This window comes from Phalacrocorax carbo, chromosome 3 (genome assembly GCF_963921805.1).
Source record: "Phalacrocorax carbo chromosome 3, bPhaCar2.1, whole genome shotgun sequence".
NCBI lineage: Eukaryota > Metazoa > Chordata > Aves > Suliformes > Phalacrocoracidae > Phalacrocorax > Phalacrocorax carbo.
The window spans coordinates 15,208,720-15,278,832 of NC_087515.1; the positions used below are offsets into that span (position 1 = coordinate 15,208,720).

The 70,113-nt window shown below is 49.0% G+C and overlaps 1 protein-coding gene and 1 long non-coding RNA gene across 12 annotated transcripts; both read left to right on the forward strand.

Moving 5' to 3' along the window:
- Positions 1-28,468: 28,468 nt before the first annotated feature.
- Positions 28,469-35,857, forward strand: LOC135312450 (uncharacterized). 3 transcript variants are annotated; one of them, XR_010371980.1, is made up of 4 exons: positions 28,619-28,731; positions 30,956-31,138; positions 32,182-32,978; positions 34,627-35,857. It is a non-coding gene; the product is annotated as an uncharacterized LOC135312450 (long non-coding RNA). The 3 variants fall into 3 exon arrangements; XR_010371981.1 differs by lacking the exon at positions 28,619-28,731 and adding an exon at positions 28,469-28,564 and having other exon boundaries at positions 32,182-35,857; XR_010371979.1 differs by having other exon boundaries at positions 32,182-35,857.
- A 55-nt stretch (positions 35,858-35,912) lies between these two features.
- On the forward strand, positions 35,913-59,571 carry VEGFA (vascular endothelial growth factor A). 9 transcript variants are annotated; one of them, XM_064445955.1, is made up of 9 exons: positions 35,919-37,025; positions 43,116-43,167; positions 48,281-48,477; positions 50,253-50,329; positions 50,744-50,776; positions 50,940-51,086; positions 53,533-53,604; positions 54,718-54,849; positions 56,957-59,571. In XM_064445955.1, the coding sequence occupies exons 1-9, from the start codon at positions 36,960-36,962 to the stop codon at positions 56,976-56,978; spliced, it is 798 nt and encodes a 265-aa protein (XP_064302025.1). In that variant the 5' UTR covers positions 35,919-36,959; the 3' UTR covers positions 56,979-59,571. The 9 variants fall into 9 exon arrangements, with proteins under 9 accessions (XP_064302026.1, XP_064302027.1, XP_064302030.1 ...); XM_064445957.1 differs by lacking the exon at positions 54,718-54,849 and having other exon boundaries at positions 35,914-37,025; XM_064445958.1 differs by lacking the exon at positions 50,940-51,086 and having other exon boundaries at positions 35,925-37,025.
- The last annotated feature ends 10,542 nt before the right edge of the window (positions 59,572-70,113 follow it).

The following is a 70,113-nucleotide window of genomic DNA, read 5'->3' on the forward strand; positions in this document are numbered from 1 at the left end:
GTAGTTAGGCTGGGACAGCACACACTGTCCCTCCCACTGCCCTACGTGCTAATCTGCATTGATCAGCTCCATGATTTCATGTTAGGAGGCAGCTGGGCACCTCGGGAAGAACCTGGTCTTCCTCATCCAGCCTGGCTTGCAGCATGGAAAAGTCTCCAGCAACTGTTCCACTCCTGGCAAGGGGGCGGTGGTGCAGGAATGTGTACTTTGGAGAGGGAGAAGCATGGTGCCTCAGGGGCTGAGGAACGTGCCCAGGGCACAGACACCCTCCTCCTCCATGAGCAGCACCAGTAGTGGGCACGTTGTGCACGCAACTGCCGAGGCTGCTGCTGGGTGCAGGGCGGGATCACACCCAAACCTCTTTGTTTTTGCAATACAAAGGTGGAGACAGAGCGTCAGGGAAGGGGAAGTCCTACTCTTTTTTCCCTTCTGGTGAGGCGTCCTGCAGCCATATCGCTGCATGGCTGGGGCTCCCGGCAGCGGCAGCACCGCCGGCCGGCTTTTCAGCACCACTTCTGCTGCCCCTCGGGGGTGGGACTTGCATTGTCCTCAGTGGGAGTTGAGTACCATTAAAAATCCAGCTATTTCAGGCTAAGCTGGTCTTTATTATTGTCAGTCTTACAGTGGAACTGAGACATGTAGGAGTATGGGTTTTTTTAAAAGCAACATTTCTGTACTAGGAAGCATGGCCACCTTACACTAGCATTGAAGCACTATTGCTAACTCATCCCATCTGCCAAAATAGCACAGGCAGCATTGGCCACAACTCTCATCTGCAAAGCCTGATGAGTGAGTTTTGTAAGGCTGGCTGCCCTGGGCCTGATTCTGCCTCGATGTCAGTGCAGTCATGTAGGGTTGGGGATGTGTGCTCAGCCCTGGGGGACCAGGCTCCTCTGACCTCTTATCAGGCCCCAGCAGCCAGCGACCAGAGCACAAAATGGTCAGGAGCACTGCAATGCAAGAGGGAGGCTTTTTCTAAGTGTACCAAACATGCTTGAATTTCCCACCCAGCCGAAGTGAGCAGTAAGGGCAAATCGGGGAATGGAGCAGGCAGGCAGTGGGAGCAGCTGGCGGGCTGTGAGGGGAAGGCAACAGAGCCTGGATGTCTGGGAGGATTCAGGGAGAGGGCACCTGGAGCAGGGCTTTGCTCTTGATGCTGGAGTGCCGGCAACGGTTCTGGTCCCAGCCTGTGGAAACGGGCAAAATCCTCCTGGCAAGTGAACTCCATGCCAAACAGAGACACAAATAAGCACTTGCAATCGGTTGAGTGGTGTGTGTGAAAACTGCCAGGCAAATGCTAACTTGCCCTCCTCTGCCAGGCAGTTACAGTGTACATCATCATGATCCTGTGCAAACAGGGGTGCAGCAGGACTGTGGGGAAAGTGCTCAGATCTAAGGGTTGATGCCAAACTTGGCAGATAAGCATCTGAATGAGGAATCATCCAGATGAGGAACTGTGCAATAGGAGAACAGAAGAGGAGGAAGGAGACAACATACTCTGTGGATGCCCTTCCAAGAGAGCCTGCTTCACTGTTGAGTGTGGGAGCAAAAACTTGGTGTATTTGACACATGAACTACCTGGATATGAAGAAAAAATTTTTCTGCTCTCTCTGAAAAGGTAGTGGAGTGATGCCTCCAGCTGTCAACCCTGTGCTGACTCCAGCTGGGATGGGACAGGGAAGTGTAAGTGGCTGAGAGCAGCTCGGCTGGAGGAACAGAGGAGCCAAGGTTTGCTCCTGGCTGTCGGTACAGTGCAGAAGACAACCCTTCTCCCCTTCCTACCCGCACACTCGCCTCCTTTCTCCGATGAGCAGAGCAGTGGGAATGGGCTTAAAGCCTGTGTGAGCCCTGCCTTGATCTCCATGTGTACTCCACATCTCCTGTGACTTTGTCAACAGAGCAGGCCAGACACTGTCTCTGGCGACAGGACTGCCTCCTGGGCAGCTAGGCAGAACAGAGTGGAGGTGAGAAATTCCCTCTAGGAGAGATAAGCATAACTCTCCCTGGTATCCCTTCCCCTGCTCCTCCCCTCCTGCAGGCGCTAATGCAAGGCAGGGAAGAGCTCTGGACACAAAGTGAGGGGGGTGCGGGTGAAGGAAGGAAGGAAGGAAGCAAGGAAGCAGCAAGCAAGCCAGAGAGGGGCAGAAGCTGCATCTCTCAGTGTGCTGGAGGTTGTATTTGACTTGAGGTCATAGCTTGGCACTGGTGAGGAAATTTAGCTCTTCAGCTAGTCAGAGAGCTCTGACCCTATGCACCCAGGCATGACAGGATTTCAGCACCTCGCTTTAGGCATTCACTATGTGAATTCCCTTTGTCTTGGCCCCACAATGCCTCGTCACACTTCTTTCTACTGCAAAGGTTCCTGTATGGTCAAATGAGGACAGGGAATGAGATGGGGTCTTTGGAAACACTTTTTCACAGTATGTATACACTGGTGTGATGGTGAGGTTGCCTTTGAGGCCATTGCTTGAGAGCCTTGCTCCTTGACTGGAGCAACTACTGCATGCAGTCCGTCGCTCCTGTATGTGATCCAAGTCATCCTCGTAACAACATGGTGGAGGTGCCAGTCAGGAAGTGTGGGCTTGAGCTCTAGTGCTTTCAACACTTGCAGTCCTGGTTTCAGTGCTTGGAAACACTGGTCAAGAGGGCATGCAAGGGCTTTCATCAGTAAGGCCTTTTAACAGCCTGAAGGAAGGAAGGAAGGAAGGAAAATGATGGCTATTGTGAGTATTTCAAAGAATTTCAAAGGGCAGCTCTCTGGGTGGGTCTAAATCAGCGCTGCTCCACCATGTCACCAGGCCCGACCTTCAGCAAACCAACATGGCTCAGCAGTGTCCCGCGAGTGCCAGCAATGGGGTGAGTGTGAGGTCTCCCCAGCCGGGGCGGGCAGGGTCTGGGAGCCTGGCAGGGGGGAGATCATTCCTTGTTGCCCCTGCAGGATGTTACCCACGTCACAAAGGACGTCAGCTTCAAAATGCTGATAGGAGCAGGGATATTTTTGTGTGGAGGAGTGCGCAGGGGGGAGATCTGGAAGAATATACAGACTCAGCACCTCTCCTCCCCCCAGCCCTCCATCTGGGACCCTATGCTGGGCCTGCCTGCAGGGATCTGGCTTTACAGCACTCATTAAATGGAGGTGATAGAAGCACAGTGGAAGAGGAGAGGAGGGGACAGTGTGGGGCTGTGGCCTTCCGGAGTGGTGGGAGAGTGGTTGGAGACAAGTCCACCTGAACGCAAAGTCCTCCTGTGTAGCTGGGAGTGCTGGTTTCACCCTTGAGGACCTCACCTAGCTCTATAGCTTATTTGGCACTTCTGAAATGGTTGCATCTTTCCTATAGGAGTGCAGGAATGGGACAGTATTTGTTGCACTCAGTGTGAATGTTGCCAGTGACAATAATAAAACCATACTTAAGCACGGACTCAATCCCATTTTAAGTGCCCCCAAGGTCCTGGCTTATGTGGACTAGCCATGCGGTTAAAGACTTCTCTCGTACCAGCTAATTGATCTTTACTGGACCCTTGGGCAATCTCTCATAGGTGTTATTTTAAATATGCAAACCCAAATGATCCCTATTTCATGCCACCTGAGGTCACTGAAATTGCAGCAGGGATGTCTTTGTGCGCTGTGTCCCCTCAGGGAAAACAGCCGGCTTGAGATTGCCCACCCTGAAAAGTGCCATCTTTCTAACTCCATCAAAGGAGAGTGAGCCTGATGTTCAAGACTTGCCTTTAGTCTCAGCATAGCTGCCTCTATTTTGCAGGCAAATATAGCCACACAGGCCTCTGAATGCTTTCTAATGAGGCCAATTCCTTCAGGGGTGAAAGAAGACTGGGTGCCTTCCAAGCTGAGATGCTAATGGGAGTAAGCATATGGTGTATGCGTGTAAATTATAACCCAGCTACGTGCTAACATGCCAGCACCTTCCTGGCCCTGTTTTCTGGAGCCTCCCTGCTGCCCCAGGGGTGAAGAGCTCCATTCATCCTGTTGGCCACCCAGCTCTCCAACAGAGAAACACTGAATTTTTAAGTGATGGATTTAAAGCTATCGGAGGGAAACGGGATTAGCAGGGTGAGAGACCTTTCAACCACTTATCTGTGCCTGGCTGCGATGCTGTGAATCACTGGCACTTCCCAGGCACTTCCCTCCATGCCCTGTCCAGAGAGCCCTGTCCTGCCCTGCAGGGACCTCTCTGCTGCTCTTCCTGCACCGTCCCTGACCTCTGCTTGCAAGCCAACAACCATGACTGGCCAGGAGCGAGCTGCAGCACACGTGGTTTTGCCTCTCCAACCCACACCAGTGCTCAAGGACACCCTTCCCTCAGACTAGATCCCCCTCCCCTGCCTGCAAGCCTTACAGCTGGAGACCGTCATTTCTGCCCTGGCGGTCATTGCGCCTGGGGAGCGAGGGGGCGCAGGAGCCCGGCACACAAAGGACACATTTCCCTCCCAAAGCCTCCTCTTTGTCCCTTGGTCCCGGCCCTGAGGGCTCCAGACCCCGGCTGGTTGCAGGCAGCCCTGCCAAGAACGTCTGCCTTCCGCCTGGACTCTGCCCCCCACCTCTCTGCCCTGTCCCAATTCCTTGCCCTCTCGCAGAGCCCAGTGAGGTGGCAGCTCTGCTGGGTGGTGCCATGTTTTTTGGAGCCTGAGCTGAGAGTCAGGCCTCCAGCGGGAGACAGACTCTGCTACGCCTCCTTTCTCATCACAGCACTGCTGGAGGGAGCAGAAGCTCATTTAGAAAGTGATGGCATTGCTTGGGTGCTGAGGAAAAGGGTTGTGCAGCTGGGATGGCCCCCAGCAAGACATTCCCTGTGGGAATTGGTGTGGCTCCCACGGGCTGAGGCCAGGGAAGGGGTGCCTTGCCAGAGGTGTACACCATCGGCCCATTTGTCAGTGCTGCCATTTCGCTCCCTGACTGTAGATCTCCTGACTTGTTTATTTTTCATTAAGCCCCGAGGCTGTTTCTCGTGTGACAAAGGGGAGAGGGGATGGGGCACTGAGCCTGCAAGCAGCAGGCTGTGACGGCAGAGAAGAGCTGGACAGTTAGGCTGCAGCCCCTGGTGCTGTCAGGAGCCAGGGCCTGGAGTGGGGATGAGGCGGGGACCTCCATGCCAGGCCCACTGCCCCAGAGGTGCGGGGTGGGTGGTTGCCTTCTGGGTCTGTGTGCCTGCAGGGTCTGGAGGCTCCCAGGGGAGATGGGCCTGCCCCAGTGGGGCCCTTATCTCCACCAGAGGCAGTGCCTGCCCATCTCACATCCCTCCTGTAACGCCCACCATGCTGAGTGGCACTGATAAGGGTCTGGGGGGGAGCAGGGGCCGGGAGAGCCCTGATTTACAGCTCCCCCGGCACCTCCTGCTGCCATGGCTCCTGCCGGCCCCGCCAGCCCCATGCCTGCAGGGACGGGGCTTTCCTGGGAGAGGGTGTTTGCATTGCGAGGGGTGCCCATGCCCTTGACAAGGGTCACATTGCTTTTTAATTTCTTGCTGGAAGCGCATCTGGAAAGTTTAGTCAATTACTGGCTGGAAGACTCCCTCACAAGGCCGTGGTATTTATGAGTTCCCCCAGCCCGGGGGGTGCCGACCGCAATTAGAGGAGACGAGGGAGTGAAAGTTGCCTGCGGTGAACTCTGGGGACAGAGGAGCTGGGGAACAACCCGCCAGCCGCTGGTGGAGGGGCAGCAGCTCTGGGGGTGAGCCATGAAAGGGCAGTGGACCTGAGAGCTGGCGGGGAAAAGGTGGTAGTGGAGAGTTTGCCATGGGGAAGAGGTGAGGAGGATGGAGCAGGATGGTAGAAGCATGTGGGACAGTTGGGACCTGAGTGGGACGGACATGGACAGGAGACAGTGTGGAGAAAGGTGCTGGCCAGACCATGATGAAGGCTTGGGTTGCATGAAGAGGATGGTGCACACGTTTCTTGACCTCATTTGTTGTGCCCAAGACCCCACTGTGTAATCTGATATAACAGACGTTGGGCCTGAAGATTTCTGCCTATGTGTAGCCCTCTTGGGCCCCACAGAGGGGCTTCAAAGCATGCTTCTATGTCATATACATCCTTTAAATGCTGCATGCTGATGAGGCAGCATTAAGGGGTCATCAGCCTGGTCCATTCCCAACAATTTTTTGCCTGCATAACCCCATTAATTAAGGAAAGGAAAAATCATCCTGTCCCTCCCATTTATACAGTTTTGCTGGCAAGAGTCTTAAGACAACGTGCTGCTCTGCTGGCAGTAAATTCTTTTTGGGTAAGCCACCCTGGCATGTGCAGACTTTCTGCCAGTGGAAGCCGAGTCTCCATTGGGAGGGTTTGCTACAGCACCTGACCTGTTTTCTGTGTGAAGAAGGCCTTGCTGGCAATGAGAATGAGCTGCCCAGTATGGTGGCAGGTGGAGAAGTTTGTGGTGGGCAGCTGAGTCAAGTGGTAGAAGAGGACCAACTGGTGGCCCACTTCATTTGTCCCCCTGTCTCCACAGGTCCTTTCTCCTCTGTGATCATTTTGGTGAAGTGGCTGCTGCCAAGCTGAGGCCGATGTTGCTTGCTAGCCTTGGCCCATGTCTCATTTACTACATTAGCTACCAGGGCAGTTGCGCTGCTTGAAGACATGCACCCATCCATGGAGCCAGCAGGCTTGTCCTCACCGGTGTGTCAGTGTGAGAGTAGGTACATGCATACAGTAATTGAAGAGATCAAGGCTGAGCGCTTCCAACAGACCGACAAAGCCAATTACCCCTCAGGAATTTCTGCTCCTCAGGCTCGGATGGTGATTACAAAACCTATGCCATTAAAAATTAGCCAAGGGAGAAACTTGTTGCCAGAGTCCAGCAGGAATTTCCCATGCCCATCTGATACACAGAGCGACCACAAATCATGTAGCTGCCAAACCATGGACATCACCTTTTCACAGGCCTGATGTTCCCCTGTGCTTTAGGAGGTGGGTAGCACGACACATAAATGCATGTATATCTACAGGAACAGAACATGTGTCCATATATGTTGGCACACAGAGAAAATAAATTATAAAGCTGCAGTAATAGGAGATTGTGAAACCCACAGTGATTGCGCTGGCAGCTCCTATTTCTGGCTGCGTGCTCTGGGCCCAGCTGCAGGGTCTCGGGGTGGAGGTGGAGGAGGGATGAGTGGTTGCAATATGAACAGGGGGAAGGGGTCCTCCTGCTGAGATTCTGTGTCCTGGAGACTGAAAGGAAAGCCACATCCTGCCCCTACATTGTGCAGGTGGCACTGGGACTGCTGGGTGTGTGGGGTGAAGGGAACAAGAGTCGAAAGGTTACAACTGGACCAGAGCTACAAGCCTGGCTGTCCTGTTTCTGCTTTGGAGTCACCCTGCCTCCCTGGCCTCCCTGTTTAGGGTGGGTGTTCACTGCAGAGTTAATACGGTTATAACTCCAGTGTTGCTGGTAACTTGTGTCTTATCCACACCCACATCCCTATAAATCAGAGATGCTTTTTGACTTGAGCTGGCTGGCCAGCCAAGGAGATGGGCTAGACTACAACCCCAAGGCTGCTGACATAACTGCTCTGCAATGTGGGTGCAGGCTAGCCCCTCTCCCATGCTGCTAAGTCCTCCAGGGGCTTCCTATAATCCTCCTCTTGCCCTAGGTCAGACAGACGTCTCTCCTCCCAGCTCTCTGGAAGAGCGTTTGTAGACCCATGCCATTTTCTGCACAGCACCTGGGGCTGTGGGATAAGCCCCCAAAAGCACAGAGAGGAGTCAATGAGGCACAGCTGCTTTTCTGCAAAGTCAGCTAATTGGGGAAGGGGACTGGACTGTAAACTGCATGAGTTAACTCCACTGTGTGGATGAACACTTGCTGGCATAAACACTGCTTATCCTAAAGGCTGGCTGTTGCAGTAGAAGAACTGGAGAAAGTCTTGCAATATGCTGCCAGTCCTGCTATTTTTCATTTCTCCTCCCCTGTAGGGTTTGGTAGTGGAGCTAGGAAACTTTTTTTATAACAGTCTATGTTTTGGGAGTTGGTGGGAATTCACTCCTATGCAGAGAAAATAACACCAGGCTGGAGTCCACTGGAATCTCAGTTATGCCCAAACCATTGCCCTTGTATTTAAAAGGATCTGAAATGTTGGATTAGGCTAGTGTTAGCCCTTTGCACTGCATGACTGTCACTCTAGTATATTCCTCCTCCCCCTTTTATTCTCTTTATACTGCCTGATTTCAGTTTTGGTAGGATATTGCCACTAGAAACTCCTTAGCAATGGCTTTGTGAAAGCTTCCTGGGTATTCACTACTCCCTGTAACCTTGCAGCCACAGGTCACTCTCACCACTGTGGCATGCTGCTGTTGCTGTTTCCTGATCTGGGAATAAGGAAGGAGGAGGGATGTGATCAAGTCGCTTGGCCTTTGATTCTTCTATCTGGGGGTATTAGTGAGAACGATGAAGATTTTAGGAAGTTTCACACCTTTTCCACACCTTTTAAGCCTCACTAAAAGTCACTCCCCAAAACTGGATTTACTTGTACAAGTCTGGCCCTGGTCGGTGCAAGGAGCAATTTGTGAGAGGACATCTGGGTTAGCCATGTCTAGAGGTGGAGAAGGGGAAGGCACCTGTGAGAAACACAGCAGAATCAGGGCTTGTGTTTGTAACCCTGCAGCACCTTGACAGCAATATCTGCAACTTGAAATCCCTTCTTATAGTTGTGTTATTTCCTCTTACAGCCCACTGAAGAGGCCCCAAGTTGCTCTCCTGCTGCATGGGTTGTATGAAGGATACAGCACCTTTATAAGACAGGAACTTGTGCTCCAACTCAGGAAGAAATAATCCAGCTACTTGGTCTCCTAGGCTCTGCTTCTTGTTTTTCATGTGCTCCATGTATATGCCTTGCAGCCCTACTGTCCTCTGATTGCCATTAGGAGTTTGCAGTGATTTGTTATGCTTTTTGTTTCTGTGTGCCAGTGAAGAGCCCCCACACACCACTTCCTTTGTGCTCCAGTCAGTCCTCAGTAAATTCACTGCCTAAACCAACTAAAGTTCTCCGGCACCACATAGGGCAACTCTTAACGCCTGTGTTTGCAGTCTCCCCGGCATGCTGCTGTTACAAATATGCCACAGAGCAGCCTGGAAGCAGGAGGTGCTGGTTGGATTTAACAGAACAATTCTTTCATCCTGCTTCTGTTAAGCCATCTTTTGTCTGTGGTGCCTGGGCACTTGGAGAAGCCTTGTCCTGGGACTGCCTTTTTAAATGAAGTTGCGGCTTGATTCTGGCTTGGCTTAGGAAAGACTGTGCAGCTGTAGCACCGAGAAGCGGAGTCAGACCTTGGTCTATTCCTGTCCCTCTTCCCACCCCAGTTCCAGCCTGGGCTTTGGAGGCTGCAGTCCCATGTGCTACTGCTCCGGAAATGGTCCATCCTCTGAACACCACCTCATGAAGCCACCTGCTGCTGACCATTACTCCCGTTTCGTGATGCAGAGAAAGGATGCAGGGTTGAAGTCACCCTTACTCAGCCTCATGAGCTCAGTTCAGTGCGTGCTATATGAGACTATTTGCTTGAATCCTTGCTGGTGCTGCACAGGATTGCACAATTCAGGCTTCAGGAGCTGCCATGTGGGTGTGCATGCACTCTCTGCACTGGAAGAAGCACAGACAGTTCCTTGTAATAGCCTTTGTTTCAAGGCTCTGGGGAACATCTTAAAAGTGTGTCCCTTTCTTATGTCAGCTGTAACTTCCTTTACATGTCACTGGAACACACACAGTGTGTGGGAGAGGTAATGACAGTGGAAGGAGAAAGTACTCACAATGTAAACATACTTTCACCTTGCAGAGATATCAAAAGAGACCCCAACAAACGTCCTTGCAAGGAAGGGAATCTCCTTCCAACCTGGTGCGTCTGCTAGGGGAAGGTCATAGTCGTTGCATGCACAGACACTGCATTTTCTGCAGGGCACTCTGATGCTGCTAAGTGCACTGCCTCTGATGCTACATTTCTTTACTGCAGCGTGGTGTGGCTTTTGGAATTGCAGCACAGAAATGTCCAAAAGATTTTATACTTGGCACACATCTGACAGAGCTGTGGCTTGTAAAACTCAGACAGGCCTATCTTTTCTTCCAAATATTCAAGAAAAATACTTGGAAAAGTCATTCTGCAGAAAGTTTTGATTTCTGACTTTTCTGATTAGTTTAGGGAGAAAACAGAGGTCCTGGAATTTCCCACAAAACACAATTTCTGTTTTTCCACCGGCTTGACTCAGCAAGAATTTTTCCCACAGGAATTTGGCCATGAGCATTCATACTAGCTAGACAGTTTGTATGAATCTCTGAAGATGGTGAAAGCAAAAGAGAAGTATGATAAATCCTCATGTAGTTTCTGTGTCATGCCTGTGAGGAGAGAAGATCATCTCACCATTCTGTCCTCCCATGTAGGTTTCCTGGGAACAGCCTGTGTAAATGGGTACCAAAGCAAAGGTCCATGGAGGGTGTGAAGGGCCAGAGCTGATGGAGACGGGCTCTGTGAATTGTTCCTTGCATACATCTTTCCTCTTTGTTTCTCTTTTTGAATGAGCTCAGTTTTTACAACACAGCTTCTTAGTTGCAATTACACAGAGATCTCCGCCTTTTTTATTAGGGGTGGATAACTGGCCTTCAGAAATAATGTTTTTTCAGGTGTCATTTTTGCTCATGGGTTCACCAGTGGGGAAGGATGGGGTGGAAAGAGTGGGGGCGAGAGGCAGGGAAGTGCTCCAATGACTATGCACCAGAAATGGCAGAATTGCTGGCTTGAGAGGCCTCATCCTGAGCCCTCTAATGAGACCCAGGAGAACAACTGGAAATGGTCTGGTCTGTCCTCATCCAGATGGGGTGTAAGGACTAGAGTGATGGAGATTTTACCATACTTCCGTCTTTGTGTGGCTCCTTCTGTCAAAGATGCATTAGAAAAAACATCTAATAAATATCTTGCCTTGTCTTCACCGAAAAACCAAAATCTTAAGTATCTTCCTGGTACTGCTAGCACAGATCTGCTGAAAACAAGTATAGCTCTTGAATTGCTGAAGTCTGTGGCCTGGGGGCAGCAGGAGGTCAGATGAGATGTTCTAGCAGGCTTTCTATGGCCTTAAGAGTCTGTGAACCTCAGCTAAAACAATGTTACCCTAAGTCAAGTTCAAAGTCTATGAATTGAGAATTCAAGCCTGAGCCTAGCTCAGTGGAAAAGAACAAATTCATGGTATTTGATGACAGTGCAAGATGTTACTAGAAAGTTTCCCTGCATATGCATAGCAAAAGCCAAACAACTGACTCTGTTCATGGCCAAAACACTTATTTTCTTTATGGAGTGAAAACAGAACCTGAAGTGCAATAAATAGCTTCTGAATGTGCATTCGTCTCTGGGCTAGTGCGGGAGGTCTGACAATTTTAAAAGCCTGCTGGAAACTTGTGCTTTGATTGCTGCTGCCACCTCTTCCATAATTTCAGAAGGGATGTGTCCTTTGAATTTGGATCTGGGCCTGAGCCTGCACTTACGACCAAACTTGTCTGGTGTCCACCTGGTTTTCCTCAAGCCCATGCTGTGGTTTCAGTGACTGTTGGGTGTTCTGTGTGTGGCAATGTGTGTGCTGACCTGCAAGTGCTCTGCACCTATGGGTGGGGATGGCTGCATGGAGCAGGGCTCAGGCAGCTTGCTGGGGTTTAGACCACTTCCTGGCCTCAGCCTCCCACTCCCTGAGTTGTGTGGATACAAACAAAATTCATCCAGATGACCACAAACAGGTTCCTTAGGTGAATGTATGTGAGAAACAATAAATCCTCAATGGTTGCTCATACAACAAGGTCTGTCAGATAGCAGAGAGCTGGTCATGGCAGTCTTATTCTTTTTGTAGGTAAATAGTAAGGTCGATGATTGTCTGGAGCTTCTCAGATTTTTGGTAGAATTTGTTGTGCTTCTGAAACTCAAAAAGACATTTATAGTGATGAAAGAATGAAGTACCTGAAGATGGTAAGGCATGTTGTGATCTGTCTTTTTACAGGCCCTTAAATTGTCCTTTATATTAAATTTTCAAATTCTAAGGCCAAAGAATGAGTTCTTTCATTTTCTGCTTGCAATATGACAAGAGAACCATTGTGGCTTTTTCAAAAATGACTTCTGCAAAACAATGTCTCTCCTTTTGCTTTCAAACTGTCAGGCAATAGCAAGGTGACAGCAATAGTAATGCTAAAAGGCACAGGGAACATCAAGACTGCTTTGCTGAACTGTTTAGAGCTGTTCAGGGACACAAAAAGTTCACCTTGTCTGCAGATCCATTTCCACCTTGAAGCTGAATTCTTTGTTAGTTTTCTAAGATGGGAATGAGGTTTTGCAAATGACCCCACTGTGCATCATTGTCAATGCCTGTTGACTGATAGATATGCAGGACCATAGGAGGGCTTGGGTTTGTCTGGCATTCTTTAAAATAGTTTGTGAACATATCTGAGGACATCCTATTTCTCTAATTCATCTGAATAGCAAAACCTGTAACAAGTTAGACCACTTAGAACTTCTGAATCATTAGTTTAGGTAACTAAAGAAGATACGTCTTGGCTTCAGTCAGGGGACCTGTCCTTCCTTCTCAGTGAAAATTTTGTTCCAAGCTCTTTCTAAAAGCTTTTTAATCAGCTACCACTCCAGAAACAACTAATCATTCCACCCCAACCTGTGCTTGCTTTCATTGCTTTCTTTTAAACAGGCTGTTGGTGTAAGTGATGTCAGGATCAAATTTGCTGTTAACATGAAATATGGAAGAGCCCATAGCTGTGCAGGGAGAACATCCAGGAGAGGCTTGAGCAGTGAAGGCTATGGACAAGAAGAGATTAAGACCAGCAGCTGGTGGAAAGGAGAGCATGTTGGGCACATTTTTTCACTCTTTGGTTCTTTAGGATGTTTTTTAGGTTCTTTCTCTTGCTGCTCTGATATAATATTTTTGTTTTAACCCATGTTTTGTAAATTCTGCATGCTTTTGCTGCCCAAATAGAAAGTTATAACTGTGAGCAGTTAGATCTGATTCAAATCTTCTATACATTCAGGTGTAACTAACACGCCAACCTCAAGAAGATGGCAAATGGACAGCATGCTCCACAGCACTGCCGAAATCTGTCACCCTGGCTTGTCAAGAATCAGAGATGTTTCATTCTCTGGAACCAGAATGACTTTATTGACATCAGCACTCTGTGTGGTCCAGGAGGGAGAAAGAAGTCACCAAGACTGGTCATTATTTTCAAGGACATTATTTGGTGGGGTTCTCTTGACTTACTTCCCACCCAGTCTCTGCTGCTCTTCTGCTCTCATCACAGGGCAAAGCAGAAAGGGTAGGAATGTTTCTCTTGCATCTGAACTCACAGAACATTTAAAATTTGGATGGGTGCCTAGAACCCATCCGGGTTCAGGATGATCCTATTCTGCTTTTTGATTCCAGGCAGGGCAGGGTATGCACTCACACTGTGTGCTGTCCTCTGTGCGGGAATACGTGGAGTCACTACTTGGAGGGCTGGAATAATGCAGTACAGGTTGCCCAGTCTACTTAAGTCTTGCTCTTGTATGGTCCCCATCATCACAATATCTGAGCAGTATGTCTTGTAAAGCAAAGAAGGTGATAATGAAGGGATCCCCGGTTATTAAAGTCAGGGAAGTGCTGACAGGTGCGTGTGTTGCTCTTTTTTCATCACCTAGGGCCCAGAGGCTAAAACTCCAGAGGCAATTACGTCCCTTGCTAGGCTTTGCATTTTCCCTACACTGAATGGTGCCTGCTTGGGTTCTTTCAGAGAGTGATGGTGAATGAGAGAGATGCTTAGGCCCTGGGGCCTCCAAGGCTCCTCCAAGGTACACAGGCTGCTTCCTAGTTTCACAAAAGACACCTCTGGGACCACAGACAAGTAGCCTGCTTCTCAGGAGGCTGAATATTGCTCTCTAGTACCCTCTAGGGTTCAGAAGACACAGGACCTGGGAACTCATGGATGTGGGATGGAGTCCACGGGAGCAGAGCCATGGGTTGGGCAGGAAGGCAAAGGATACACACTGGTCACCTCTCAACTGCTCTCCTCCCAAAGGGCTCTGAAGCACCCTCTTCCACAGGGGTGTAACTTGCCCTTGTCCTACAGGCCAGCCCAAGGCCCTCACATCACCTCCATCCCACCTACAGGGCTAAGCCATGCAGCAGATGGGAGGGAGCGTCTCTCTAGCCCACAGCCAAGTTACTGAATCACAGCATTTAAAGGCAGAGGCGTGGTAGAGATACTTGGGCTAAATCCCGACCCTGAAACAATGAGCTCGAGGGGTCTTTATTGTCCATCACAGTGCAGACAATAATATTTTTGTTACCAGAGCAATTGCCAGTGGTATGTGGGGACAGCAGCCCTCTATGTACCACAAGGCACAAGAAAATATTGCTCAAAAGTTGTGTCATGTTTTGGATTGCTACTCTGATTTAGTGCTTCTCCCTGCCTCTGGGGATGCAGTGCTGAGGCAATCCAGGAGTAAGGATGCTGCATTTTTGGAGCACAGTCAGGGCTGGACCGTCAGCATTATTTGTAAACATGGCTTAGTTCTCCTCATCAGGAATAAAAGCCACTTATCCTGCAAACAAAGCTTGTTCAACTGTAGGCCCCTTACACTGCCACTCCCCACTTCTCCTCTGTTTCCTAAGAAGAAGATAAGCTTAATCCTTTTCATATTTTAATGACAGGGTAGCTAACTTTTCAGTCCTTGTGTCCCTTTTCTTGTGTTTGGACTTGTAGTCATAAGTCCAACTCTAAGCTTCTCTGCATTCATTCCTTCCTAGAAAAAGCAGGCAGGAGGTGTTCCCAGGGAAATTCAGCCTGCGCTCAGGGTGATACAAAAGACCTCTCTGAGCTGGCTCTTTTCCTTTACAGAGTTTCCAGAGGGGGAAGCCTGCCTCTGCTCTATGGGGAGGATCTGCAGGGAAATGGGGTTTGGGGGAAGAGTGAGGGAGCGCCTGGGAGGAAAGTGCCAAGAGGTTTTGCCAAGGCTGGCAGGATGGAGGGCACTGCAGTGGGGTGAGCTCAGTCCCTGCCAGGAGGACACCCCACACGCCACCAGCTGGACCTATTTGGATGCAGCCCTTTAAGGAAGTCTGATGGGCTGCTGTCCTTAAAAAGATGGGGTTGCTGGGGCATCTCTTCAGTGGAACTAAGAGAGGGAAATAGCAGGGCTGTAAAGAGCCTTCTGCCCTGGAAATAGGGAGGAGAGATGAGGGCTGTGGCTTATCCCGGATGTATTACATGCCCCATGGTTCAGGGCAGCCAAGGCAGACATATACATGGGTCTCATTTGTGTGAGGGGCAGCTTGAAGAGAAGGAGGAAGCAGCAGTGAGGCACAGCAACCTGAAAACTCAGGAAAAGATGGGGTGCAACACATGGCAGAGCCTGCCCTGGCACAAGCAGGAGCAGACTACTCACTTCCCTGATGTGTCCCTCAGTGAAGGACTTGCCAAGGTGTGAAAGTCCCTGCTGTGCTGCAGGAAGTCTTGGAGAGGTGGCAGGGCTGGACCTGAGCCCCAAAACTGGAGAAAGTAACTGCTGGAGGGAAGCAACATCAAGAAAGAAAGCTTGAAACCATGGAAACAGGCCTCCCTCCTCCTTCCCTTCACTCCCATCTGTATTTCCCAGAATAGATGCTGAACTCTGGCTTCTTCTGATGAGACAGACACTTGGGTCAGTGCAGCTGTGAGTGAAGTGGTCATCACCAGGCTAAGTGAAGCAAAGAAATGAGATGCTAAAGGTCTTACTTGCTCCTCCTCCTGAAGCTGTCTCATCGTCTAGAGGCAAATTAACAGTCTCCCTCTAGGTCATCCTCAAAGTCAGAGGCAGGGGTTAGTATGAAGGACTTCTAGGCAAGCAGCCTAACTTTCAATATCCCCTGCTTATCTTGTTTGGTGCCAGGGATTCATTTTCTCAACTACATATCTATTGGCCTTTTGAGCAAAATTCTGATATTTTAGCTTGGCTTTAGAATTTCCCTCAAGATTCTGTTTTTAAGTGCATACAGACCCCACTGATGATATCGCAGATCCAGTAAGATTTCAGCAGCCACTCCACCCACTGCTGTTCACACACACAAGGAAAAATCTGCTTCTTAAACTTTTAAGTCTGGTAGGACCGGGAAATGAGGGTGAATGGTGGGAGATGGATAGAGAGTATTGCAAGTTAAAGTGAGATATGGAGAGTAACTGATGATGGAAAGGGCAGCTGAAACCAAGGACAAGGGACAGAGGGAAGTGGAGGAGGAGAGTCTGAGTATGCATACATGGAAGGAGATGATGCAACTGGAGATTACTGAGGCCCTCTTTGATTCAGCCTTCAGAAAGCGGTGCATTTGTCCATAACTACTTAAAACGATTGGTTACGCTCACATAATGTTTGAAGAAGGTGGCGGCACTGATGGGTGTCTTGCTTGAAACTGTACAAGGGGAACATTGGACTCCTGGGAATGGCCACCTGGAGGGGGTATGGTAACCATGCAGTAATGCAGCCATCATCTTTTCATATGTTTACAATGATCATCTTATCAATTCACTTCTGGGATGAACCCAAACACTATTTTCTGGAGACTGTAAGTCCTCTGTTTCCTCTGCTCAGCTTACACTAGCCAAACACCAAGCACTGACCTTGGTGTTCCACCACAGCCTCTCCCTTCCACTCAAAAAAAAAAATTTAAAAATCTATAGAGGTCTGTTCAGAACAACCTCTTTATCCTGATGCGCCAAGCAAGCAAGGTATGCTGCTAAAGAGACAAACATATAATCCAGGTAAAAAGTTTTGTATTCATTCTTCTCCATTCCCAAGCATGAGATGTCGAGAAAATAAATGTCCTCCTGGGGAGGTGAAAGGATAAAATCAAAGACTCATGAAACAATCTGAAGATGAAACCACGGATACTATGAAAGATGTCTCCATGATCAAGTACAGAGTAAGTGTTCCTCGTGGAGATTATTGGATGGACACATATGGATATGTGCTTTGGGATGTACCAGATCCTCCAGTGACGACAGACAAACATTTATAGGGGATAATTTCTAGTTAAATGAGGTTCCAAACTGAGGCAAGTAGGTTTCCCTGTGAGCAAGGAAGGAGAGGACTGTCTTGCTTACCTCAAAGACTCTGGCACTTAAGTAAGGTAATGAGAACAGGGAGGGCTCTTACATATGAAGACGAACCACACTTCTTAAAACAGTGCTGAACACACTCTGTTCTTGGCAGCCCTTGTGCTTCAGCTGTGTTGAGATCAGGCTCAGCTGCACCCCTTTGCAGTAATTGCTAGCGCAGATATGCAGCATACGCAGCACTGGGACTTCATGAGGAACACAGCTGCTTAGATGGATGCTCAGATTGCAAAATGCCATACTGAGCCTTCCCGTCGGTTCCAGGAAGTTTGGTGTACAAAGTACTTTCAAATGCTTTCATCATGATAGACACTACAGGGGGCTGAGGAAGAAGCCTGTGGTCACACTAACCTGTGCAAGCTGGGGATCTGTGGAAAATATTATTTCTGGAGTATGGAAAGGAAGTCTTCTTTTTTGCAGTGGTATTTCTGGCTTCGTTACAACCCCAGAAGCAGCTGAGCTCCTGGCTGGAATGTTGTGGGCACCTTGATACCAGAGAGAGCAATAAAAACCAGCTAAAAAGCTCTGTTTTATGTAAGAGCAAGCACATGCTGCAGGTGCCCTGCCAAGTCAAAATACAACTGGGTTTATGGCTTTGTTTGTTTGTTGACATTGTGTGATCAAGACAAGAAAGAAAAATGGGAAGAGGGAATGGTTTGCTTGTTTCTCAGCTAGAAACAACAAAGTTTTTGCATTTGGACCTTCCCTGATTTTGATGTATGTTTCAGAACCAACAGATGTCCGATGTCTAAATCCACAAAGCGATTGTTAACAAATATATTATTCTCCTATGTTTATTAGGCACCAACATTAAGAAAAAGAAATTAATCCTTCAACTTAAAACAACTACATGCTCTTCTTTTTTTTCTTATAAGAACTGTTAATAGTTCTCACACCATCTCTTGATATTCAGGTTATAGGAGACTGAATAGGAAAACAAAGATAAATAACTCTTTTTAAAAACATTATTAAACATCTACCTCTTAAACTCTATACATTCTAACAGCTTTTATTTGGAGGTCAACTTTAAAACATTCTTAAAAGATAATGCCATAATACAGAAATTTAGAAGAAGCATTTAGAGGCAATCAGAGATTTTGAGCCGTTGTTTCTTCCTGGTTTTGATTCCCATTACCATTTTTTTCTTCATATCCTTTCTGTTCTGGTTTTTAATTCCTCCTGGAGGTCAGACATTTGAGGCATCCAATTCTGACTGATTGCTGTGGAAATAGTGATGAGGCAAAAGTGATAGCGGTGACATCATGGGAGAAACAGATGGTGTGAGCTGGTGAACTTCTAAGAAACAAAGACACTTCTGCCAATAAGTGTTCCTAGAGAAGAAGAAGAAGAAAACTGAGAAAAACAATCTTAGTTCATAATGCAAAGAGGGAGTGCTTGGAAATTACTCATTACTGGTAGACTGTCTGAAAAGAAGAACAACTAGCATTGTGGATAGCATTCTGGACTCTACCAGGCCTTTGACCGAAGCTAAATTAAAGCAGTGTTGAATACTGGAAGAACAGATAGTAGAAGAACATTCAGAGTGCAAAATCTCCCAGAATATTCCACATCATTAGGAAGGTAGTTTAGAGTGAGCTCACAAAAATTGTCCCTCTTTGCTCAGACATCTTCAGAAAATTTGCTTTTGGGGAACGGGAGTCCTCACAACAAACCAGTCTTTTCAGTTATGGGTGATATTGGTGTCTTTAATGATCTTGCTGCGATGCTGACATTGTGCAAATGTAGCTACATTTGAAAAGGAATATGGATAAAATTACAGTCAGCCCTGCTATTAAAGAAAAGAAAAACCAGGAATCTGCATAAATGGTTGTCTGTTATATTCTAGTGTGAAGAACATGAGGAAATGGTTGGTTTGAGGAGGGGGGTGGCAAGGCTTTTGAGTTTTATTCTACTGCCTGTCATAATACTGGCATTGCAATTACTCTGGTGTCTAAATATGAGAGTACTTTGTGATTACAAGCCTGATAAAAAGCCTGCTATCAAGGGTTGCTAGACTGTCTCTAGCTACATCATCAGTGGGGGTAGTAATTGCCATGTCTACTCTTGACATGATTTGGAGGGGGTCTGAGTGTGGCCTCCTGTCATGTGGTGGGCAAGATGAGATCTCACTGGTGACAAGCTGTAAACTGTGCTAATGAAGGCAACTGAGTTGATACACTTTCTTAATATAAATTTAGAGATGTTGAAGTATTTTGCCTCACATTACTTTGGGGAAACATGAGTTACCATTATGGAAACTACATCTTATTGGCATCTGCCCAGTGACATCAGACAAGCAGCTCTTCCCTTGAATGGAGTTTGCTGTGATGCCATTCTTCCTCTTGTTGAGACAGGACAATCTGACCCCCCTGATGGCAGCAGAAATACTTGAACCGAAGTTGTTGGGTCTGAGGCTGAGGCTTAAGCCTAGCTATCTTCAGGCGTGTGAGTGGATACCACTCCCAGGCAAGGAGTATAGGGTTGTGATTCCTTCACAGAAAAATCCTCTTCCTTATTTTCCATTACTATTTGATCACATCATGGAAAGCACAAGCATAGATATTACTTCATGCACTACAAAAGACTCAACACCTCGTGACTATTGAAGTGCCTTTGTATTAGGCACTTTGAGGACCATACACTTTCATCTCACCTAACTTTTGATGTTTATGTTTGAGCTTCTGCTCCAGGCAATCTTTATAGCCAGTGGAGAGAGATAGGCGATTCCAGGACTTGGTTCATCTGAGCGCTTTTCAACATCTACCTTAAAACAAGATTACCCATGCCCCAGAATGCCTGTTTCTCTCTGCTGACTGTTAAAGTAAGTCTAGACGTCTAGCTCAGATGTAAATGCCAACATCTGGACAGGTTTATCCCACCAGCAAAATGTCCCCTGGTAAAATCCAGAGCAATTACTTTGTTCTCTTGAAAGGACAACAGCTAAATCAAAGGTGAGAGCAGAGAAGAGTGAGGCTGAAGAGAAAGCCAGGGAGAAAATGATAAAGTGATCAAATTGCCACACCACTTCAGGGCTGGTAAGGGATAGAATTGGTGCAGAGGCCTGGCTCACCCACTTATCTATGGATTTGGTGGGAAGAATTTATAGATTTCAGAGGGAGGAGACAGGAGGATCTAAATGTTTTGATGTGGTCTGTAGAAATAAGCTAGTAAGTTCTGGCCCTGTATGGAAATGAAGTTATCCCACTAACCTAAACTCTATGATAGTGTTCTGGCTTTAAAGCATGAGCTGTTACATGCAAAGGAACTGCACTTTGTAAAACAAAAAAGAGGGAAAAAAAAAAAGAAGAAAGAAGAAAAAAGAAAAAAAGAAAATGCTATGGTGTTCTAGAGGAAAGCAGAGCTGCTACGGGTTAGGTCATCCAGTGACAACTGTCCTGCTTATCCACAACAGAGCAAAAAAGCAGTGCTAGGTGATGTGTCACCAAAGAAGACTGCTTCTTTTATCAGCTCCCCCAGAACAAAGGAGCGTATAGATTGCTGCTTTCTCACATACTTGAGAATACTTGACGATTTTTTCATTTCTTTCTTTTCTACCTCAGCTCTTCCATCAAACCAACTGACACTGAATTCTGTCTCTTTAAATTTGATCCCTTAAGGTATTGCACCTGCAGGGTTGCTGAACTTGACCAAGACAGCACAACACAGCATTATTTGACATTGGCTCATATGTGTAGATGCATTTTTCTTCTTATTCTGTTAAAATTTCCCTCTCTAACATTAAAGATGCATCTGTTCCAAATTTTCAGTGTCCTGTTGCTGCTTGTAGAGGCAATTACTGTTTTTTGTGAGGAACACTCTTTGTGTGACTGCAGTGTATATTTGTTACTGAGTTTTCTGCTGTAATAGAGTCAGTTAAAATTAGTTTAGTGTAAGGACAAAAATATCAGTGTGGTGGAAAGCAAACCAGGAAGAAATGTCCTACATAGGTGTATTCATATATGACTTGTTATAAAATACAACATAAAATATGAGAGGAAGAATGTTGCTATAATTAAAAACAAAGGTCTGGAAGCAAGAATATCTGGTTTCTGCTTTCGGCTGTGTCACAGACGCTCTGTGTGGCTATGGAAGGATCACTTCTCCCTCCCGTGGGTTTCCCCATCTGGAAAATGGTCTAATGATACCTTCCAAAAAGGTGCTTGAGAAGCATGACTCATTAATACTTGTGAATATCCAGGCATCAAAGGGCCTGTAGATATACAATGTAACATATTATTATGCTGCTGTTCTTTGCCAATTTCCCTTCTCTGTAAGGATGAGCTCTTTGAATTTATTGCTTTTGACTCAGGAAAACAGCCCCACAGGACTCCGTGTTTTTATTGACTCCAGATGAAGTTTTTTCATGTTTACAAATAAAGTGATAACTTACTGACCTCCAATGCCCACCACGCAAGCCCGCTCTTGGATCTGGCTCCCAAAAGTGGTTCTCTCTGGTGCATGGCAATAAGCAGAATGCCACATTTCTGGTGAGCAGAACCAGTTTTCTCTCTCATAGCTGGATGGCTCCTGTGGGGCTAGCACAGAGGGAAGAGCCCTGGGTGGGAGTTTTGAGAGTAAGCAGCGCAAGGCAGGCACAGGGAGCTCACCTCTGCTGTAAGGAGTGGTCACGGCCACAGATATTTTGCAGATCATGATATGATGCTGTTCTAGTGATGATTGGTCCTGTTTTCCCTGTCCTGTGATGCAGACAGTTTACAGTTCTTCTTATGAGGCAAATCACTTCTGCAGCTGCTCTGCTGTGGGGATCTTTCAGAGCCAGAAGAGCCAGAGAGCAGCTCCTGTAAAATGTTTTCTCTAACTGAAGAGAATGTATCACCAAACCAAAATGGTCTTGGAAATGCTTGAAAATAACACCAGAGTTATAAACTTTTAGGTTTTGGAGTGTGTGAGAAAGTCTGAACGCACTGGAGACCACTGGAAGATCACAATTCCAGAGAGTGATTCTGCATAGTTGTAGTCAAAGAGTTTCATCAGCCCTTAAAAGACAGAATTTACTTCAAAATTTACTTATTGTTATTTTGTTCTCCGGGGACAGCTGAAACAGTTTGTGATCTGGTAAGATGAACGGGTAGCTTTTACTTACTGGAATACTTACATCTTTTGGAGGTGGATGGAAATTGTGTTTTGCTTAAAATAAAGTGCTTGAGTGTTTCAGATATAGCTGCATTTCTCCAAATGCACCATACAACCCACTAGAGAAGAAAGAAGTGCAATGGCCTAAAGCCAGCATTGGCTAAATTAGGGGCAGAAGTTTTACTCAGGGGAAAACTGCTTTAGTTTTGGGTAATTTAAAAAAAATTATTATTCAAAAATGTTATCTTCATGAGAACAAGAGGTTGCAGGAGAGGCCAGGGCTGACCACTTTGAGCAGGAAATTATTAACGATTCTTATCTTCTGGAATTTGAGTAGATTTGGTTGGTGATCTTTATAGAACAATATTTATCTTTCCCTGGCGGACTTTCTCTTTGTCTCTGCTGGCTATCAGAATTATAACCTGGCGTTCTGCATGAGTGGTCTTGTAACTGTGAGATGAGGGACCTGGGAGCAAAGACAATAGAATTACAGTTGGCAAATTGTGAAGACTTTTTGTTTAAAGGTTGGATGGTAATCACAGGAGATTGGGATCTGTGATTACTAATGGACCTTCACTCCCCTTTCCCATGTGTACAGAGCTTCAAGAAACTGCGTGGACTGAGACTTTCTTTTTTACGTGCTATTAATGTCAGTTAAGATTTCAGTGTGGTTTTTTCCCTCCCCCTGTTTCTGCTGCTTCTATGTTTATGAAGGAGAGAAAAAACAAAATGTTCTTTGGAGATCATCTGATGTTTAAAACTTTTTCACTCAAATTTGTGTCTTCCTCACTCTCTCAACTGCCCTGGGCAAAATTTCTCATTTTCTTTTCTTCCTACACCACCTTATCTGTCCTTCCTCACGGTGCTATCTTGTCCCATAAATACCCCAGAATCTATATGTTTGTACGACTTCAACTATTTTTCTTACACTATCTTGAGTGATTCCTGCTGCATATGCAATAGTAAACAATGATAGCACAAACTGATGGCGTTTTTTACTCTTTGTATATAAACGTGTCTAATCCCAGTGGTTGGGAGAAGTTGCTATTCACTTCCCTGCTTGAAAACTGGTAGTGTTATATGGGCTAACAGTGTGAGAAGTGTCCTACCACGGAGGAAATCAGTGCTGGATTCCTTACCAGATAGGGCGGAGATATACTAAAAATTTAACTTATCACTAGTGGGGCCGTGCTGTCCCTGTTACAGCAAGGTCTGTGCTCCCTTGTTGCTTTATTAAAAGTGTTTTGGTGGTGGTGTGCAGCCCACAGACCAGACCACACCACACTCTTGTCTGTTGTGTTGGTAGGCATATCAGAGTCCTTTTGTACCAAAGCCCAGGCCATATTTCGCCCGATGAACCAACTTCTTCTGAAAGAGACAGTGGGTTCAGTTGGAGGGGGAGCTTCAGCAGGAGATGACAGGGTTGTTTTGGCAGAAAGATACTGCCAGAGAAATGGAGGTATCCCATGGGATTGTTGAGCCTCAGCTCTCTCCAATACAAGTATAATCCTGGTTTTCTTCTTTGGGGTTTAGCAGCCTTGCCCCAAACTCCTCTACACACAAAGAAAATGCTCAGAGTAGCTTCAGTGTGCTCAGGGTCAGGCCTTCTAATGGCCTGATGGGATCTGGGGAGCACAAGAAATATGAGGTGCAAGGCCAGTTGCATTTCACTCCGGAATTTTTCCATCTTCTCGCAGCTAGAATACATTCCCTGGAAAGCCCAACTAACATGCCCCTCCATTAGCCGTATGTTAATTATTACCAGCTATCTCAGAAACGGAAATCTTCACTCATATTTCTTCTTAATCCCTATCTTCAGCAGAAAAGTCCTGTCTTCAGAGGGTGGCTGGCAGGAGGGGAGAGACCATTCCTTTGAGTTAGTACTCCTGTATCTGGCTTCTTAGTAACAACAACAACAACAACAACACTAAGAAGTTAATTTTTAGCAATCTATACCATACTGTCAGAGGGCGCAGGTAATGGGATTGCTTTTCCACTTCCAGCTATGAGTCATGCAAAGTGTGAGGTAACATTCAAGTTGATGACATTCCTGTTCGCACGCCTGCCCAATATAGTCTGTAGCTCTTTGATGCTGTTGAGTCGTTCCTACAGTGGCGTTTGCAGGCAGAGGCTCCCTTGGCTTGGGTGACTGTTTTACATGGGCTTTATTTTCTTGCTAGCACCAGCCGAATAAAGAGGTATTCCTCATTGCTCCCCTCATCCAGGCTGAAATTCATGCCCTGTCAAAACACGTGGGTGAGGGATAGTTAATCCCACGTACCTCCAGGCATGGGACCAGGTGCCATCACAAATTTTTTCTGTATCTCACCTCCAGAATTTGAAGTAGCCAGAAAACTAACAGTCAGTGATGGACCAGTCTGCAGCGAGGGCTGAGCGCCAGTGTGACCAGCAGGGGGGAGTGTGGGCAGCACGAAAATGTAATTCCTTCGCTGTTCGGGGAAAAACCAACCAGCCGACCAAACATGGTCCAAGGGTTTGAATGCTGGTGCAGGAGATGGGAGTCTGCTCTGGGTCCCTTCCCTGCTCTGCCACAAACCTGGATTATGACCTGGGCAAGTTGTTCATCATGGGTGTTGCCTTATCTGCTCAAAAGTTCCCTTTAGCTGCCCAAAAATTTGCCTCTGGCTCAAGTCTGAGGCAGTTGCATAGCTGCTCTCTGTAGCCGAAGAGCGAGACATGGGCATCTTTCAGGGCATCTGTAGGATCTTTCTCCAGAGACATCTCTTGGGATCTAACAGTAGGAGCAGGGCTGGAGCAGCGTGGAGACTTGGGCTCACTGGGGCAGGAACAGAGCTGTGGGGAGTCAGGAGTGGCCTGTGAGAGTTTGAAGCATGTGGAAAGCAGGAAGTTAATGAAGCAAACTGCTGCTTCTGGCTACAGAGATGAAGAAGGAAAAGAGATCATCAGGAGAGGAATCACTACTTGATGCAAAGAAACAGCACTGACTGACCAGCAGGAGGGCGTGCATCTCATCCTTACAATGAGAGCAAACAACAGATATATCCACAGAATCCATCAAGTTCTGTAATAGATTCAGAAACATAAGGCAGAAAGGACTGTGGTGACCACCACATCTGAGCTATATAACACCTGCCAAAGGATCTTCCTGAGTTCATCCCTATTTGAAACATTAAAGCTCTTTTCTAGAAAATAAATAAGTGAAAGATTTCCAGTTTTGAAAAAATCTTAATATATCTTTCTGAGTTGGATTTGAAGGAGCTGGGCCAAAAGGACCACCTGCCAAATGGTGACTCCACTTACAGTATCACTTCCTGAGACCTACTAGTTAGGTAGGTTTTAATCCATTTAATAAGATCCATTCTTATTTTGTGTCATAGTATGGCATGAACTAAAATATTCTGAAGAAGTCCAAGTGAATGACATCAACCCTGTTACCTTGAGCAAACTTGAAATCTCACTGATAGAAGCTGTCGTTATTCTAATCAGCTCCATTTTCTACATATCTAGGCTCACTGATGTGAATTATGCTATCCCATTTAATTCATTCTTACTAATTGAAAAGCTCAGGAATGGAGGCTCCATCAGCTCTCTGAGTATCTTGCTGCCACACAACCTTCTTTAGATACTCATTGTAATACTGGTACAGTGCCACCCTGTTTCAAGGCCTATGAAACCCTGTTTCTAAAACTTATCAAAACCCCTGAAAGTCTTTTCCTGCCAGCTCTTCTTAATGCTTTGTGGGTTGGTTTTTTTTTTGTGTGTGTGTATTCAATCTAAATCACTGCCTTCAGGTTTCTTACACTTCTGTTAAATCTTTAAAAATCTCTGTAGTCCTTATTGGGAAGGAAATACATGTCGTCACTGTCCAAAGTCTACAACACTCATATTTGTTGGCTACATCTGCTCTCTGTATCATTAATGGATAATTATTTCACAACTATTTCCATGTAGAAATGGACCAGAATCGTTTTATGATATCCTTTGTTTTGACAGTGCTTGAAAAAAGCTGTCTTAGTGCCCTTAAATCTACTGTCCACAAATATCTTCCTGTCTTTTTGCTCCCTTATCAATTTTCTACAGTTGCAATCAGTTAGACTATCAGTCAAATTAATTATTGCTACCAGCTTCTCTCTTCCCCCCTCATATCTACATACACGCAAATCCATACAAAGACAGCAATGTCCACATACTTAATTTTTGTGACTGCTTTATTTTCCCTCCAAACCAGCCTTCCTTCTCAGTTTTGGTATTTCAGCACCAATAATTCAATTTCTTCTGTTTGTGTCTGTCTCCCAGTTGATTCAGCTCAAAGCTGAATAGTTTTCAGGTTTGGAAGCCAGCCCTTTTAAAACTCCAGGCTTGCACATTAGCAGTTTGGACTTTATTCTGTTTACCCATAACAAATCACATCATTGAGTCATGCTTATTTGACTCTTAACTAATCAATAATTCATTTTTAGTTCTGTAGTTAGTAGTCTTCATCTGGCACAGAATACCAATAGGGAATGAGTTTCCATCCAAAGGAAGGTGTTTTGGAAAGTCCACCCAGACCCCTCTTACCATACTCTGCCTCCGTTCTGCCTGCAGATGTGTGCTAGCTGTTATGGGATCACCTCCCACGCTAGCTTAGGCACTACTAGTGCTGGGCAGAGTAAAATAGGCACGAGTCACAAGTCTCCTGGGACACAACTGGCTGGTTTTCTCTTAATCCTGCAGTGCTTTCAAGTTGGACATGCTTTGGTGCCTTTGGGACAGGAGCAGTAATACCAGCAATAAACCACCAGGATAAGTTTTTTCCTGTTTGCCAGCAGGTGACTGTCCCCAGGGTGCCTGCAGTGACAAAGCACAGGCTGTCTTCTGGAAGATGGCACAGAGTTGCTGTGCTGGCTAGCTCCAGCCATGTGCTTGGGTACCTCTGGCTAACTGTGGTCCAGCAGTGTGCAGGGACCTCTACGTGGCCCACATCCCGATTCTTGCCTGTTTTCTGCTACCTGGCCTCATCTGGTGAGGAGATTGCTCCTGCACTGGGGACCTGCCCCAGTGGTTATGCCATCAGAGACCTTTGTTTCCTGAGGTGGCCAGGTATGTACAGATGGGATGCCAGGAGAGAAATGCCAGCATGATCCTCCAGTCCTCCCCCTGCCAGGATGAGCTGCAGACCTGGGATAGCAGGTAGCTGACCCAATAGCCGCTCTCTCAAGCACACAAGCATATTGTTGGAGAGAAACGCAGCTGGCTCAGGCAACCTCAGCAGCTGCTTAATGAGTCTTGACTCATCTGAGTACACCAAACATTCAACCAGATGAAATTGGTGCTGGCTGATGCAGCTTGTCCATTCCCACTGCTCAGTCCAGAGCAAAATGAAAGGCAAGCGCTTTCGACCGAAACCTGGCACAAGCCCCCAGTCACCAGTCTCAGCTCTCTGCCCCATAGGATGCTGTCCAGCAGCAAGGCCAGTCTGCACATGGTCTGCACCTGCGTCAAGGATATATGTTATTAAAGAAGACAACTCCCTTGGCAACCACTCTGTTCTCTGAGGTGGTAGCCCTTGGGCTTCTCAATGTCTCCAGTGTGTCAGAGGTGCTGTTACATTGTGAACTGACAGGTTGTCCTCTTCCCATGGATTCCTCTAGGTATGGTCCCTTAGAAGGGCTACAGACCCTCCACTAGCACCTCCTTTAGTGGCCTCTCCTCCATTTCCTCGCTGTGCACTTTCTGCCCAGCCCAGCCTCCTGTGCCCAGACCTCTCTTCAGTCCCGGGCAGGAGAGGAACATGAGTACACACCCAGCAGAGATGTTCATCAGTGAAAGAATTGAAGTACAGAACAAGTGAGGTATTTCTGATTTGGAAGTCACCTCTTCCCTTCAAAGACTGCAAAGACACCTTCCTATCAAACAGAAAAGGCCAGCTAAATCGCAGGCGGAAACACTGCTTCAGCAGAGTTTTGCAGCTGGAGCCATTCACTATTGCAGGGTCCTTCCAGCTGAGTACGCCAGAACTGCAAAGGATCAAAGCGGGCTCCCCAGGTGAAATGTAGTTAAATGGGCCAGCGTGCAAGTGGGAGAGTGATCAGAAGTGTCCAGGATGGGACTGCTGGCCTCCAGAGCAGGGCTAGCTAGCTAGACATGGCTCTGCATGAAACACACTATTACATTGAGTTTGCTGCCTGGCTTCGTTTGCTTAATTGTTTGTTTTCACTGATAGCACTGGGTTGTGCAATCATGTTCTTTGAAAACGGGATTCAGCTCACGTTATTTCACCTAACTGGGCTGATGTTGAGAGAAGCAAAAGCTGTTTTGCTGACAGCCCTGGTCCCCAGCCAGTGACATGTACTTGGGATGTTGCCTCAGGGAACGATTGTCTTGTACCAATGCAGGTGTGTCCTGGAACCCCAGCACAGCACTGCGCATGGCAACTGGGAGATATATAAGCCAACCCCCCAGAAAACTAGTGGCATGTAGCTCCAGCTGTGGCGTAAAGGTATTTTGAATGGGCAGGAGGGGCTTTTTGCCATTCAAGCTTCAGACTTACAAACATTAAAAGGTAAAGTGGCTTCAGCATTTAGTCCAGGGTAGAGAGGGTGTTTTGGGGCTTTTGCAACTTTTTGGGGGTAAATGAGAACAGAAGATGGAAAGAAATGGCATGCTGTTATTTCTAGAGGGTGAGGGAAGCCTTATTCCAACTCAGCCTGCTTCTCTTGTATTTGCAAACTGGTTGGCTTTCCAGATATAAATGCATTGCTGTAAGAGTTGTTTTATGGCTCCCTTTCAGGGAAAACAAACTGCTAGGTACTTCATAGCAAGTTTTTTTGGAGAAAGGACTGTATATTTTCCTTTGCTAGGAAGGCAGCTTGCTCTTTTTGAGTGCTGCTGCCTCACATTGTAATGGTAAGAAAGCACTGCCCTGTGCAGGTTTGGAGCACTGCCCTGATAGTCCTGTGCCTTGCAACATAATGCAGATGGACAAGACGTGAGTGGATAAGATGCGCTTATGATTGATAAGTGATGTGAGATGGATAAGATATACCCACAACATAATTCTCGTGAAAAGTCCAGGAAGGGGATGGGGTAAATCTGCTCTATATTTTTTGCTACCAGGATAGAGACAATATGTTAGATTTGCTGATGATTTGCAAACTCGCATCCCTTCCTTTGTCCATCGTCCTTTGGAAGAGTTAATATTGCCCCTTGGGGAGAAAAATAACATATATGAGAAACAGGCAATGTTGAAAAGCAACTTCTCTATCGGACTAAAGATGTCAGGAGCTAAGCTCTTTAACCTACAACTTATTTCCAGAAAAAACACTTCCTTTCAGATGAGCAGAAAATAACCTGGAAATGATGAAACTGATCATATGTTTGAACTTTAATTTTGTTGATGGATGGATGTTGTATGAGTAGCTGCCCCTACAGTTTTCATTTTAAACCATCTGGGCTTTTAATATTGACCTTTCTGTGAATTGGTGACATCAGAAAACCTATTACCCAATTCAGATTTTGCCAATCTTCTTCAAAAGCAGTTTTATTTATGAATATCATATTTGTAAGAAAGGGGCCATTTCTGGCATCTCAGGCATTTTAAGCCTTGGCTATGTTTTGTCCTACTGGTGTAAATGAAATTTTCCCAGAACTGATGCTAGTGAAGTGTTGTCTCAAGCTGAAGCTGTTTGGACCAAAGTTCCTTCCTCCAAGATTTGCCCTAAGAACTCAGTTTCGAAATGCTGAGAGAAAAAAAAAGAGGAATTTGGGAAATTGTGATTAGCAAGAAGGAGGCTGATGATCTTGGCCAAGGATGAGGAAAGCTCTCTCTCAAATTCTGTTCCCAAGAAATGCTGTACAGGCTGTATTTCAGTTCCAGAGCTGAAAAGTATTTGCTGAGGTGACTGAGAGCTGGAGAATTTAGGAACCTCCTAACACCCTATTTGCCCTGTTTTGATCTTTTATTAGTTAGAGTATTGCCCAGCCTTTTTTTTTGGGGTGTGAAGGTGTGGCTCTGGGCAGACAGCCACCAAGGTGTGTGGGCATCTGTAGAGTCCAGAGACAGAAGGAATTTAAGAAAACTCCCCGCTTTGAGCAACCCAATGTGCTCTTATGAAATTGCACACTGAACTGTATTCAATATGCTCTACTTAAGGTCCTGACAAAACTGAAATACTATCTTTTGTAAACTGTGATTCAAAAGAGTTATCAAATTTCCATTTATCTAAAACAATTTGTTGAAGGATGTTATTTAAAAAAAAAAAATTGCAGGCTTTTGGAGTGTAGAGCCAGACATTAATATACATCTGAGATGGAAGCTTTACAATCGTATGTATGGTTTGTGGTTTACACATCAGATAATAACCTAGTTTCAGTATGGAATTATTTAGCCAGTGTCCAGTTGTAGATTTCATTGGAGCATCCTTTGGTTGGGGTTTATAGTCTCCATGGTTGAGTGAGCAGGATTTCCGGAAGGGATTGGGCCCCAGGTCATTTGTGGAGGTGAGTCTGGGACAATCAAAAGTTGCTTGTGGGAAAAGGGGCGGGAGGAGGAAGTGGTGCAAGGAGGTCTAAAGTCACCTGTGGGGAAGTGGTGCTTGGGGATGGGGAGGTTCCCTCCCCTTAGACCCTAATTGCTGGGGAAGAGGCATGGGTGTCCCTTTGGTGCATACACATTTCATGCCCCTCTGGTACCCTCAGACGAGAAGCCACAAATGGCTGGCCAGTAGCTGCTCCCCAGCTTTTCACCCAAAGGAATTTGTAACTCAGATTTCCTCCTTTCTTTGCAGAGGGGCATTCGAGTCTTACCAAGCAGATCTGAGAGGAGGTTGGGCCAGCACTTGTTGGCACCATGCCTGTGCGGCAATAATCCAACACTTCCTGAAGGGAGGCAGGAAGGGTTTCTCCTGCCTTGGAAGGAGAAGGGAGCATCAGGGTTTCTGATGCAGATTCTTCCTTCTAGGGGAGCACTGGTGAGTGAGTGGCTAGAGAAAATACAGGATTTGTGACAAGGTGTATCCGTGACCCTGTCCCTGTGTTCCCAGCATTTAATCCAGCTGTCAGATCTGTGGGCAGGAAGGAGCTTTTCCTTGGTCAGAGAGACACCTCTGTTTGGGGTTTGCTACCTTCCTCTTTGGCACTGACAACTTCTGATGGTCGTGTGGGCCACTGGTGCAAACCACAGCCTGCCACTGCCAGGGCTTGTGCTCTTCTCTCTTTCTGTGGCACGTTACATTTGTGGTATTTGGCCTTTGCTACAGCTCTGAAGCGTGGTGTAAGGTGCTGGGAGGGACTTTGTGGCCCATGGCACATAGAATAGATGCTTTGTGGGTTCCTCTGGACTAAAGTCCCATTTGCTTATCTTTGCAGAGGCCTGCATGTGCTGACTGTCCAACTTCTGTGTCCCTCCCATCATTTGCTGCATCACTGATGTGATTCTGATTTGACTGTTCTATAGGTTTATTTATTGTTCAAGTCAACATTGCTAATGGCCACTTGATTTGCAGGGAAGGTATAGGCCTGCTTGAGTACAGTTTTATTTTTGTTTGGTAGTTACCAAAATGTTGAGATCTGAAGCCAAGTCAAACCTCCTCCAGCAAGCAACATGTGTCCAGCACCTGGGACAAACATCAAGTGATCAACCTCAAACAATGGAACAGCTTTTCTGAAATTAGCCTTTGGTTCTTAGACCCATAGCCACGAATAACACCCACTCCCTATGCTGGGAGTGGAAAATACGAGCTCCAGGACAAATGATAATAAATGAGCCCAAACGAAATCTCCCCTCCAGGAAATGATTTAATATGTAAGGCTGCCCCATCAGATGCTTCTCTGGGGACTGTGATGTAAGTGTAAGGTGAAGTACTATCGCAATATCCGTGTGTCTATATTCCTACCAGCTCTGTTAGCTGGGGACATATAAGTCAGGGTCAAGATGTCTGTGCTCTTAGGCTGACATGACATGCTGAAACTACATGTTTGTTTGAGCTGTTTGAGTCTCTTGATCTCTTTGTAGATATTAAAACAGTCCTGCTGATTGCTGGGGACCTGTCCTGTTACCTCCGCTTGCTTGTCACTGCCTTTGCTGCCTGCTGCAAAACGATCATACAAAGATCCAGTGAGAGACAGGAAAACATAGATGGAGAGAAGGAAAGAGGAAGAACTCTTCGTGGCCTGCTGTAATTGTTGACTACGGGAGAAGGACCCAGGGTACAAAATCAGCTCAGGAGGACAGAGTGAACGATGGCGCTGCATGTTTGTGAGCATTTTTCTCTCATTCCAGGAGCTGCAGATCTTTGGAAACCAAACTCCTGAGCAACAGAGGCAAGTGCAACTGCCAGTGGGTGGTGCATGGGCATCTCTAATGCTTGCAAATACAAGCTTAGTGCTGCCCGTGCCCGCTGCATGTATTCTATTTATACCACAGCAGAGGGAGCGTTGGCAAAGCATCTCAGAGGAACAACCTTTTGTTGTACCTACAGCTGCTCCCTTCCCTGTTAGTGCAGGTGACACAAAAATAATCCCAATAATAAGGATTGTGTGGTTAATCGATTTGCTGCCTTGTGACCACGCTGCAGCCGACTCGGCCATAGCCTGGGTATTGCATCTTGTGTCCCTGTGATTTCTGACAGGGAAGGAAGCACCTGAAATACCTCAGGACATTTAGAAGCCGATCACCTGGCTGCTTCTCTCAACAGCTCGCTCCATTGTGGCCTTTTTTTCCATGTCTGCTAGAAGGCCGGATCAAGATGTTGCTTTTCCTCATGCTGTTGTCCAGGCTCAGCGCTGAGGGACTATATTTGAAATCAGAGGGTGAGCTGTGTGTTAAGAAATAGCCCTGGCACTAAAATTACTCTTTGTTTCCCTGACTTCTCTCCTAATTTAGATTATCCAAATCCAGATTCCCCCCAGACTTGCCCACAAGATGGAATTCTAAGAAAATATTGTTTTGTTTCATTTGTTTTTTAATGTCCACATTTCCTGTTCCAGTTTCAAAGTAGGCCTGAGCTCCTCTACTAACATTGCTCCGGCTGCTATATGGGGGATCTGAGAGAGGGCAGAAAAAATAAACGAAGTGTGGGGAATGTGTTTCTTGCATTTCCCCCTTGTCAGCCACAGGTTCTTTCATGCAAGATGGTAAAGAGTTACTGACATTCCTCTCTTTTCAGGTCAAACAGGGGGATTACATGAAGGGTATTACTAACATGGGTCAAGGTATTAAAAAATGGATGCCTAAATTTAGGCTCCTAATTTTGTATTTTGAGACCCTAAATAAGGGCTTGATCTTGTGCCCTTTGAAGTCAATGCCAAAGCTTCCACTGAATTCAATCTGCAGGATGAAGTCCTAAATTATGGTCAGGTTCTTAAAAGTTCTCAGCGTCTCACAGCTCCAAATAAGTCATCACTCAGCCTCTTTGCAAATCACGCGTCTTCCCTTAAGTGCCTAAACAGGGAGCTCGTGCTTTTAGGTATTTCATATTTAAAATCCTGCCTGCTGATGCTGTCTTTCTGTCTCAGGAGCCTTTGACATGAGAAAGATAACAAGGCTAATAAAGTAGCATAGCCTGGACATGCATTGATTTGCTTTTTCGGTGAGCGGTGCTCAGCACGAACACTGTGAATTCCATAGCAATATCAGTATTTATTGCGGTGTAACGTTAACATGGAAGACACATGAATGTCCTTGCTGGTGCCAGAATTCAGGCAAGTACATGACCATTTGCACAAACTTCACATACACCGCTCTCCTGGTAACAGGATGTTGGCAGGTGGGAAGATCACAGGATCCAGATGAAACCTAAGATGAGATGAGCAATCCTGTAGTGGTAATTTTAGAAGCTGGGTTCTGTACATTATTTACAGTACATTGTAGCTTTAAGGGGATAAGGCTCCCCCTTGCCACTTGTGGATTTAATCTTTTCGGTGAGATTTCTGTGTGGGACTTTCAGCAGTGCAGCAGCTAGAGGGATTTTGTCCATCCAGGAGAGTGTTAAAATCGCAGGTTATCTGCAGTAGAGCTACCTTCATTCATAAACCGCTCACCTAGCAGGAGGGGAAAAGGCATCTTGGACCTTCTACCAAATAAAGAGAAAAAAGCACAGAGTGAGCTATCTGCTTGCTGCTGACCCAAAGTGCAGAGGCCTGGCATGAGGAGGGAGCTCCTCACAGTGAACTGTGGCAGAGTCAGAAGCGAATCCTGCCTCCGGGAACTTTTATCTTCAGTTGGTGAAATATCCCCTCTTTTTCCCAGGCAGGGGCTTGAAGTCTCCCTGTCTCTCGGAGGGCATTTTTAGCAATTGCATTCTGAATACGGATATTTGTTTCTTCAGCAACAATTAGTTAAAAAAAAAACCCGGAGAGAACAAAGTAAAAGGGATTCTTTTGCAATGTTTGAACAACACCCACCACTCCTCTGCAGAAACGTGATCCCTGAGGGGAAGGGGATTCTTTTCTTCTCCAGGCTTTCTACTAGGCTGGATTTCTCCCCTCACTCAGAAGGAAGGCCATGGGCACCAGGGGTGCAGGATGTGACCCTGTGGCAGGGGCAGTGGAGGGGCCAGACAGGAGCTGGAGTCACTCCTTGCTCAGACAGACCTGTCACTCATCTGCCAGCCTTCCTCGGGACCTGTGTGACCTGGGCAACATCCCCACATACTGCACCAATGGGTGACACAAAATCTTTAAAAAATAAACGAAGGGAAGAACAGGTCTAAGGTCTACCAAAAGAAAAGATCTTTATGGTTTTTTTTTCGTTTCATGTGTTTCCCTCAGCCAGCAGGTGCCTCTATAGAGCCAACGCTTTGCCTGTATCAGTAGGAGTCTGGCACAGCACTGGAATACCTGCTTTCTAATGATAATATGGCTTTTTCTTTCTTCCGTGTCTTTTTCCCCTTCCCCTTCCTCCAGCCCGTGATGAGCCCCAGGAATCTGCCAGTCTGGACTTCCACTCCATCCGCCACAAAAGATCATTGAAAGGACAGTGGCAGGAGAGAGATTTATATATGTTGACACATGCATATTGTTTCTGTATATCCCGTATGAGGAAATTTTATGTGTGACATGAGTGAAGGAGCTCAGCCGGGGAATGCCTGCTGTAACCCCAGTGAAACAAAGGTGCTTTTTTGCCCTTCAGATACCTTCCCAGAAAGCAGAGTGGGGTTTTTCTGGCAAAATCTTCACCCCTTCAGTAAAACAGCCCCTGCACACCAGGGCACGGCTCAGGCAGTGCAAGTGGGCCCCCTGGGCGGAGGGGGGTTGGCATGGGTTGAAGAGAAATAGAACCCAACCGGGTACGACACCCCCACACCCTCCCTCTCCCCCCCCCCCCCCGGCCCCTGTAGCGCGTAGGCGCTAAGAAATCACTGTATCTGAAAAGCGAAGGCCTTGGGGGAAGACAGACAGATGATGACTGTGGTCACAATTTGTCCCCTGCTGTCCCCTCCCCCCAAATGGCTCCGCTGGACTTTGGAGCAATTCCCACGGACAAGGTGAATTTTGACCCGAATGCGCATCCATCGGCAGGGCAGAAAGGGTGGAGGACGCGCGGCCCGTGGGGCGGCCGAGGGGGAAGGCAGGCCAGGGGAGGCTGGGGGTGTAACGTGGGAGCCTCGGGGCTCCACGGTCCCGCGCGAGGCTGGCAGCGGAGGGCGGCGGAAGGGGCGCGCACCCCTTCTACCTCCGTGGCCTTTTCGCCTAGCGCAGAAAGGGATGGGAGGGGATGAGGGAGGGGAATCGCCGGGGAGGGTGGGACTTGAGCGAGCGTCTCTCCCCGCGGCCGCCCCGAGCAGTTGCAGAGCGCCGGCGAACGGGCGGCGGGGCGGGCGCTGCGCTGCGCGGAGCCGCCGCTGGAGAGCGCGGAGCGGAGCGGCCGCCGCGCCGGGGCCAGGAGCGCACGCCGCGCCGGCGGGGGACAGCGCGCCACGGGAGCAGCCCGTACCGGGCACCGGGACCTGCTGTTGGCTTGCCGCCTTGCTTTATCCTCTCGTTTAAATTATTTTCCCCAACCTATACTTTGATCCGCTGGGATTTTTTTTCCCTCCCTTTCCTGCGGAGCCTCCCCCCGCCCCGGTTCCCTCTCTCTCTAACCAGTTTGGATTTTTCTTTTTTTTTTTTTGTATTATTATTCTGATTTTTTTTAAAAGCGGCGGACAGAAAGAGGGAAAGAGAGACAGAGACAGAGAGGGCAGGAGGAAAGCGCTCCGCTCGTCCCCTCCGCCACCACCACCCCGACTTGCGGAGAGGGGTCGGGCCGAGCGGCGGCGGGATCAGCCCCTTCCCCCCGGGGAGGCGACCCCGGCTCGAGGAGCCGCCGGAGGCAGCCGCCGCGAAGAAGGGGGCGCAGGAAAAAAGAGAGATGCATTGAGAAACTTTCCGCGCAAACTTTGAGCGTGAGTGCGGGAACCCGAGCGAGCGCGGCGCGGGTGCCTGCCTGCCCCGGCGCGGGGAGAGCGGCCGCGGACGGGCGCCGCTGTGGAGCTCGGACTGCCCGGCGGCGGGGGCCGGGCGGCGGCGGCGGGGCGGCCGCGGAGCCTGCGCTCGGCCCGGCGGAGCGCCCACCGAAAGCAGCAGCGGGGGCCGGCGGAGAGCCGGGCTTATGGAGGGGTGAAGCCGGAGACCCCGAAGAGGAGTCCCCCTTTGCACGGAGCCCCTCGCAGCGCCCGGTCGGCGGCACCCCAGGAGGCGGCGGCGGCAGGCACGGAGGAGGCGCGGGCGAGAGCGCGGCGGGGAGGCGGCGGGGCGGCGGCGGCGAGGCGGAGCGCGGCGGGCCCCGCTCCGAGGCGTGCGCCGGCAACCATGAACTTTCTGCTCACTTGGATTCACTGGGGGCTGGCGGCGCTGCTCTATCTGCAGAGCGCGGAGGTAAGTGGCGGGGACGGGGGCTTTTGTGGCCCGCGTACGGGGCGGGGGGGGATCGGGCGGCGGAAAAGACTTTTTTCCCCCCCACTCTTTTTTTTTTTTTTGCCCCCTTCCCCCCCCACCCCCTTCCCCCTCCTTTCCCCCTCCTTTAGTCCCACCTGCTCGGTACGGTGCCGCCGGCACCGGCTCCGGGTGGGTGCCTGCAGCGCACACGTGTGTGTGTGTGCGTGCGTGCAATGCTGCAGTGGGGAGTGGGGTGTGGGGTGGTTACGGGGCGGGGAGGGGGGGGGGCGGAGAAGCGGTGCCCGGCGCTTCTCAGGCCCCCGAAGCAGCCGGCAGCGCCGTGCGGAGTGCCCACGCACAAGTGCGCGCATTGGACGCCCCCAGCGCGGGGCTCCCGGGGCGGCGGGGCCGTGGGGTGCTGGCGGGGCCGTGGCCGGGCGCGGGGCGCTGCGGCGCGGCGGGGCAGGGAGGCAGCGCGCTGGCTTCTTGCATCAGCCTCGCCTCCCGTCCTCGGGTCTCCTGACATTGCAAAAGGGTGTTTCGGCGGTGTTTGCCTTGGGTCCCGGCTCGGGTTCGTGCCGCCGAGTGGAGTTCAAAATACCTAGCTGGAAAAACAAATAGAGATCAAAGAGGACAAAATGGATCCTGAATGTCTTCCAGATTGATTTTTTTTTTTTTTTTCAAAATAACATATCTCCTGCACCGAGATTACAAAACTGCACATTTTTTTTTCTCCTCTTCCTCCTCAGTCACTTTTACTTTTGCCTCATTGTCATTCCGGGGGGATTAGAAATCAACTCTTCCTCCTTTTCTTTCTCTTTCTCTTTTTTTTTTTTTTTTTTTTTAAGAAAAAAGGCAGCTTTCTGTGCAAACCTGTTCTATAAATCTGTTTTCTATAGAGTCAAGAGGGCTGTGTTGCCAAGAGATATTAAGGGGTTTAAGACAGTGTGTCCACGTGAAAGTGGCTGTTCCCTAGGCGGGCGTGGATTACGTTTCAAAGGCTATAACAGGTTAGTCTTCTCCTGCCATTTCTCCTCACGGAGAACATGGGCCAGATCATCTCCCACTAAGCGTGAAAATTAACATCGCTTGCAAATTAATCAGTTATTCACATTGTTTGTTCAGCACCGATGCTGGAAGGTAACTCCCCAATTAGGAGCCATTTCAGCTGTAACAGAAGTCATGCAGGCGCTGCACGCTTTGTTTCTAGCCTGTTATATCTCTACTTTCTCCAGTGGCAGCCGCACATTAGGCTGTGCTCAATGGGAACGGAGGCGCAGCTCTCACCCGAGTGTGGCACAGAGCAGCTCCATGCCACCTGCCTGCCAGATTTGGCTTGTGGGACAATTCTTTCCACACTCCCAAGACTTCTTCCACCGTCACCTAAAATAGGGGTTTCTTTGCCTCTAGCTCCTCAGTAAACTTGTGCAGTAGTGTCTGTTCCCCTTCTGTAGGTTAGACAACTCTGTATCCGTGTCTAGTGATAATACCCTTTAACCCTCCCCTTGCTCCTTTTCCCCTCCCCTTCCTCTTCCCCAGAGGAGGAAACGGCGGATCAAGTAGAAACCAGGTCTGTCTGTCCTCAGGAGTTGCCTAAAAGCCTGGTGCTGCCTTTCCTCCTAGGCAGGAGGATGGTGCCAATGAGAAAAGAAAGAGGATAACGGTGGGAAAAAGTAGGGAGGAATTGTGGGCTGGCAGCGGGGTCACGGGGGGAAATGTTGCGGGGATAGATACATGAAATATTGCGAGACGTTCAGATGGCTGGGCGATGTGGGCCATATAAGTGCTCAGGCAGATCGACGATGAGGTCTGCCCTTTGGTTCTGTCCTTATTTGTCTGTTGATTGCCTGGGCACCACGGTGATGGGGACGTTAGAAATACTAGCAGATCTCACGTAGGCAGCTTGACGATGACTCTGGGCATGGCAGAAGGCATGACTCTTCATGCCGGGACTAGGGTTTTGTGCTTTGATGATAATATTTATCTGTACTGTTAATCTGACTGTTGTGCTGAATAAAACCTATCTAGCTAGCCAGGCACATTGGAGAGCATTAAATAAAAGCCCTGGCAGAGGCTGAGTTGGGAAAGTGGGGTCCAGCGTGTGTCAGACAGCTTTCCTGAAGGCCAAGGACGGGGACGGTAGTCCTCCTCTGGTGAAGGCGGCAGGGGGATGCCTCATTACTGAAGGAGTTGTTAGGGTTGCTCCTGCAGCGAGGCCAGGACGGTGAGAAATCATGTCATGGTCAGGGCTGGGTGGTGCTGATGCCACAGGTGTCTGCCTCCACTGGTTGCAATAGCCTTTCTGTGCAGGAGAGGGAGGGAAAGGTGGTTTTGCAGTGCCACCTTCCCAGCTGTTTGCCTGTGCTGAGCTGTGCTGCAGAGCCCTCACACCCCACAGGGTTAGAGGGGTTGCGTTCTTGTCCCCTTCCAGTTCCCCCTCTCCAAGAGAAAGGAGAATGGCAGGTCGTTCCCCATCTTCCTTTGTTTGAGGGTCTTGGTGGCAGGTAACCCATGATGAGGGTCTGGGAACTCTTCCCTTCCTGCCCTGAACTGCGGAGGGACCTAGATACACCAGCTGTATTGCCACAGGGAACAGGCAGTGATCAGACACAGAGGTAGGGAGGGCGAGCCTGTGACTAGACTGCTAATGACCGCAACCCACCAGGCTCCATGCCTTTGGTGTGCCTCTGCACCAGGCCATGATGGGGAGCCACCAGAATCTGCCTCCCCAGCCCGTAGGCAGCCAGCATGCAGCGGGTCACCTTCCCCAGAGCTGCTCTGGGCCCATCCTCCAAGGACAGGCTAGCAGGAGAGGTGCTCCTTTGGGAGCAGGGGAGAGGGAAGCCCGTGCTGATATCTCAGGGGGGTTCACTGATTCCTGAGAAACCCCAGATCTGCTCTCCTGACATCCTGCTCTGTGTCAGAGGTCCCTTGGCTGTGCTGGCAGCTTGTGGGATTACTGACCGCTGTCTGCACGTACAATGGAGGAGTGCAGTGAGTCCTGGTCCTGTCCCGTCCCCGTCCCCCCCCCCCCTCCCTTAAGTAGAAACCGCTGAGAAGAATTTCTAGCGCCTAAGACGAAAAGTGCCTTAACTCCTGTCCCAGAGTCCCTCTCGAAGTGGATGGATTGTTTGTTCCAGTCCTAAACAGTTACAAAGCTCTTTTAATGAGGCTGCACAGATTAGGGGGAGGGGAGAGAATGAGTACTGGTGGTGGTGGTGGTGAGGGGGGTGATGGTTAGAGAGGAATGGCTTGATTAACCTTTTCTCTCCCTTCAGAGAATAACTTGCTTTGGACAGGGACTGAGGGAGAAGTGGGACAGGGAAGGTGCAGACACACAGATGGTGTGAGGTGGGTTTATCTATTAGGGGAGGGGTTTACTTTGCTGCTGGACGTGCATTTGCTGTGACCTGCAAAGGGCACAGAAAGGAGCTTCCCCTTGGTCAGCCCCATTCCCGGGGTCATTTGTCCTGCTCTCGAGTCCAGGGGTTGCTTCCACACCTCTGTGAAATGTTGAAGATCTGTTGGAAGGAAATTGAAACAGACCTGTTGGGTAATGCCAAAAGCCAGCAGAGGAGAGTGTGACCTTCAGGCTACCACTGAAGGGTGCATCGGGCCTGCTTGTCCCTTGGAAGGCTTTTGGTTCACTATTGCCCTGTCTGATATGTAGCAGCCTGGTTTAAACTGAGGCAAAACCCACTGCCTCACCTGCTGTTCTAGCGGACAGACTTTGAGGGTACTAGCCACGGGTGGAAGGCACTGTGAAAAGGGCAGAGACGTTTCTTGGTATAGGGAGCAGAGAGCATGCTACTGGTAGTTCTGGGAAACCTTTCAGGTTTCTTCAGAGAGCTCCCCTGGGAATACTCAGAAGCGCTCTCAGGCTTTGTACTGATCTTTCCTTTCCCCTGGGTGGGATTTCAACCCAGGTCTAGGTGAGTGCTGGGAGTGTTCTGGCTCCTGCTCCAGTATGTCAGGGGCAGGGTGAGGTGCTGGTTAGGTGCAGGTGAGCAGTGAAAGTGTGTGGCTTGCTTCTGCTTCCCATTACCTGTGCACTACCTGTGCTTGCATGTGAGGAGGTGGTGGGCTTGGCAGCTAGCTGGGCAGCCTCGCATGGAGAATGGGCAGAATGACGCTTAAGGAGTCTCCGAGCTAATTTTGCTCAGTCCATCATGGTCATTCTGTGTGTGAACCGAAAAATCCCTCTGCGAAAGGTCTCGGGGGCGTTGTGACTTGGATAAACTCACTTGGCTCGTGATCGTCTTCCTGTGCTAAGACACAGATTGAGGTTTTTCTGCCCTTGATGCGGTTTTCTTTTGACCCCTAGACTGTCAGGCGCTGAGTGGCTTTGGAAGGCTGCTGCAACCTCCGCTGCCTCCATTTTGTTTGTGCTGTTGCAATGACCTTCACACTTCAGGAATGAAACTATTTCTAGGAACCTGCTTTTTAAACTGTTGTCACAGCACTGAGCTAGGGCACACAGCCCTCTCCTCCCCAGGGATGAAACAGATCTACACATGGGGTTGCTCAGGTCTGGGCTGGTGAGTTATGCCCAGGTACACAAAGACTTGGGTTGAAATGAGAAGCAAGGAGTTCGGTCGGGGGACCTTAGACAAAGGGAACTGTGCACAGACACAAAGGAATGGCTGGGAGAGGGGCTTATAGGGCTTTCCTGGCTCGCTTGCCCCCTCCTTTTAAAAGCTGAGGCTTTGGGCTGCTCTGATGGTGCTGCTGTCCTGTGCTGCCTAGGACCATAGGTGGCAGATTCCTGTTGTGAGCTTGAGGTGGACTTGGCCTGCTCAATTCATTTGTGTGTCCGGCTATGAGATCAGAGGGCCTTTTCCTAAGCCTAAATGCAGCATACTGCTGATGAAACAGTATTTTGCGTGTATGTATCTCCATGCTCTTTGGGCCTCTGCTGAAAGGCAGCAGGTTCTGGGGCGGGTGGCGTCACACAGGTGGCAACATACCTCAGAGAAGTGAAGAAAGCTGAGCATTTTTCCGTTTATGCTTCAGAACAGCAGGGGGAAACCTGACTTGGCTGGAAAGTTACGTCAGAGCTAGAACCCTCATGCAGAGCAGGAAGAGTGGAGTTTTTGTTTCACCTGGAATTAACAGGACTTCCTTAATAAAGTGGTGTAATGCTTCTCTATCCCTCTCTGGGGGTGGGTAACCTGTCGCCACTCCTGCCTGCGTCAGCCCTGTGGAAATGCCCCTGGCCCCCACAGGGCAGCAGGAGAGAATGTGGAGCTTGGGGCCTTTCTGGTTTTTGTCCCGGGGACGCGGTGGGGGGTGCAGGGACGGAGCCGCAGTGCCGCCGGGCCACGCTGGGGCTGGGGACCGGCCCGTTAGGTGAGGGTGTGCGGTGCCCTCCCTGCCAGAAGAGCAGAGGGAAGCCCGGGCGCTTTGGCAGCATGGGTCGGCGAAGTGGTGCTGTCACAGTTAATCGCCCTGACACCCGGCCAGATAGCGACACCTTGGTGGCCACCGGCAGACATATGTGACATTGAGAGGGGAGCGATGCCCTTTCGCGCCTGGCCGCCCTTCTCCCTCCTCCGCCCTCCCTGCTTCCCTCCCGGGAGAGATTCACCTTGACGGGGGGTAAATGGAGGCCCGGGGGAAAGAGCCTCTGGTACGACAGGCCCGCCGGTCGTAGCAGCGGTAGAAAGTCACCCCCGTCGTTATTCTCCCCCCGGGCCCAGATTTGCTCCCTGGGTTTTGACTGTAATCGCCGAAAGCGCCTCCCGGGGGAGATGGTTCTCCCCTTGGGACCTCTCTGGGCCCTCCCGCGCCGGAGGCCTGGCCGCTTCACGCCCGCCTGCCCCTTCCCCCGGCCCAGGGCCGTCCCGCCCGCTCCTCCCGTGTCCCTCTCGGCTCCCCGGGGGATGAGGGGGGGAACAAAAGGTCCCTCTGTCCCCGCCAGGCCGGCTGCAGGGGAACGGCTTCACCTCGGGGGGCGCGCCCTCCCGCCGGGGCCTCCCTCCGCCTCCTGCCCGGCGTGGCGGGGCGGCGGCGGCGGGCCCGGGAGCCCTCCCGCGCTCCGGGACCGCGTAACGGCTCCGCCTTGTGACTGATTTTCTGTTATCTTTGCAGTTGTCGAAGGCTGCTCCTGCCCTGGGGGATGGGGAGCGGAAACCCAATGAAGGTAAGCGCTGGGCGGCTTCCCGGCGGGTGGGGGTGGCCGGGGGCTCGGAGGAAGGAGGCCCGAGCCCCGGGAGCCGCCGACGGCCAACACCGCCACCTCCCGGGGAGTGGCGGCGGCGGGAGCGGGGGGCTGCCGGCGGCAGCCGCCGCCATTAACCCCTTCGCGGCGGCGCCGCCCCCCGCGCCCCCCACCCCGCGGGCCTGGGGTGGCCGTGGGGCTGGGGCGGCCGTGGGGCCGGGCCGTGGGGCTGGGGTGCCCGTGGGGCCGGGGCGGGCAGCAGGGCTGGCCCAACCCGCCGCTGGCTTCCCACAACTCTGAGGAAAACTGCGTGCGTGCGCTGGTGCACATACACATGCTCATTTATATATATATTTATATACACACACACACGCATGCACACACAAAGAGCTGAGTAGCGGTGAGCAGTTTGCTAGGGATTCGCCACAGTGCCGTAGGAAGGGATTTGTCATCTTCACCTCCCACCTCTTCCCTGGCGGCGCTGGCGGTGCCCGGCTGGGTGGCCGGGGCTGATCCCCGAACAAAGGCTGAAGCAGCGCCCCGACTCTCCCCAGACGGCCAGGCGGCAGGGCTCCGCGGGGAGAGGAGGAAAAAAAAAGCACAGCCCAGGATGATTTTCCAGAGCCGTGCCTCCTGACGGCCACCAGTACCCCCCCAGTCAGGCTATTGCTAAGCACTGTACAGAGCCAGGCGTGAAAAAAATAACCCTTTTATTCCAGTTTGAGCTAGCAGACTTAGAGGGTTCAGGGGACAGCAGTGTGATCTGATAGATTCTGCTTAATTTGTTGCTGGTGGTCCAGTACAAGACAGGACCATTGCTTGGTGAGGAAAGGTGGTGGTGCCTCTGCAGCTGTTCTGATTTTGTGTCTCTCTGGCTGCCCAAAGGCCAGGCTGTGGCAGTGTCCACTACCTCGTTGGTTTGTGTGAGTAACTGTAGACCAGAAGATCAGTCAGCCAGCCCACAGGTTAATCAGAGATGCCTCCTGCAAGTGCCCTGTCTGGTAGAGCCCTGTGCGATGCTTGCGCTTTCATTGCCTGCAGTCTTCGGTTCAGAAGTGGGGTAAAAGGACTGTGGACTTTGGAGCCTTCAGGCTGAGGTGATCATCAGCTGCTTCAAGACCATCCTGACCGTGTTTTTCCCTTACCTTCGTAGCAGAGCAGGCCACTCGCTGCATGGCAGGGTCTGATGAAGGTCTTACGGGGTCCCCACAGGTTGTGACCTCCAGCGTTGTTCCAGCTGGAGGTCAGCAGAGGGCTCCAGCAGTGTGGGCCCAGATTGGCTCCTTTTTTGTCGCACTCGATTTAAGTTTATGTAGCTTTATCGGTGTGACAGGCTGCATGTGCGTTGCCAGAGGTTTGTAGCAGTCTGTGTTTGGGATGGGTGTCCATTTTGCATGGGCAAAATTTCTGATTTGCTGGCAGGCTGCTGCCTGTTGCGCTTGACCCTTGCTCCTGCTGAAGTTGACAGAAGGTTCAGTGACTCCAGAGGGATCAAGATGGAGCCTGCTGTGAGGCTTATTTTGGTAACCAGTCCTCTGCTGTTGGTAGGAAAGAGCTAGTGGCCTCATCTGTGCCGTTTATTTTGTCAGAACTACCTTCCTGGGGAGGGGAAGAATCAAACAGAATTTAATTCCCTGTCACAAGAAGGCTGATAAGATCATGGAAGAAGTTGGTCTGGCAATGTGAACAGTGAAACTATGGTGCTGTTGCCTTGGTGCTATTTCTGGTTCTGCAATGCAGATATATCTGTGAGCTAGAAATCAGGACTTTTGGTATTACCTTCCTGTCTCTACTTCTGTCCTGCTGTATGACCTTGGAGGTCCTCTCTTGGTACCTCATTTTCTTCTCTGTGAAGAGGAGACAATGATGTGCCTCTGTTCCACAGCAACAGTCCTGCAGTTCCTTCCACTGAAGCTCTTGGAGTCTTTGGGGTTGGGGTGAAAGGTGGGTTTGTGTCTTTGGCCATTTTGTGCTTGCTCTGAGATGTCGAGCTGTGACAGGTTTTTATTGGGGATTACTCTGGTTGGAGACAGTAATTTTAGCTTCAGCCCCTACCCTTTTGTGCTCAAGAGAGCCTTCCACATGTTTCACAAAACATGTGAAGTTGTAGAGGAGTCAGACAAACACTCTTTGTTTGTTCCACGATGAAAGATTGTCTGGTATAAATAAAGGAAACCACCAGCACTTGTGGCTGCACTTTTATTTTTAAAAGAACAGTGTGTCTGTATTGCTGCTAAGCCATTGATGGGGGGGAGGCAAAATGATCATAGACTTGCTCCTTTTCTAGTCTAGCATGTTCCCACTTGACTGCTCCAAATTTTGACTTAATCCTGCCTGCTGTGGCTATGTCTGCCCTGAAGAGTTAATGTGGGCCCTGACTGTGTTTTAACCTTACTTTCCCCTCCATTCACAAAGAAGAACCTCTGACTCAAATCTGGAGGTGTTTTGTAGGGTAGGGGTGTGGATTAAATGCGGATTAACTTTTAATGTGGGCTGAAGCCCAAATTGCAGGAAGGGAGCAGGCCAAGTGGTGTTAGTCCTTCAGTGACCTTCCTATGTTTCCCCATGAAAGACAGACCTTCTTAATGTCCCTGACAAAACCAATGGAAAGGAAGCACAGGCTGAATCAGCCTGGCAAAGTATGGAATATGACTCCTGGTATGTAGGAATAAATGTAGGTACCATAGCAGGAGCAGGGCTTTGCTGTGAGAATGGCTGTACCTCAGTCATGTGCTCCGGTTTGGGTGCTAACTGTGCAAATGAACTACGGAGCATTGCATAGTCTCTGTGTGAATGCTCTGTGTCCAGCGAAATCGAGGCAATGCGCCTTTCATGGCAGGATGTTCTGACTGGCAGCTGGAGAAAGATTCCCCGTTTCCTTCTCAGAGGCTGATTCAGACTATGGAAAATCATCATATGTTAAAGTAAAGGCAGAAACTCCCTGATTCTTTATGGGAAGGATTTGGTCGTGTCAGATCTCCCAGATCTCAAGCATAGTCGTCAGGGTGCAGCCGTGAAAGTAAAGGCTCCACAAAAGAAGTTGAATGTGCTGTTCTGTGGCCAATCTGTAGTCCAGATTCTCTGGTGTAATCCATCTGCTTGTGCACTGCAAACATTTAGAAAGGCTGGCAGACATTAATCAGTTTCAGTTTGCTACTCTGTTTTGGTTTCTGCCTGTTTATTCCCTAGTCTACTGCGGTGAGCAGCATTTGATCTGCACAGGTAAATGCCACTTTCCCTCCCTCTCTTCTTCCCTCCCTCCCCTCAACATAGGTCTGTAAAGACTTTTCTCTAGAACTCTGCCTTTACTGCTAGAGTTCCCAGGTCCTTTCAGTGGCTGTCATTGTGCCTGCAGAATTTCCCACATGTTAAATTGTTCAACTTTTTGGAACATAGGCGATGACTAAGGTCACTCTGAAGGGGTACAATAAGAAGGAGGTAGCTGCAGACAAGATAGAACAGAGAGGGGGCATACTGCAGTTAGGGAAGGAGGGAAGAGGAGTGGAAGGAACAAGGAACAGAAACACGCTGTCTTCTGGACGAGGAATACCAGCAAGCAGTCCATGCCTGTCAGGCCACATTTCCCTTTCACAAGCCACTTTCTCTTTTAATAGCTGCTCATGCTCTCTGACACTTTAGACTCCCTGGATAGAAGCTCCTCCCCTCTTGTACCCACTCTCAGCACTGGCACTGTCAGCTCTGCATGACCTAGAATTAACTTTCAACAATTAACTGCGGGCTGTGAGCTCCAAGCCCTGCAGCTTTTGCATTTTTGTGGCAAAGTAACCTTTATGCCAGTTTGTCACAAGTTCAGGGCACTTTAGAAATGCTTACTGGAGACCATTTTTTTTCCATGATGCAAGCAGTTTGTGCTTATCACTCAGAGTTATCAACCTTGGTGCTGTAGGACTCTGCATACTGTACAGGTGGATCATTATAGTGCATAACAGCATGGGGCAGGTACTATCTCTTTGTGTGTACTCTTATCCTCTGCTCCACTTGAGATGTCCTTCTTTGCCTGCCTGCTGGTAGAGCTAGGAGGCCTGCAGGGCTCCAGGTACTCACTGTTTGCAGAACTATACTTGCAGCTGGGTTTTGTGCATGTGTACTTATCTATCCTATCTGTCATCTCTTTAAATCTGTCCAACCCTTGACCAAGCAGCAAAACGAAGCTTTGGCAAGAGACTGGGAGACATTGAGAAACAGTTGTGAAATCAGTGCAGATCGCAAGCAGTTAGTGTTTGCTTCATTCAGAGGGAAGGCAGGGGATAATGGCAGATCCACCCTGTTCCCCCTCCCACACTACCTCATTGTGGTTCAGTAGTCAAGTATATGGTCTAGTTAACCCTGGGGGTGCTGTGGGCCTGCTTTGAATCTTTCAGTGGGTGGCTTGATTCCTTGGTCTGGGAAAGTGGTCACTGTGGAGACATGGAGGCTGTGACTTGTAGCAGGTGCTGTTGTGGTTCTGACCTTGTTGAGGTAGATATTCTGCACGGGCAAAAGAGGTAGCTGACAGGAAGAGTGAAGATATGTGGATGCGTGGTTCAGAACCCTCTGCTTGGTCTCAGAAGCATCTCTGCGATGAGGTCTGTAGAAAGGATGCTTCTGGCTTATCCCCTTGCCTTCAAAAACCTACGGGGGCATCCATTGGCTGTTTTGAAAGGGGGTAAAAGGCAAACCGGTGAAGGACATTAATCCAGAGTGCAGATCATCTGCAGTAGTCTCAGGTGCTTTTTGGATGAGCTAATATGCTTAGTGGCAGCCTATCCGAGAGTATGGGGGATAGCGGGGAAGGGGTTTGGGGAGGATGCACCTGTGGGACACATCATGGTGCCAGGGAGGCAAATAGTGAGGTTCTCTTGACTATCTTGCCTCTGCCCTGACGCAGTGGTAGGAAGATATTGTCTCTCTCTCTTCCCCACTTGATTTGTGTGTGTGTGTGTAGGGCAGAGACAAAGGACTTAGACGTGCAAGGCTGTTGGTGAAGAGCATAGGGTGGATGTGTTGCAACTGCCTGGCTTGTTTTATTGGGCAAAGCACTAGACATTCTTGAGCTAAGTTTGCATTAACTTATTCCCTCCATTCCTCCTTTTAGTTATCAAATTCCTGGAAGTCTATGAGCGCAGCTTCTGCAGGACAATTGAGACCCTGGTGGACATTTTCCAGGAGTACCCTGATGAGGTGGAGTACATATTCAAGCCATCCTGTGTGCCTCTGATGAGATGTGCAGGTTGCTGCGGCGATGAGGGCCTAGAATGTGTCCCTGTGGATGTGTACAACGTCACGATGGAGGTGAGGCCCCAGCTTGCAAGCTGACATGCTTGGATGGAGGAAGCAAGTCAACCATCACAGCCACTCCAAGTCCCAGCCAATTCAGAGGAAGGGCAGGCTACCCCAGGGAACTGGAGATTGTTGGCTCAGGAGGGCTTACCTCCCTCCTGACACTTGTGTCCAGCATTACACCATGCAGGGTTAAAAGATGAGTTGCCCATTTCTATTCAAGGCTAAGAGAAGAAGCTGCTGTTTGGCTCTGACCTCACAAGTGCCCAAATACAGTAACTAGGAGTGTGCAAAGGAGCATTTCTGCAAAGGAAAACTTTGTGCTTAGAGAATGCAAAGAAGCATTTCTGATGCTGCTATCTCCGAGTCCCCAAAGAAGATACTCCTTGGGTCCTTGCTCTACCATAACTCTGTTTGGTCCACACAGCTGTTTCTCCAAAGGCAGCTGAGTAGTGCAAAAGGGGAAAGCCTGTCAGTACTCTCTCCCAGAGGGCATGTGAGGTCAGCCTTTACCAACAGAGCAGGGGATTTGGGTCATTAGCTACATTGGCACAGCAGGGGTGGATAGGGGCTCTAAGAAACACACTGCTTCAGTGTCAAGTGGAAAAGCCTTTCTGCCTCTGCGTGTCCTCCTCCTTTGTTTGGAGGCTGCTGAATTAATTCCTTGGAAGACACAGAGATGGCTGTGATAGCAAAGGCTGAGCACGTGGGGAAGATGGAAACCCTGCTTTAGAGAGCTTTGTCACTGCCCTTGTCTGCCAGCCTGGATCCCAGCTTGTGTCCACTGTGGTGCTGGTTCCCATTACCCTTATCCCATAGCTCCCCCACCTACTTTTGTCCCTCAGCCTCTTGAATGGCCACTGTAAATATTGCTACCACTTTTAGATATGAATGAGAGATGTGCAGGACTATGTGATTGCCAGCAAGGTCTTTTTACTTGTCATTTCATCTGTGTTTGAACTCTGGCAGAGAACTTGTCTGTGCCCTTCCATGGTTCCCCATACTGCTTTTCCACTTGCAGGCTCCAGCCTGGGCCAGAGCCTGCTAGCATGGTGTAGCTATGGATGGTTTTCTTCCTTGCTGAATTAGTTTTTCGCTGGTATGCCCACATGCCTGTAAAGGGTCAGAGGCACATGAGCAGATCTCTGGTGCAAATGTTAGAGCTAGTGTCCAGCCACGTTCTGGGTTTGGTTGAGGGACTGACAATACATGCGTAGCTTCCATTATAACTTTCCTGGAGGCACATGAGGCTGGGGGACGGGCAATGCCTGTCTCTGCAGGGCTGTTTTAAGCACAGATCACCAGATTTACTTTGTGTGTCGAGTCACTGGGAAAGTGAGATGTCAGCTGGGAAGGAGTGGTGGCTTAGGGAAAAGGGGTCAAATATGGAACTTTTGCTTTGAGTGTTTGCATTAGACTGAAGCGTGCCTTTATGTGAGAGCAGGCCGGATGCTCCATTACGTCTCTCTAACATCGACCAGAGATGGCTCAGTGAGAACCTTACCATGGTGTTACGCCCTCTCCCATGTCTGTCTCCAAGGCAATCCACCAGTGCTGGCACCTCGCATGCATGAGCAAACAGAGCTTTGGCACAAGCCTGGTGTTGCTGCTTGCCCATGATCAAAGGCCTTCCCCGACTGGGAGAATGAGTCCTAAAAGCCAGCTCACACTCTACCATGCTCTTCCCAGGAGCACCTGGGGTGCAAATGATTTGCTGTGCAGTGGGCTGATTTGGAGCTGTGAGTATAGTGAATGGGCAGTGACCCTCTCTGTTTCTTTCATTCCAGATCATGAGAATTAAACCCCATCAGAGTCAGCACATAGCGCACATGAGCTTCTTACAGCACAGTAAATGTGACTGCAGGTGAGAATGGAGCAGGACTGGCTTTTCTTTCGATAAACTTATTCTGAGCCTTTCCTTTTTTCTGCCATCGGGTTGGGAGTTTTGTCCAGAGGCTTCTGCAGTCTCCTCAGTTGGTTTGCAGTGGGATGGCTGAGCCTGGGAAAAGAAGTCCTTTGCTGGCAAGGCTCCTCCATCTCTAGATATCACAGGTGGACAATGCTAGCCTGCAACATGGGGTCTTTTGGCACTGGCTGCCAGCAAGGTGCAACAGGAGGGCAAACACACTGAGAAGGACCACTTAACCTGTGCCATGGGCATCCTGCAATGCCAGCTGTGCATTTTCTTCCCTGGACTTGGTGGGAACTAGCGATAATACTGGAAGCGTATGTGGTAAGCTCCCTTCTAATGAGGCCTTTGTTCTCTTTTCTCCCACAGACCAAAGAAAGATGTCAAAAACAAACAAGAAAAGTAAGTGACAAGCCTTTCCTCCTTTCTCTTTTGGCGGTTGGTTGGTGTTTCCTCTCCCCACTGCCCCTTGCCCTTTTCTTTGGTTGGAGATACTTACTTTGAGAAGGTGTTTTTGGAAATGGCATATGGTAGTGCATGGGGCGACACTCTGAATCCGTTCCAGGTGGGCACAGAAACCCAGATCTGACGGTCCTTCCTTCATACCCCAGACCTGGAGCTTGCATGACCCACGGCCATGGCAGTCATTCCTAATACTTTATCCCGAGTCAGGGAAGCCCCGTCGTGTGTGTCCTACCAGAATGGATTCAAGGTGCAGCCCCAATTCTCCCTTCCCTCTTCCTAGGGTGTTTCTGGTTACTGCAAATTGCTGCCTTTCTTTATTAATAATTTTTTTTTCTGCCGCTTGAGTGAGTACTTGCTGGCTTCTTTCACAGCAGCTTGGGTAGGAACTCTGCTGGCTACAACGAGAGGTGGCAATAGAGGCGTGGTGGAGGTAGGGCTGATGCCATGCAGGATGCAACACTGGTTTTGGTTGGGTGGGGGCCCAGGAGGGTGTAAAGGGAGGTGGATGTCCTAGCTGGGTCTTCATGGAGACTTTTATGAGAGTTTTTTTTCAGTCTGATGGATTTGTTGTGGTGACCTGAAGGAGGTTAAGGAACAACCTTCCCTTTCCTTCCTCCCCAAAGTAAAACGGTTGTGGAAAGTAGAGAAATAAGCACTTGTCCTGCAGTAGTTGCAGGGACGATCACAAAATGTGGAACAACATAGAAACGAAAGAGTGGCCTCTCTGGGCGAGAGGGTCAGCTGGACTGCGCATGGCTGGGATAGTGACTCTGCTATTTAGAGGTGCAGAGCTGGAGAGGAGCGGGGTGAATATTGGGAGATGAGGCTGAAACAGAGACAGAGAGAGCAAGCAGGAGAGTGACAGAACTTCTTTCACCCCTCTCCTGGTGGTTGTATATTTCTAGCTGCCTTCCAGCCTCTCCTCCTCTCCCTGGAAACATGCTCCTGGCTGCATCGGGCTGTGTGCAGCCACACTTCTCTCTGTGCAGGGCCGTGTTGGGGATGGTCGGTCTGTGTGGCTCTGTGATTTGAAGGTGTGCGAGAGTTGGGTCTGTGTGAACTCTGGTGAGGATGGGGTGTGGGTGAAGCAGCCAGCCCGGACTGTGTTGCGTTCCCTTTCCTCTTCTAACAGCACCTTGCCTGCTCTTTGCTGGTTCTGCACTCCCCCAGGGAAGGAAGGAAGGGATGGGAGAGATTGGTGTGCTTTGATTTGTGCTGGATTGAAAGGCCTGTTATATTGGTGCCCCTCTCCTCCCTTCAGGTCGATTTTCCTCCCCTCACCGCCTCCCTGTGACTCCTGGCATGTAGGGCAGAGGCTGGGAGTGAGCTGATGCTCTGATGCTCGTTCCAGTGAGACGACTTGAACAGGGCCTAAGAAACAGCTATTGGTGCTTTCCCTTCTGTCCCCCCACGTCCCCCTGACAGCTCCCTCCTGAGGTGGGCTGCACCAGGGAACGAGGGAGCCTTTGCTGAACTGCCACAGTGCTGGGCTCACTTGTCTGACACTTTGCCTAGGGCATTTTCCTTGCATGTCTCTCCCTTGGTCCTGTGCTAATGTGGCTCCAGGAGCAGTGTAGGCTCCAGCTTCCCTCCTTCCCTGTGCTATCACTAGTCTGTAGGGATCCATGGTTAGTGTCCAGACCTGCACATCCTAGCCCCTGCATGTCCCAACTCCTGCTCAAGAGTCAGGAGCAACTGGTGAATTTTTCAGAAGAGAATCAGTGCCTTGGCTCCGTCCACTTGTCTGTCTGGCAGATCCATGTGGAAGGTGAGGGGAGGGAGGGAAAGGAGGGAAGATCTGACAGCTGCTTGTTGGTTACCTCCTGGGTGTTGCAATGAGGTCAGGCCCTCCTCTTTCCCCTTCGGTACTCAGGATGGAGGCTGCCAGAGGGGATGTCATCCAGCGAGGTCTTCTGGGGTCCTCCAAACCACAGGCAGGAGGTGTGGTGGGTGAGCAGAGCTTTTGAGCTAGATAGCCCTCTCCCACACAGCACTGCTGCCTAGACCAGGTCTCTCCCCTTGTCTGTGGGGTGCTGAGGCCAGGCCCCCTTTGCTCCCATCTAGAGGCAGGATTACCACCAGCCCTGCAGCAGAGCTGTTCAAGCTTGGCTGCCCCCTCCTAGGCCCAGTGCCGGGCAGTGCATCAGGTCAGAGAAGTTTCCTTTTCCCTGGGGAGAGCCCACCCGGCTCAGGTTGCCTCTTGTCAGTCAGTGTGCACTCGTGCTTATCACCTGGAATCGTTGTCTGCGCTCACTGCGGTTGCGTGATGCTTTCACAAAGCTTTCTGTTCCTTCCCCCTTAACCCCTGTCCCTTTCTCACTGCCCCTCTCTGGAGGGGGCAGGTGGCCCTCTGAGTCTCCAGCAGATCTGCCTTTGCTGGCAGCAGCCCTGCTGGAGGAGGTCTCTGCTGAGTCCCCTGGCGTTGGCTTGGCTGTGGGCAGGCTGATTGTGGTGCTGGCAGGAGTGCAGGAGGGCTGGTGAATGTGTGTGCGAGGTGGAGATCTGTGCTTGGGCTCCGGGACTTGCCCTCCAGTCCTGCCTCATGTGCTTCCCCCCTCCCAGCAAGGCACATGGCTGTATTTTTTTTTTTTCTCCCCTTCCTTGCATTTTCTTCTGTTTTTTCTCTATCTCGCCGCTTCTCTCCTTCTCTCTCTCTTTCTCTGTTTTTTTTTTTTTTTTTGTTTTTCTTCCAGAAAATCAAAGCGAGGAAAGGGGAAGGGTCAAAAGAGAAAGCGCAAGAAAGGCCGGTACAAACCACACAGCTTGTACGTTTGTGTCCTCTGCTTGTAGACTCTCTTCCCTCCCTTCCCCCAAACCAATCCGCCTGCTTGCTGCTCACTCAAATCTCATCCTTCCCTCCCAGTCACTGGTGGGCTGCAGGGGCAGCACTGGTGGTGGCACCGCTCTGGCACTAAGGGTATCTCAGGGAAGGTGGCTTTAGCTTGCTTGGCTCTCTCTAATCATCAGTGGTGACCATTTTTCCAAGGCACAAGAGCGCGGGAGGGTGGGCGAGTGCCCTGTACCTCTTTTCCACACCTTCCGGTTGCAACTCAGTCATCTGCTTTCCCCAATTCGTCTTGTCTTGTGCCCTTGCTGCTACAATGACTGGCAACAGGCAGGCTGGCCTCTGCCGTGCATGTGTGTGTGTGTGTGCGTGTGTGTGTGTGTGTGTGTCTGGTGGAGTCACAGGCGGAGAGGAGAGGTGGGATGGTGGGAAGCTGGGGGTGCGGGGGGTGCTCTCTCTTCTCTATTTTTCCGCTGGATTTGGTGGCTTCTCTTTCCCTCTCTCTCTGTCTCTTTCGCTCTGCCTCTCTCATGGTCGTTCACAGAATTCTGCATTGTAAATTCATGGCCCCTCCGTAGGAGACTCCTAGGTGGCAAGGTTGGGATGGGGCTTACAGAAAGGAGGGCAGTGCCAGCTACAGGGGTAAGCATGTGATGCTGGAGCCCAGCTGCTTTCCAGGGGAGGAGAGACCCTGTGTCTTTAACTTGTTTAGCTGCTGGCCTCTTTCTACTCATAGCCCACTTCAGAGAACTCCTTTCATTTATATGTCAATAGCTGGTTGGGACCTCTCACCTTCCCATCCTTGCTTTCCCCTTCTTCCTCCCTCTGGCCTGTGCCAATGGATCCAATGCAGCATTTGTGAATACTGTGTAGAGAGCCTGTTTTCTATCTCTTAACGCTAATGCAAGGGGGTACTGTCCTGGGGCTGCTGGGGTGCTGCTGGAAAAGCCATCAGCCCGCAACGCTCCAGTGGGCAGCATGGGGGCTGAGGGAGGGGGCAAGGGGATTGCTTTGATGTTTAGGGTGTTGCATGTGTATTTTCTTTCTGCTGAAGCGCTGTAGCTTAGACATCTTTCCTTTTGCCTTTTTGCAGTCACTGTGAGCCTTGCTCAGAGAGGAGAAAGCACTTGTTTGTACAAGATCCCCAGACCTGTAAATGTTCCTGCAAATTCACAGACTCACGTTGCAAGTCGAGGCAGCTTGAGTTAAACGAGCGCACTTGCAGGTTTGTGTCCTGAAGGATGAAAGAGAAACACACAAAGAGAAAGAGAGAGAAAGAGAAAGAGGGGGGAGCTTGCTTCCTGCTGACTTCTGGCACCAGTGCTGTATGATTACTTCTTTTCTCTGTCCTATGTGGGCCAGAGGGCAGAGGTGCTAACAGAGATGAGGACAGAGCTTCCCTATGTCAAAGGGCAGCTGTGCGTTTCATATGTGCTGGCAGGACTTGGACGAGGATGGCTCCCAGAGGCAGGGCATTTGTATCTATGGTACCCTTTCCCATAAAACAAGATAACGGAGTTCATGTTGCTGAGGTAGCCAGGGGGAGGGTCTTTAGCCCTCTGTGCGTTATCTGTATGCAACACTGAGCGTAGTGTTGGACAAAGACAAATCCTTAGCTGACTAAGATTTGACTGCCCCTGTCTTCCAAGCCCCTTTTTATACAGCTTGTGGACACTCTGCTGTGTGCAGAGTGAGGAAAGCCAGGCCAGCAGCCTCCCTCAAGGCCGTCCCCACAATGTCCTTTGCCTCTTTGTTCTTAAAAGCCAGGGAGAGCACCCTGTTTTCTTGCACTGTGCTCTCAGTTCCCTGTCCATGTCTTGGCCAGAGTTGTAGTTTGAGGGGCTGCACTCAGGGCTGTGATGTGGGATACAGCGGATTAAGTCTGTCTCTAGGTGAAGAGGTCTGTATTTCAGGTGTGAGGTGAGAGACATAAAGACACTGCAGTTAGAGATCCATACTGTGCATGTGTCATTTGAGTGCTCTCTGTCACGCACCATCTATGGCATAGACATGCGCAGAAACTGATTCCTGGTTCTCACCTGAGCACTTTGGTGAACTCAGTGGAGTCTCTTGACTCACACCAGCTGTGTGTGCACCTCTGGTGTGGGATCATCCTACCTATCCAGAGAGAGATGCAGGAATGGGGTTGTTAACAAGCCTTTTGACTGTGAATCTGAACTCAAGCCTCTTTCACAGAGATCTAGGAGATTCGTCATGTCAAGATATTACTGCAGAGAGGTGTTGGCACTGCCAGTGTGGTAGAAACTGCTCTGTCTACAGAGGAATTTTCTGGGGTGCTGTAATTTCAGTGGGAAAGTAATTGATGGAGGGGCCAGAATTGAGCAGCTTCTGGAATTAAGCTTCTCCCAGCAAACATACCCCTGAAGTGTGAGACCAGACCTAACTTTGGGTTTTTCCCTCTGCTCCTGTTCCCAAACCCCAGAATAACTGGAAATAACCCTACAGAGTTAGAAGGGTGAGAAATACTCACAAATACAAATACACAATACCCCAAAGAAGTCATGATGGCAGAAGGGGTTTACTAGTTTCTCTTACCCTCTCTGTGGTGGGTTAACTGGCACTAAGGGAGGTTTCCAGAGCTGGTGTGTTGGCCAGAAAGTTAGGAAGGAGTCATAGGAGGGGGTAGCTTATCTATTTCCAGATAAAAAGCTGGTTTTGCTGAAGTTTCTCATACTCTTTTCTCGTAGACTTAGAATTGGGCTGTACAGGGGAGGGTAAATTCTAATTTCTCCTGCTGCTTCTTCAGGCTGCTGCTGCTGTTCTCTGGTGCTAACCCCTGCTCATGGCAGCTAGTGGAACGAGAGGCACTTTCTTTTCACCTTCTTGCCTGCATGAGGCCTTGTCTGTCTGCACTGCTTCCAACCCAAACAACAGGCTAGGTGGAGAGCTGAGGGAGTGTGTCTTTCTGCATGCATTGCTTAGCCTTGGTTTTCTGTGTGTTTGTGTGTATCTGTGTGCGCATGGTGTGAGATGGTGCAAACAAGACCTTGAACTCATCTGTGAGGAAGCCTCTGATTCTGCTCCTAAATTTACCCCTGTACCAGTATCCTCCTCTGCCCCCCCCCCCACCCTGTCTAGGTGAGCCTGGGTGAATAGAATTCATTGACCTATTCATGGGTCAAGATTCTCAGTTGTTTTGCCCCATCTGCACAGCACTTCACCCCACCAGTGACATCATGCTGTGTCTTAACACCATATGCTCTTAAACACATTAGCCACATCCATTCCTTCCCGTCCCTGTTCTACTTGCACCCCCATCACAAATATTAAGCCGTCCTCTCTTTTTTTTCCTTCCCTCTCCTCCCTGACAGATGTGAAAAACCGAGACGGTGAGCAGCGGAAAAGAAGGGGGAACAGCCCTGTTTCTGGAGCCTGATTTCTCTGGACAGAAAAAAACAAAACAAAACACTAATCCAAATGAACCCTAAAAATGAAGGATCGGTAGAGCACAGCACTTTCAGTACGGACGATGGACTCCGGAAGGAACATTCCCCAAGGCACCCGCCGCACAGAATTCACCTTTGGGTTTTGAACTCTTTGACTTTTTCTTTTCATGCTGCTAAATAACAGAGCCAGGAAGACTATAGGGGTGTATTTGATGTGTTTTCCCATGCATACATATATATGTGTGTATACATGCATATACATATATATATATGTATATATATTTTTACCACATCTATATATACATATATGTATATCTTAACCACACACACACACATATATATATATAAAAAATATATATATATACTGATTATTTTTTTTAACATTGCTAATGTTATTGGTGTCTTCACTGGATAATACCTGACTGCTGTGGACACAAGCGGGCTACTTGGGGCATAAGAAACAAGCTAAGACTGGACTTGAGTAGAAACGCTGGGTGTAAACTTCTTAACTCTAACTGACTTGTGCGGCCTCCGCTGTTTCTCTGTAGAGTGTGCTGTACCACAAACCACCTTCTGCTTGCCTGGGACAGGGAGTAGAGGTGATGGAGAGGATGGGCAGGGAGTTCCAAAGAGCGGCATCCTAGGGTGCGATGGGTCAAAGGCCAAGGAACTGGCCGTTTGTGTGATCAAGGATTCCTCCTCCCCTCTCTTCCCCCAACCTTCGCCCTTATTCGTCTCATAACCTGCCTGCCTTGCTGGGACATGGGATGTCAGTGTACATTTTGCGTTGATTTTACTTGCTATAGAAACTTTGCCTGAGAGACGTGCTGGTTTCTCTTAAGGATGGTGGGCAGCTGATGCGCACTAACTTTCCATTCAAGGAAGTATCACAGGAGTCTAGATTTCCCGCTCTTGGTGGCTGCAAAAGGACACAAGGCCTACAGTGTGCTGATGCAAGAATGGGGACCGGTGCATAGCCACACAGTTGTTCAGCACTGTCTGCTTTCTTCATGCACAGAGCTGCCACTCAAGAGCATCCAAGATGCTTATGGAACATTTCTGGAAAGGGATATTAATCAAAAGTATATACACAGCAGGGGTGTATGTGTGCGTATGTGAATGTGTGCATTTGTGTCCGTGTGTATGTATGTTTGTGTTTTTCTCTCTTTTTTTATATATATATATTTATTTTTATATATATATAAAAAAAATAATATATATGTATGCCAAGATTGAAGGGGGGGAAAAGAAAGCAACTTTTGCTGCCTTCAGTTTGTGTGCCCAGTGTGAATGACCCTTAAGAACGTAAAGATGTTTTTCTAATGACGTACTGTAAATATCAGGCCCCTTTTCCACATCTTGGGCTGGGGAATCAAATGTGAAGGCAGCCAGAATGAGCCATGTGTGAGAATCTTGGCTATGTGTGTATCTGCAATATACGCTGTGGTGTATGTGAAACCCACCTTACACACGCGCTTACACACACACCCCCCTGAAAGCGTGTTTGTACATCTATGTGGATATATAAAATCTAGTTCTGTGATTAAAAGTATTATTATTAATAATAATAATAATCCAAAAGGTACTCGGTCTGTGTCAGAATGCTGCCAAACATCACCTGCAATTGAATTTTCAACGCCTGATAATGTACTACACGGAAAGCTTCCAAAAAGACAAGACAGTCTAAAAACAGACTCACAACAAGCGACTACTAACCACTAGGAACTCCCCATCCGACTGATGGCTTTCAGAAGAAGAAAAAACACACGGGTGGGTGCTTGTATCTGCAATGTATAATGCTCATGCTGCATCGTGCGCAAGACAGAGGCTTCCGATGGGGGGGAGGGAAGAGAAAGTGTTTTATATACTTATTTAATATCCCTTTTTAAATTAGAAATTAAACAGATAATTTAATTAAAGAGTAGGGATTTTTCAGTATTCATTGTTAATATTTAATTTTAATTGCAACTATTTATAAGCCGTACCTCCTTTTTTTTTTTTTTTTATTTGTACTGGTTGTGTATAAATTTAACCTCCCTGTTGTCCCATCCCATCTCTCCCCAATTGTTGGCAGAGTCAGTAGCATGTTATGGGCAGTTATTTAATTGATTTCTCCAACACCTACCCCTACACATTCCTGTTGAGACAAGGGTTAGATATACATCTACATACTATATATATATTTGGCTATGTGTTTGTATATATATATATATGTGTATGTATATGTGTGATTCGGATTAAATAGACACTACAATTTTTTATATATGTAAAAAGAAGAAACAGGAAAAATAGAAAATTCTACATCTTGAATCTCTCTCCTTTTAATATTTGTTTTTATTTATTGGTGCTACTGTTTATCTGTAATAATTGCGGGGAAAAAAGATATTAACACTACATATTGTGTCTAGTGAATTTTTTCAAGATATTCCTTAGTACATATTTATTTTTAAACAAAGAAATTACAGATATATCTTAAAAAAAACGACGACGACGACAAGAAACAAACTTTTTTGTATTAAAGAATTTAATTCTGACCTTGATTTCCTTTGCCTTCTCCTTCTGCCTTGCATCCTGGTTTTCTTCCATTATGTAACAGACCCTCCAGCATCACCTCTGGAGGCCACAGGGCACCAGCAATCTGCCAGTTGGACTCTTGGATTTGGGCCCAGAGCCTCTAAAAGCATCTAGGTACCCAAAGCCTGTTGAAATGAATGGGAGGTAGGCACCAAAATACTTGCGTGGAGCTCAGCCCGAGTTCCCCGCTTGGTGAGAAGAGGGTGGTCTGATGGGCAGGAATGAGGGAGCAGGACTCCAGGGTTCTTTCCCAGCCTCTGATGCCAAGGAGTATGGTGTTGGTTCCAGCCCTGCCTCTTGTCGGGAGCCAAGCCCCATGTTCTGGGCGCTGTACAGGCATGAGTAGACGCGATCCCAGTGGAGATTACAATCCAAGATGAACGTAATTCTCTGAGCCTGCCTGTCAGTGGTAACGGACTTGGTGTTTTCAGCTGAAGCAGCGTGTGTGTAAGCAGCTACCAGCGATGGCTCAGCAAGACCTCATCATCCTGGCTGACGTTAAACAAAGAACTGTTCATCTCTGACTGCTCATCACTATGTGAAGGATCTCAATCCCTTGCGTCTTCTGTGATGTGCTTTGGGGTCTTTGGGAGAAAAAGGTCTTTGGAAGCAGTGTCCTTTCCTTGTCAGCTGTGGAGGTGAGTTTATCACGTGTCAGTCACCCAGCCATGCTGGAAAGGAGCATACAGGATGTTCCTGGATGTGTGGGAGGCAACTCACCCAGGTTAATACAGACCACTGTGTGCATGACTGCCTTGGTCCTGCTCTTGTGAAGGTAAAGGATCTGGCTTTTATTTAGGGGGAACCTAGGCAGCTTAACAGGTGGATCTGCAGTCACAGCCTCTGCAGAGGGCAGCGTGGAGGAAAGAGGATGAGTACTTGCGAAGGCTCTGGTTCATCTTGTACAGTAACATCTTGTGAAGTGCAGTGGTAAGAAGATGAGTGGGGCCATGCATGGATGCTGCTGCGTGAGGAACCCAAGGAATTGCTTCCCTTGTGTATTCACTGCTGGCTTTTGTTTTGTGAGGATCTATGGGTTGTTTCAGAGATGGTTGTGCAAGGTAACTTCTGTCCTTGGGAAATGTTTACAGGCCAGAAAATTGAAGAGATTGAAATTGGCAGGCCAGTGTTGTTCCCCGGGCTGGGCTGGATGTGAAATCTCAGCATGAGGGAACCCAGGTCTTCAGATGGATGAGGCAGCAGGTCCCTACTGTCAGTTGCAACTTGTCAAACCCTGCCCGCTGGTGGCGAGCTGGGCTGGCTGCTCCTGGCACCTGGAGGAGAAGACTATGCTGCACCCCTCTCTTTCCATCCTCTGAGGGCTGAGGAGAAGTAGGACATCTGCAGAGCCAGGTGACCTGGTAGCCTACTCCATGAGGCAGCAGCTGTCCCTGACTGGATGGCACATTTCAGCTGGAACAACTCTACCTGCTCAAAGGATTTTCTTGCATGTGACTGCAGCAGAGCCAAGGCATCTGCCTTAAACCACTGCAGTGAGAACCTGCCCAAGCTAGCTCTGAATTAAGTACCTGGGGCCCTGGAAGCAGTCCAGCTCTTCTTTGTCCTCCAGGGTGGGTATGACTGGGCTGTCACCTCTCATGAGGACAGCAATTGCAGCTCAGTGTTGGAGGGGAGCTCAGCCTGGCTGGAGAGGCTGCACATAGTGAGGACTGCTCCTGGTGGAGCTGGTATGCAGGAGTGTGGCTTCCCCTCATCCTGCCCAGCCTAAGCCCGTGTCTCGCACCTGGCTCACGTGTGCCCTGCCCCGAGGTGAGGCAAGGATGCATGGACTGAGGCCAGGTTTGCAGGCTTTCTGATCTTGGTGTGCAGCCTTTTACCCTGCACATGAGAACTTTCCCTCAAAGGCTTCTGGTCGTGTGCATGTTTTGGTGGCCAGCTAATTAAAATGCCATCTTCAGGCTGCCAGCTGGTGCTTTCCTTATGCCCACTTAATTTTTTTTGTGGGGTTCAAAGAGTGGAGGCAACTTGGGGGAGAAAAGGGTGCCCCAGCAGACATGACAGAAATCCCCACCAGCAATGGGAAAAGGGTGCTTTTGGTTGGAAACCCCTTCTGTCTTTCCCATTTAGCACCTGCTAGCTGGTTTAGCCCCTTGTTGCTAATGTCTTACGCTGCTGATGGGGTCTGTAAGCCAGGCTCCACTCGGGCTCCACCACCACCTGTGGTGCCTGTTAGAAATGTCTGTAAAGCAACTGTCCTTCAGCATGGTCCCACAAAGGACCTTGGAAGCTCAAAGGAAATCTGTCCCACAGGCAATATCCTCCACTGTCCACCCACAGGAGCTTTGGTAGTAAGAGATGGGTATTTTATCCCAGACCACATGGTGAGCATGGGAGTACCATCTCTGTGCTTGTGATGCCTGAAATTTAAGGCTAATCCTGAACATCCAGCACAAGGTCTGCAGTCCTGGTCCGTGCAAGCACCATGCTTGCTCCTAGCGCCCTGTTTGTGGCTGGGCCAGCGTGGCCCCATGGCACCGTGTCACCCCACAGGCAGCTGCTGGCCCCCACCACGCCCCATACCACCTGACACCCTGCAGCACAATGAGGCTGCTGAGTTGCTGGCCATCCCAGAGGGACCAGGTACTTGTGCCTGGACCTCCAGCCAAGTCCCCCCCGTACCTTGCAGGAGGTGGTGAGTTGTGGATAGGAATGGGGAGGTGATATCCCCTGCACCAGCAGTGAAGGAAAGAGTGAAATGAATGCAAAGACTGCCTGACCACAGCTTTGGGGAAGGCTTTCCCTTTGGTTTGGGGAGCTGGGAGGACCGTGGGGGCTTTGCAACCTGGAGGGAACAAGGATTAGGTCCCCCACTCAAATGTCAGCAGTTTGCTAGCAGCACTTGTCAAGGAGGGGTGCTGAGGCACCTTTGCTGCCCACCCTTCACTGTCCATCTACTGGTCAAGCCTGGTGCAGTGGGAAGACACTGTGCTCTGAGCCTGATGCCAGAATGGCAGGGGTTCAGTTAGGGTATTACTTTGACACCTCCTTTGCCAGCTATTCCGGGAGATGGTGCACTCTGTGCTTGGACCATGTCACGTGATGGGACTGGGGCTGGGAAAGGCATCTGGCTCTGCTGAGCACCCTGCCAGGACTCTGCTTGCTGACGAGTGGCAATTCCTGCTGAGCACCCCCTAGAGAGGTCCGTGTAATGCCAAAATGATCTGGGATGCAGACCAGGATGTCTTGCTCCCACCCTGTGTCATGCCTTGGAGGGGAGAAGCTTTAGCTGTGGGTGGTGATACCTCTGAATCTTGGTTGAATCGATCTTGGTGAAGGAAGGGTGTGTCTCACACAAGCCCTTGGGCCTTTCATGTGCAACCCTGTTCAATGGGAGCATTATCTAAGCAAAAGGGGAGAGATCTAATCCTTTAGCTGTAAGCCCTATGGACAGCTCAGGAGAGGTGGCAGAAAATGAGTACAATGATCAGCTTAAGCAAATAATCCAGTTCCATCAGCTCTTCAGAGATTTTAAGGCCAGAAGTGTGACCAACAAGAGCCCTTCTTCATCTTCCCCATAACTCATACCTGAGCTGTGGTGCATGCTTTGCAAAGGCATCCAAGCTGCCATGTCATTGTCTGGCCTTCCTGTCTTTCTTGCCTGCAGAGAACCTGCTGGTACTGGAGGCAGCCTGTGCCATGAACATACCAATACCTGGGGAGTATGTGTGTTATCAGCCCCTTCTCCAGAAGCTGGGCTCCCACTGGCACCTGTCCCTGCCTTTCCTCCCTATGTTTGGCTCTGACTCCATGAGTGCAGAAGCAAAAACCCCAACAGAGCTTTATGATGGACTCATTCCTTTAAATGAAAGCCCTCACCTGGCTACTCAGAGGCCAACACAGGTACTAACTTCTGAAAAAGCAACTTGCTGTCAATCACCTCAATGGTTTTCTTTCCAGCCTGAGTTGACTCATTCCTCTGTCAAGTCCCCTTCCTTATGTTCATGCCTTCTTTTTTTTTTTGCATTGCAAGGACCTCACATCTCAGAGAAGCAGCCTGGCGATTCCTGACCAGATCATGTTTCTTCTAAGGTGTTGTTGCTCCTGGGGAATAAGGAGCCAAATCCTACTTATTTTGATTTATCTCACCATTCCAAGTGCAGTGAATGGGGGGCCAACAGCACTGGATCTGATAATTTCCAGTCTCCATAGGCACCATAAATTATGAGTCATAGGATCATTCTGAGTTACTTGGTGACTAATCTGAGGCCGGTCTTGAGGTTTAGGGCTAATTTCTTGCTTGCAGTATTGGCTTGCCAGAGTTCTGTGTTGTGAATGTGCAGTGTAGACCTAGTCAATGCATGGCACCTAGGAGAACTGGCTGGGCTGCTGGAGGTGGTGCTGATAAGCCAGGGAGCGACACTGCCCTCTGCACCAGTACCCCACTGGAGTGGCTGGATGTACAGTGCAAGAGGCTGTAACGTTTGTGAGTCACTTTGTGGGACTGAGTGTGATCCACACCCCTTCTGAATTGTTGGGACCAGTCATGGACTCAGAGACCTCCCAAGAAGAATAATTTCTGAGTTTATGTTGTCTTGTCAACCAGTTGCAAATGTGCTGCTGTTCTGAACATGTCTATCTCCATGCTGGTTGTACCCCACAGTCTAACATGTTGCACTGCTAGGACTCTGTCCTGATCTTTAGCTTTTGTTTTCTTGGCCTTAATTTCACCCTGTTGCTCAAAGTTTGCACATGTCAGTAGATGTGTTCCCTTCCTCTCTGACATAGACCCCTCAGATGCTGTGGAGACTTATTGAATCTCCTCTGCAGATGTTTCTTAGCCAGTGAAATAAAGTAGTTCTTCAAAGCCCCTGGCATCAGCCCATCGAGCTCTGCCCTTGATCATTCTTGTTCCTCATCTCCTGACACCTTTCATATATAACAATAATACTCCTTTTCCCTCAGAAGGTGTCTGCTGCTGAGCACACTCAAAGGTGGATGACTCCACAACCACAGAAGAGGAAACAGGCAGCTGGCTCTGGACATATCCCCTCTTGTCCCTCTCTGGAAGCATCTCTCCATGATTGCTCTTTCTCAACCTCTTCTGGCAGTTCTGCTTTCCAGGGTGTGCCCTCCCACCTCAAAGCAGCTTTGCCCCAGATACATTAGTTTATCTTTTCCCAAGTTAAATGTAATTTTTGTTTCCTGCTCATTTCTAATCTTCCTAAATCCTTTGGGATGATTTCTTGGTTCGCACTGGAATTTGCAATCAGTTCTGCTAGGTGTGCCAGCTCAGGGAGTTCATGGGGGAACCTTCTCCTTGGTGCTGCTGAGTCAGGAGGCTGCTCTAGCTCCCAGTGCCGGTGTGGGGGTGGTGGTGCCCCACAGTGTAGGTGCAGGTGCGGTCCTGCAAATAGCTCTGTTCAATCATCTGGTGTGCTGTATTTCTCCTTCATCATCAGATAGGCATTGCCTAGCACAGCTGGAAGAACTGTGGGAGTCAGTCTGTAGAACAGAGCAGAGGTGTGGGAAGTGAGGGAGCTGAGTTCAGTTCCCAGCTGGGCCACTGATGTTTCCCTCCCTGCCTTGGTTTATCCATACATAAGACAAATTCTCTTTTGGGACCCTTACAGATGATTAAGTGCCATTCACTGCTTCTTATTTTATTGCCAGTTAGTACAAGGCTTCCCATCTTGCTGAAATTGTTAGGTATCTTATGCACTGTCCCCAAAAGCAGGCAAGTCATTGACCCCTCATCACCCAGTCCCAGCTGCAGTCATGTCTCCCTGCTCCTCTCCATTATTTGAAAGAGAACCTCAACAGGTGTTTTGGTACAGATAGCACCTCCTTCCATCTGCTCTTTGGGAAGAGGACAGGAGCATATGTGGTATGGGGTGGCGGGGAGGGGAAACGGCAGGGCACAGCTCAGGAGGGGCTTTGCTGGCCAGGAGAGGTAAGAGATAGTGCAAGGACGATGAGGGTAGAAGGTAAGGGATGCCCTGTGAGGTGGGAAGGTGAGGCGGAATAGGCTGACTGTGTCTCAGGAGTGTGGTGGGGCAGGCCTGAGATTATCTGGCAGCCCCAGGAGCAGGGAACCCTCCCAGTTACAAAACCGCCTGCACTCCCATAGATACGTCTCTTGCTGGTGTGAATTGCTTTGAGTGCTGGTAAACTAGTGGTTAGGGTTTACAGGAGTGCCCGAGCTGCTGGCTTCACCAGCACCTGGTGACCCTTCCCTGGGCACCCCTTCAGACTCCCCATGCCACGGAGAGCCCTGCTGCAGGAAGGGTGGCCATGAGATGCTTCATGGCTGCCTCCATGGTTGTTGACTACCTGGAGTCTCCCATTTCTGTGGGGTGACCACACAGGCGAAGAGGCAGCTGCTAGAGCTCAGGGTGGCTAACACTGAGAATCTTGTGCCTCTTACACCAGCACAAGATCAATGTGGTATGCTTTTAGTCATACCAAAAATCTTTCAATCCTTCATACTCATGAAAAAATAAAATTGAACATGTCCCAAGTATACTCCAAAAGCTTGGAAGGCAAACGTCCCCAGATTGTGTTAGCTTTCAAACTGCTATGGGGTTCAATTGGGCAGGTGATTTGCCAGCAATGACTTTCCTTCCTAGCCTTAAACCCTGACAGTGAGTCCCTTTGGGCATGCTCCAGACTTGGCTCTCCAGGCTCTCACCATATCCCTTTACCTCCAGGTTCCACCCTATTTTTAACCTGCTGCCCATCTTCTGGTGTTGTCAATCTCAGACCTTTCCTAAGCCAGGAAGAGGACTGTATATACATCCTTCTCTTGCTGTGGATATTTTTTACAGTTTCTCTCCTGGTTTTAAGTCACCTGAGCCCTGTTTGCCTTTTGGGTTGTAGATACAGACAAAACCCAGGCATCCAATCAGAGGTATCCACAGCAACTGCTAAATATGGTTTTTCAGAGGGGATCTTCAAGACCCATTGGTGGAGAGGTGAAGTTTTGGCTGTTCTGTGGCAGGGCCCATCACCTTGCACCTATCCAGGGGCCATTTCAGAAGGCTGTTGTGCTGCTTCACTCCAAAGTATCTTTACATCCCTTCAAGGCTCCTCAGATATCTGATCACCATGAGCCAAACCCATTAGCTCCTCATCCTTGGTGTCCTGGGATCATTCAACAGTGACCAAAGCACCAGCACCCCGCAGCTTCCTCATTGGAGGGTCTGCTCCGAGCACTAAGTTTTCACTTTTTGTTTAATCACATCACCAAGTTTTAATGCCCAGCAAGAACTTTGACCCTTATCCAGGGATTAGCTGTTATCCTTAAGAGCTTTCTGCAGCAAGCCTTATAAAAGAACTCCAGCTTTGGAGAATGCGGGCAAATCATGTCCACCAGGTTAATTTTCTTTATTGGCTGACTACCTCATTTTTCCATCCACAGGCCTCAGATTTTGTCTCCTCTCTCTGGGAGAAGGACCGTTCCCATCAGTTCACAGGAAGTTCACTGCTGGGATCCTTGTGACCACCAAGCCACCCTCAGCAAGAAGGGGAAATCTCTGCTTTGGTGAAATTGAGGGAAAAATATTATGTTCCCTCATCGGGCTGTTTCACATCCCACCCCAGAAAAATTAGGCAGTGATGGAGGGCTGCCAGACAGATCCTGTAAAGAGGCAAATTGTTTTAAATAGGGAGGGCAGAGGCAGCTGGGGTTAAGCAAAGGTAGCAAAATCCATTCAGCTGTTTAGCAAGTTGTCTTCATGAAAAGAAATGTGGGCATCTGTCTCTTTCTTTGTATCTCTCTCACAGCCTATTTCAAGTATAATCTGTTTACTGAGCAGGATTTTAATAAGGCATAAAAAGGGATTTTTGTTCTAGTTATTGGCTGTTATTTTGCATGTGTCTGCAAGGTACTCGGATACAGGAAAACTGGGAGCACAGTGGTTTTTGCTCTAAGTAATTAGAGGCAGGATTCACAGGTATATTCTGGCTGCTTTCAGCCTTTCCCGTGACAGAAAGCAGCTGCACACCCAGCATTAGCCAATCTGCTAATAGGCTGTGTCACAAGACACAGCATCACCATGTCTCACAAAGCAACTGCATTGTCCTCTCTAAGCTTATTGTGTGAAATATCACGGGAACACCACCAAATCATGTCCCGCAGACCATTCCAGACTAAACATCCATGGCCTGACTCCCTGACCTGGACTGGGGTCCTTGAGGGAGAGAAGTTCGGTACTTCACTTTTGCTATGCTGGGAGCACAGGAAGTCTGTGCGCTTGTTCTGCATCTCCACACAGACCTGCCTGTATGCATTGACTCTGATGCATAGAGGATCCTCATTTTCTTGTTCAGATGATGTGTGGAACATGTTAGTGACAAAAATTGGTCTGTGGGTGCCTCTGAACCAGGTCCTTGGCTCTCCCAAGCCCAGGCAGCCAGGCTGACTGAGCCCTGCACCAGAAAAGAGTGGATCCTTTGAATCCAGGGTGCTAGCTAGCACTGGATGACTGGTTTCTAAACCACTGAGGGTGAGGGGTGTGGTAAAGTTGGAAGGCAGAGTAATGACAGAAAATCTGCTTGGAGGCTACTACAGAGAACAAAGGCAGTTTTGGATAGGATTTTTTAACCAAGATGAACCCAAACTGCAATTTCTATGGAAGATATTTTTGCCAAACCCTGTGTTTTGACTTGGTATAAAAGAAACTGGCTAAAAGTTACAGGGTTGTGCAGTACAGGTGATCCTGCACCTTGGTGCTGTGCCAGAGCTGGGACTCCTGGGTCCTCTTCCCAGCCCTGTGCCTCGCTTGCTAATTAGTGCACTGTCACTCATTACTCTGGTCTCTGCCTCAGTTTCCTCATCTGTTAGTGGTGATAACAGTACAGTGGCGATAACAGTTCTGAGCTACCCTGGGGGATGATCTGTGAGTGAATTAATGGCGAGGAGTTAAAGACAGATTAATTGGTAGCCTCTGTCAGGTGCTCAGAGATTCCACGATAGTGGGCAGCCAGTGGCGAGCCAAAGTTTTGCATGTTGTGCAAAGCATGACTTTTGCTTACATTCAGCCTCTCTCTGAGTCTTTGTTCCTCTCTGTATGGCTCCAAAGGAAAGTCACACCTTGATTAAGACAAGTGCTCATCAGTCACATAACGTTATTTCCTGGTGTGCAGCAGTCTGTGTGGGCAGGATGGAGTAGCTTCCCAGCTGGAACTGTCTTCCCCTGAAGCAATATGTAAAGAGATAATGCAGGGTTAACATCCTCTAGGAGACCCCCACATATTTCACATGATGACAGAGAAAAGGAAAAAAACTAGGAGAAAAAGAGAGCAAAGTGGGATGCTGCTTATAGCATTCTAGTGCTCTAGTGTTTTAACCATAAACTGGTAAAAGCTAGGGGAGCACAGCTCTGGGAAGAGAAACGTGGAGAGTGCAAAGCATCACACAAAGTCTGCTGGGAGAGTAAGATCAAGGACTGGAAAATAAAGTCTGCTGAGAACTGTAGCGACATCCCAGAGGACCAGGACTCTTCATGGATGGGGAATGGTGTCTCCAGTGCGGCTGAATGCAGGCAATGGGAAGAAAGTGGATGCTCATTACTGGCACATCTGCTCTGCTGGGGTTCCCCAGTCCATGGGGGTTGCCCTGGGCCTCAGTTCAGGAAGCTCTGCTTGTAACCCCCTCCCCTGTTCACATCAGGTCCCTGAGGCAGCCGGGTACCCACCACGGCCCCCACCTCCATGGCTTCTGCCTCTAAAGATGGAGCCTCTTTCCCCTGAGAATGGAGCAATGTGGCAATGCTTTCAGACCTTGGCTTGTAACAGCAGTAACCTCCGAGCTGCTGACTGTTGCTCAGCAATAAACACCACTCATGCTATTAATAAACACTATCTGTCAGCCTTGGTATTTTTAATGCCAGGACACTGTGCCCTGGCATGCAGAGCCACTCAGAAACTGAAGGCTGGATTCAGAGGTGAGTCTAAACTGGCATAAGGCTGCAGCCCTGCAGCCTGTGCCTGTTGTAAGGTGGAAGGTCTCTGCTCTCCTTGGTGTATTAGACAGGATCCAAGTTCCTCCCCACAAGGGACTTCCTCTCCCGCCCGTTGCAATCCCAAGGCACTGAGACTCAGAGACAGGCTCCACCCGCTCTCATAACCTGGGATAGATCTAACAGGATCTCTGGACCCGTGTGAGTCAGTGAAAATACTTCAGCTTTTTCCCCATGATGTGCCAGTACATTTAGCTGAATCAGCAAGGAAACACTGCCTACTTAAACAGTGTCTTTGGACTCACAGTCCTGCTATAGGAGCTTTCAGGCACCAGCTTGAGATGTGCTCCCCTGTGCACAGAGGTCATCAGGAAAGTCCTGATGGGATCGATGCCTCTGAATGGGGCGCCTGGATCCTGTCTGCCATGTATGACTCTGCTGAAAGCTTGGAAGAGAAATAGGAAGGAAAAGGAAAAGGAAGCATGTATGGGAGCTGGTCATGCTGTACTGAAGCTCCCGGCTGCTTCCACCTGGCTGAGGCATGAGCCATCCATGCATCGAGCTGGTGTGTTCTCTGATGGGGTTAGT

Coding starts and splice junctions, on each gene's coding strand:
- VEGFA (XM_064445955.1), top strand. CDS start 36,960: ATGAACTTTCTGCTCACTTGGATTCACTGGGGGCTGGCGGCGCTGCTC. Junction 37,026..43,115: donor TCTATCTGCAGAGCGCGGAG/GTAAGTGGCGGG, acceptor TTATCTTTGCAG/TTGTCGAAGGCTGCTCCTGC. Junction 50,330..50,743: donor CACAGTAAATGTGACTGCAG/GTGAGAATGGAG, acceptor TTTCTCCCACAG/ACCAAAGAAAGATGTCAAAA.